The following is a 72,089-nucleotide window of genomic DNA, read 5'->3' as shown; positions in this document are numbered from 1 at the left end:
GAATAATGATCTGTGGGCCCCATTCCACTGTGGGTTTCCACACGACGATTTTGTTAAATGCCATTAAATTGTTTGCATCTGGTTTGGGTTCTGTTAAACAAGCGTAGGTTAAGAACTGTGGGTATTGGGATGAGCTGTCCTTTAGAAGCTGCAATTTCCAAGCTGAAGTGACTTCAGTTAATCCCACACAAACCACATTCCTGGGGGCCATTTTAAACTGTTTCAATCCGATTCAGATTCCCTCCCAGAGATTCAGCTCAGAATTTTTGATGCAATATCTTCTTCATCTTACAGGAGTTATCCTGTTTTTCATGTTCTGTTAGTAGAATTTCAAAATACTTAATGTAGCCCAGACAGCAAAGCTGTTACATCTGCAGATGTGAAGGAAATCAGAGATGCCCACATGAAAAAGATGCTGCCATGCACAGATAGTAATGCCAGGAATTCTTTCAATAACCAAATAATTTTAGTGGAATTTGTAAAGCAGCCCTTTTTGTACTTCAAAGAACATTGTTGCATGCTCTGCTTCCTTTACTGTTGTATATGTATATGTATATATGTGTGTGTATGTGTGTGTGTATGTGTTTGTGTACTATCTGCAAATTAATAAAGTAAATTATTATAAGTTGAACTGAGCCTATAAATGTGATAAACTGATATTTTAATATAATTAATAAACATGCAATTTTAAAACCAATTATAGAAAACAAAAATGTCCATTTCAGCAGAACTTAAGCAAAACTTGGTATTTGTTTATTTACAATTTAAATATAACATAAACTTGCTCCCTTTGTGTGTGTGTATGTATATGTGAGTGCATGTTTGCATGTATGTGACTGTGCCCATGTGTGCTCATGTGGAGGCCATTAAATATCCTTTGCTATCATGTTCCATATATGCTCTTGAGATGGGATCTCTCACTGAATCTGGAGCTCACTGTTTTTATTCATGGCCTCTGTGGCCAGTAAAGTTCAGTGACTCTCTTGCAACTCATCCCCAAGTCCTGATTTGACAAATGCATATATGGCTAGTCCTTCTCCTCTCCATAGGTTTTGGGGATACGATTTCAGGTCTTCATGCAAACACATTTACCCATGGAGCCGCTATCTCCTCAGCCTCTCAGTCACAATTTTTTACTCTTATATGTGAAAGGTAAACTCTATAAGATGATAAAAATGTGTCTATATTATTTTAAGATTACTGTACAGTAAAATATCTGGTATATTTAGAGTATAGCAATTGGTAAATGATTAAATATAACAAGGAATATTTACTGATGCCATACAATATAGAAATGTGTTATTGTAAATCCAAGCTTTTAAGATATTTCCTTATAATCCACAAATGGATATAATGTGATTTCTATTTACCCTCCCTCCATGTCTATTTTGTAATTAGTTCCCCACCCCACCATTTCCATCCCAACTTCATGTTCTATGTGTCTCTCTGAGACACATACCCACAGAGTCCATTTACTATTGCCTGTGGATACGTGGGTGTGGATACGTCTATTAAAGGATGAGTAGTTTCTGTCAAAGTAGAAAATCTGGAAAAAAAATAACTTTTCCTCTCACAATAATCACACATTGGCAATAGCACTTCATAATCTGGTGGGACTTCCGGAGGCATTCTCTCATCCATGGTGGGATGTTGGCTAGTTGGATTTTGTGACGTCCTATGCATGTGTTTCCAGCCATTGCAATTTCCTGTGCTTACTGTCAAGTTCAGCATATATTGTTTTGGTACAGTCAACCATGCCCTCTGATTCTCAGATTTTTTTCTTTTTCCTCTCTCTCTCTCTCTCTCTCTCTCTCTCTTGAATCCCTATTCTGTAATGGTCCATGAGCCTTGGAGATGGACGAGGAACAGAGTGTCCATTTCAGGTAGAGCATGTCACAGTCTCAGATTCTCTGGATACCAACTAGCTGTTGGTCTCTGCTAATCATTATGAACTGCAAGAAAAAAAAATTATTTTTTCTGATGAGGGCTAAGAGAAACTAATATTAGACAACTCCCATAGGTGATGCTGCAAAAACAGACACCAGTTTTGACTCAATTAAAAATACCAGGCATAGTTTTGATTTTATAGGGCTTCAAATCCATCAGAAAGTGAGTGATTTTTATACTATTTATGGGACTATCACCCCAGTGTTCATATCTTACCAGAGTAGAAACTACTGTCATTCATAGTTCCCAACTTGGTAAGACTGATGAGTTTCATTTCCCCCACTGTGAGTGCTAGCCAGGAGGAATGATGTGTCCAGGTTGGTTCCAGCTTGATTTCTCCATGTGCTGTGATCCAGGTATGTGGATTCCTCAGCAATGAGGTTTTTATGTTTTTGTCTTGAGGATAACCAAGACCAAGCTCAATACTCTGTGATGGTGAGTGTGTCAATAGAACCTCACTGACGAATATTTTGAGAAGTTTATGGTTTAAATATATAGATAGATGATATAGATATATATGAATGCACATATTTTAAGAAGTTTCTGCAGCAAAAGATTTCCAGGGGCATATTTTAATGTCTTTTCTGTAAATTATATTTTCTAGTACTTCCTCCTTGTCTTAATTAAGATTATATTGTGATGAGAACGAGTACAACCAATTTGTAGAAACAAGTATTATTTAACATATATGGTGGGTGTGTGTGTGTGTGTGTGTGAGTGTGTGTGTGTGTGTATCAGGTCACAGTTCATTGAGAGAAGCCAAGGCAGAAAGTCAAGGCAGGAACCTGGGGGAACACTAAAGGGGTAAAGAGAAGGATGCTGCTAACTAGATTGTTCCATATGGTTTGCCCAGTCTGACTTCTTATATCACCCAGGAACATTTACCCAATTCAGGCTGGGAACTTCTACCATAATCATTAACAATACGACAAAGCTCTACAGACATCCAGACAATCAGGATGGTTGAAGCATTTTGAAACATTTTCTCTATTGAGATGCCTTCTTCCAAAATAACCATATCTTGGGCCAATTTGACCTACACAACAACAACAACAACAAATTTTTTTAAAACATCAAAACAAACAACAATAACCACAAAACAAAAAACTGACAAGTGCACTCCTTCCCTGATCAATTTATCCCCTCCCATTCCATTATTCAACCTTTTGCTCTTCATGCAAGATCTGTTCTACTCTCTCTCTCTTGTTGCATTTGTTTATTTATCTTTTTATTTACACACAAGTTCATAGGTTCACTATGACACTTACATTGGCATGCCTAGCACCTGCCCCAATCTTTGTACCCTTCCACTTCCATTAGTTGTATTTTATAGTTTCATTTTTGGGATATTATATAGCTTGCCCTGTTCCTTCTTTTTATAAATACCCTCTCATTTGCTTCTTTTTACTATTATGACTCAGACCTACATTCTCTCCTCCCCCCACAGACACACACACAGGAAGGAGGATAACTAATGTGCACTATTTATCTTTCTCAGATTAAGTTAATCTAATAGCTTCTAGATTCATACCTATGCTTGTAAAACATGTTTTTTGTTTTCTTCATGGCTGGATATAGTTTTACAATGCACATCATTGTTTCTTTATGCATTCATGCAATGGCTTGTTCATGCAATGGCTTAGTCAGTTCCCCTGCTATTATGAATACAGCAATAATGAACATCAATGTAAAAACGTATCTATCAGAGATTGTGTGATCTTTGGGTGTATGTCAAGAAATGGAATCACTAGGTGATATTGTACTTATAGTTTTCATGTTTTAAGAGACCGGAGATGCTCACTTCTTCAGTGCTTGTAGCACTTTACACTCTACCAACAATGGAGGAAATCTCTACCAGCGATTCTTTTTCTCTTTTTTTCTGTTTTTTTTTTCTTTACTGATATTTTCTTTATTTTCATTTCATATGTTATCACCTTTCCTGGTTTCCCGCCCTCTGAGAAAAACTCTATCACATCATCCCTCCTCCTGCTTCTATGAGGGTGTTCCTCCTCCCACTCCCACCTCTCTGCCCTTCATTCTCCTACACTGGGGCATCTATCGAGCCTTCAAGGACCAAACAACTCTCCTCCCATTGATGCATGACAAGGCCATCATCTGCTATATATGCAGCTGGAGCCATGTGTACTACTTTGTTGATGGCTTAGACCCTTGTAGCTCGAGGTGGGAGAAGTTGGTTGGCTGATATTGTTGTTCTTCCTAAGGGGTTGAAAATCCCTTCAACTCCTTCAGTACTTTCTATAACTCCTCTATTGGGGACCCTGTGTTCAGTCCAACAGTTGTCTGTGAGCTTCTGCCTCTGAATTTGTAACACTCTGGCCAGGCCTCTGGGGAGACAGTCATATAAGGCTCCTTTCAGTAGGCACTTCTGAGCATCCGCAATAGTGTCTGCATTTGGACACTGTATATGGTATAAATCCCCACATGGGATAGTCTCTGGGTGGCCTTTTCTTTAGTCTCTGCTCTACATTTTAACACCATATGCTCTCCTGTATGTTGCTTTCCTCCTAAAAAGGACCAAATCACCCACAAATTGTTCTTCCTTCTTATTGAGCTTCATGTGGTCTGTGAATTGTATCCTGATTATTTGGAGCTTTTGGGCTAATATCCATTTATCAGTGAGTGCACACCATGTGTGTCCTTTGGTAATTGAGTTCTCCACTCAAGATGATATTTTCTAGTTCTATTCATTTGCCTGAGAATTTCATGAATTCATCATTTTAAATAACTGAGTAGTAATCCATTATGTAAATGTGCAACATTTTCTGTATCCATTTCTCTGTTGAAAGACATCTGAGTTCTTTCAGGCTCCTGGCTATTATAAATAAGGGTGCTATGAACATAGTGGAGCATGTATTATTATTACATGTCTGAGCATCTTCTGGGTATATGCCCATGAGCGGTATAGCTGTGTCCTCAGGTAGTACTATGCACAATTTTCTGAGGAGCCATCAAACTGATTTCCAGAGTGGTTGTAACAGCTTGCAATCTCACAGCCATGGAGGAGTGAGCCTCTTTCTCCACATCCTTGCTAGCGTCTGCTGTCACTTGAGTTTTTATCTTAGCCATTCTGACTGGTGTGGTGTCAGGGTTGTTTTGTTTTGCATTTCCCTGAGGACTAAGGATGTTGAACATTTCTTTAGGTTCTTCTTGGCATTTTGATATTCCTCAGTTGAAAATTATTTGTTTAGCTCTATACCCCATTTTTTTTTGCTTAATTGTTTTTTATTAGATATTTTCTTTATTTACATTTCAAATGCTATCCCAAAAGTTCCCTATACCCTCCCCCATCCCTGCTTCCCTACCCACCCACTCCCACTTCTTGGCCATGGTGTTCCCCTGTACTGGGGCATATAAAGTTTGCAAGACCAAGGGGTCGATCTGCCCAATGATGGCCAAATAGGCCATCTTCTGCTACATATGCAACTAGAGACACAAGCTCTGCGGGCACATTTTTAATGGGGTTATTTGATTCTCCTGAGACTAACTTCTTTAGTTCTCTGTATATAGGATATTAGCCCTCTATTGGATGTAGGATTGATAAAGATCTTTTCCCAAATTGTTGATTGCCATTTTTGTCCTATTGACAGTGCCCTTTGCCTTACAGAAGGTTTGCAATTTTATGAGGTCCCATTTTTTGATTCTTGATCTTACAGCATAAGCCATTGGTGTTTTGTTCAGGAATTTTTTTCTCTGTGCCAATGGGTCTGAGGCACTTCCCCACTTTTTCCTCTATAAGTTTCAGTGTATCTGGTTTGACTGTATCTGGTTGTATCTGGTTTGATCGACTTGGACTTGAGCTTTGTACAAAGAGATAAGAATGGTTCGATAGCTATTTTTCTACATGTTCACTGCCAGTTGAACCAGCTCCATTTGTTAAAAAAAAAAACAAAAAAAAAAACTGCCATTTTTCCACTGGATGGTTTTAGCTCCTTTGTCAAAGATCAAATAACCATAGATGTGTGGGTTCATTTTTGGGTCTTCAATTCTATTCCATGGATCTTTCTAAGTGTCTGCCTATGAATTCTATGCAGTTTTTAATCACTATTGCTCTGTAGTACAGCTTGACGTTTAGGAACCAGATTCCCCCAGAAGTTGTTTTATTATTGAGAATAGTTTTCACTATCCTATATTTTTTGTTATTCCCAATGAATTTGAGAATTGCTCTTTCTAAGTCTATGAAGAATTGAGTTGGAATTTTGGTGGGGATTGCATTAAATCTGTAGATTGCTTTCGGAAATATGGCCATTTTTACTCTATTAACCCTGCCAATCCATGAGCATGGAAGATCTTTCCATCTTCTGAGATCTTCTTCGATTTCTTTCTTCAGAGACTTGAAGTTCTTGTCATACAGATATTTCACTTCCTTGGTTAAAGTAACACCAAGGTATGTAATATCATTTGTGATATTTCCCTAATTTCTTTCTCAGCCTGTTTATCCATTGGGTAGAGGACGGCTATTGATTTGTTTGGGTTAATTTATACCCAGCCACATTGCTGCAGTTGTTTATCAGCTTTAGGAGTTTTCTGGTCGAATTTTTGGAGTCACCTAAGTATACAATCATATCATCTGCAAATAATGGTATTTTGACTTCTTCCTTTCCATGTTATATCCTTTTGACCTCCTTTTGCTGTATAATTGCCCTAGCTAGAACTTTCAGTACAGTGTTGAGTAGATAGGGAAGAGTGGGCAGCCTTGTCTAGTCCCTGGTTTTAGTGAGATTGCTTCAAGTTTCTCTCCATTTAGTTTGATGTTGGCTACTGGTTTGCTGTATATTGCTTTTTACTATGTTTAGGTATGGGCCTTGAATTACTGATCTTTCTAAAACTTTTATCATGAATGGGTGTTGGATTTTGTCAAATGCTTTCTCAGCATCTAATGAGAGGATCATGTTTTTGTTTTTTTGTTTTTCCTTTGAGTTTGTTTATATAGTGGATTACATGGAATGATTTCCATATATTGAACCATCCCTGCACCTCTCGGATGAAGCCTACTTTATCATGATGGATGATCATTTTGATATGTTCTTGGATTCTGTTTGTAAGAATTTTTTGAGTATTTTGGCATCAATATACATAAGGGAAATTGGTCTGAAGTTCTCTTTCTTTGTTTGGTCTTTGCATGGTTTAGTTATAAGCCTAATTGTGGCTTCATAGAATAAATTGGGTAGAGTACCTTCTGTTTCTATTTTGTGCAATAGTTTAAAGAGTACTGGCATTAGATTTTCTTTAAAGATCTGATAGAATTCTGCACTAAACCCTACTGGTCCTGGGTTTTTTTGGTTGGGAGATTATCAATGATTCCTTTTATTTCTTTAGGGGTTATAGGACTGTTTAAGTGGTTTATTTGATCCTGTTTTAGCTTTGATACCTTGTATGTGTGTAGAAAATTGTCCATTTCATCCAGATTTTGCAATTTACTTGAGTACAAACTTTTGTAGTAGGATCTGATGATTTTTGTTTTCTTTTTTGTTTTGTTTTGCCTTTGCTTTTGCTTTTTTTTTTGTTTTTTCAAGACAGGGTTCTCTATATAGCCCTGGCTGTCCTGGAACTCACTTTGTAGACCAAGCTGGTCCCGAATTCAGAAATCTGCCTGCCTCTGCCTCCCAAGTGCTGGGATTAAAGGCATGTGCCATCATGCCGGGCTATGATTTTTTTTTTTTTTAATTTCCACAGATTCTGTTGTTATGTCTCCCTTTTCATTTCTGATTTTCTGATTTTGTTAATTTGTATACTGTCTCTGTGCCCTGTGGTTAGTCTGGCTAAAAATTTATCGATCTTTAGATTTTCTCAAAGAACAAGCTCCTGTTTTTGTTGATTCTTTGAATAGTTTTTTGTTTCTACTTGGTTGATTTCAGTCCTGAGTTTGATTCATTTCCCGCCATCTACTTCTCTTAGGTGTATTTGCTTCTTTTTGTTCTAGAGCTCTCAGGTGTGTTGTCAGGCTGCTAGTGTATGTTCTCTCCAGGTTCTTTTTTGAGGCACTCAGAGCTATGAGATTACCCTTACCACTGCTTTCATTGTGTCCCATAAGTTTTGGTATGATGTGTCTTCACTTTCATTAAATTCTAAAAGTCTTAAATTTCTTTATTTCTTCCTTGATCAAATTATCATTGAGTAGAGCATTGTTCAGCTTCCATGTATATATGTGTTTTCCATAGTTTTTGTTGGAATTTAAGACCAACCTTAGTCCTTGGTGACCTGATAGGGTGTATGGAATTTTTGCAATCTTCTTGTATCAGTTGAGGTCTGTTTTGTGACCAATTATATGGTCCATTTGGGAGAAGATACCATGAGGTGATGAGAAGAAGATATATTCTTTTGCTTAAGGATGAAATGTTCTATAAATATGTTAAATCCATTTGGTTCATAACTTCTGTTAGCTTCACCTTGTCTCTATTTAGTTTCTGTTTCCATGATCTGTCCATTGCTGAGAGTGGGGTGTTGAAGTCTCCCAGTATTACTGTGTGGGGTTTGATGTGTGCTTTGAGCTTTAGTAAAGTTTTTTTTTTTTGTTTTTGTTTTTGATTTGTTTTTTTTTTTTTATGAATGTAGATACTCTTGCATTTGGAGCATAGATGTTCAGAATTGAGAGTTCATCTTGGTAGATTTTTCCTAAAACCAGCATAAAGTTTCCTTCCTTTTCCTTTTTGATAACTTTTTGTTGAAAGTCAATTTCATTTGATATTAGAATGGCTACTCTAGCTTGTTTCTTGTGACCATTTGCTTGGAAAATTGTTTTCTAGCCCTTTACTCTGAGGTCATATCTGTCTTTGTCACTGGGGTTTGTTTTCTGTATGCAGCAAAATGCTGAGTCCTGCTTATTTATCCAGTCTGTTGGTCTATATCTTTTTTATTGGGAAATTGAGTCTATTTAGGTTAAGAGATATTAAGGAAAAGTGATTGTTACTTCCTGTTCTATTTGTTATTATAGGTGGAATTGTGGCTATGTGGCTATCTTCTTTTGGGTTTGCTGACAGATTATTTTCTTTCTTTTTCTAGGGTGTAGTTTCACTCCTTGTGTTGGTGTTTTCCCTCTATTATCCTTTGAAGGGCAGATTTGAGGAAAGATATTGTGTAAATTTGGTTTCCTCATGAAATATCTTGCTTTCTCCATCTATGGTAATTGAGAGTTTTGTTGGGTATAGTAGTCTGGGCTGGCATTTATGTTCTCTTAGGGTCTGTATGACATTTGCCCAGGATTTTCTGGCTTTCATAGTTTCTGGCGAGAAGGCTGGTCTAATTCTGATAGGTCTGCCTTTATATGTTACTTGACATTTTTCCCTTACTGCTTTTAAAATTCTTTCTTTGTTTAGTGCATTTGGTGTTTTGATTATTATGTAATAGGAGGAATTTCTTTTCTTGTCCAGTTTTATTTGGAGTTCTGTAGGCTTCTGTATGTTCATAGGCATCTCTTTCCTTAGGTTAGGGATGTTTTCTATAATTTTGTTGAAGATATTTACTGGCTCTTTAAGTTGGTAATCTTTGCTCTCTTTTATTCCTATTACCCTTAGGTTTGGTTGTGTCCTGGTTTTCCTGGATGTTTTCAGTTAGGACCTTTTTGCATTTTTCATTTTCTTTGATTGTTGTGTCAATGGTTTCTTTGGTATCTTCTGTACCTGAGATTCTCTCTTCTATTTCTTGCATCTATGTCTCCTGATCCCTTTCCTAGGTTTTCTAACTCCAGAGTTATCTCCCTTTGTGATTTCTTCATTGTTTCTTTTTCTCTCTTTAGATCTTGATGGTTTTATTCATTCCCTTTGCCTGTTTGATTGTTTACCAGTAATTCTTTAAGGTATTTTTGTGTTTCCTCTTTAAGGGCTTCTACTGTGTTCTGCTGTATTTCTTTAAGGGAGTTATTTATGTCCTTCTTAATTTCCTCTATCATCATCATGAGAAGTGATTTTTGTTATGAATTGTCTTTTCTGACATGATCGTACATATCCAAGACTTGCTATGATGAGAGAATTGGGCTCTGATTATGTCAAGAGACCTTGGTTTCTGTTGCTTCTATTCTTATCCTTCCCTCCAGCCATCTGATTATCTCTAGTGCTACCTGCCCTTGCTATATATGACTGGAGCCTGTCCTTCCTGTAATCCTTGCAAAACATCCCAGAGCATATACATGGAGGTCAGAAAACATCTGTTTGCATTCAGTTCTCTCCATTCATCTTTCCATGGCCTCTGAGGCTTTAACTCAGATATCCTACTTACTATTTGTGCTACTAAAGTATCTGAGGAAATACATATTGGCATGGATATGTTCTTGTTTCATTATTTCTGTTGCTTCCCTAAACAAAGAAAAATGCTTTGTTTTTCCTGTAGGTACACAGCCCAGACCAATAATGCATGGGATCAAAGTTGCAGTAGCTAGAAACATCTGCTCACACCACATCTATGCTCATTTGCCTGTTTGTCTGTGCTACACTTGTTTTTCTATTCACTTTAGAATCCCAGCCATGACAAGACTGCCACCCTGAGTATACTATGTCTTCATACATCAATCAACTTACATAAGACATACCCACAGGCCAAGCAAATATAGCCAGTCCTTCATTGACACTCTTTGCTCAGGTGTGTAATTGTGTCACTTTGAAAATTAAAGCTATCATCACACCACTCTATTACACAAACCAATAAATAATCATATTCTAAAATTAACCTGATTTTACCTTTGTTATATTTTAGTTTTGAAGTTTATGACTTGATTCATTATAGCAATGTAAAGAACATGCATACTGTCAGAGAATATCTGTTGTCCTATCAATGTGGCTTTTGTTATGATTACTGAGTATTGCTCTATTTAATATGATGTTGGCTACTGTTTTACTCTATATTGTCTTTGTTGTATTTAGTTATGTGCCTCAAATTCTTGATCTCTCCAAGATTTTTAACAGTACAACCACTCTGGAAATCAGTCTGGCGGTTCCTCAGAAAATTGGACATAGTACTACCGGAGGATCCCGCAATACCTCTCCTGGGCATATATCCAGAAGATGTCCCAACCGGTAAGAAGGACACATGCTCCACTATGTTCATAGCAGCCTTATTTATAATAGCCAGAAGCTGGAAAGAACCCAGATGCCCCTCAACAGAGGAATGGATACAGAAAATGTGGTACATTTACACAATGGAGTACTACTCAGCTATTAAAAAGAATGAATTTATGAAATTCCTAGCCAAATGGATGGACCTGGAGGGCATCATCCTGAGTGAGGTAACCCAATCACAAAGGAATTCGCACAATATGTACTCACTGATAAATGGATATTAGCCCAGAAACTTAGGATACCCAAGATATAAGATACAATTTGCTAAACCCATGAAATTCAAGAAGAACGAAGACCAAAGTGCGGACACTTTGCCCCTTCTTAGAAATGGGAACAAAACACCCATGGAAGGAGTTACAGAGACAAAATTTGGAGCTGTGACTAAAGGATGGACCATCTAGTGATTGCCATATGCAGAGATCCATCCCATAATCAGCTTCCAAACGCTGACACCATTGCATATACTAGCAAGATTTTGCTGAAAGGACCCAGATATAGCTGTCTCTTGTGAGACTATGCAGGGGTCTACCAAACACAGAAGTGGATGATCACAGTCAGCTATTGGATGGATCACACGGCCCCCCAATGGAGGAGCTAGAGAAATTACCCAAGGAGCTAAAGGGAACTGCAACCCTATAGGTGGAACAACAATATGAACTAACCAGTACCCTAGAGCTCTTGTCTCTAGCTGCATATGTATCAAAAGATGGCCTAGTCGGCCATCACTGGAAAGAGAGGCCCATTGGACTTGCAAACTTTATATGCCCCAGTACAGGGGAACCCCAGGGCCAAAAAGGGGAAGTGGGTGGGTAGGGGATTGGGGGGGTGGGTATGGGGGACTTTTGGGATAGCATTGAAAATGTAAACGAGGAAAATACCTAATAAAAAAATAAATTAAAAAGAAAAAAGATTAAATTAGTCGGTAAGTCAGCCTTTCTTTGTCTAAGACGGAAAGCCAAGGCAGGCGTTAAACAACTTGTTTATTGTGCCCTAAAATGTATTGGCTGACATAGATTGCTTTACAACACACCATGCTTGTGTAGAAGTAACTTGTAAATTCACAGTAAATTTTAGGTTTCATTTTTAAAGCATGTAATAAATGTCAACATTAGTTCCAAAAAAAAAAAAAAAGTGTTGGATGTTGGCAAAGGCTTTTTCAGCACCTAAGATGATCATGTGAGTTTTTTCTTTGACTTTGTTTATATATGTTTGTTTACATTGATACATTTTCATATATTAGACCATCCCTGAATCCCTGGGATAAGGTCTATTTGATCGTGGTGTATAATGTTTTTGATGTGTTCTTGGATTGGGTTTTCAAGAATTTTATTATGTATATTTGTGTTGATGTTTACAGGCAAAATTGGTCTGAAGTTCTCTTTCTTTGTTGGGTCTTTGGAGGTTTAGGTTTCAGAGTATCTGTGGCCTCATAGAATGAATTAGATAGTGTTCCCTCTGTTTCTATTTCTGTAGAATAGTTTGGGGATTATTAGTATTAGCCCCTCTTTCAAAGCCTGGTAGAATTCTGTACTAAAACATTTGGACATGGGCTTTTTTTTTATTTTTATTTTTTATTGTTTGGGTTGGGAGGTTTTTAATGACTGCTTCTATTTGTTATATTGGGGATTATGGGACTGTTTAGATAGTTTATCTGATCTTGATTTAACTTTGATATGTGGTATCTGTCTAGAAAATCATTCATTTTGTCTAGATTTTCCAATTTTGTTAACTAATTTTGTACTAGGATCTGGTGTTTTTTCTTAAATTCTTTAGTTTTTGTTTTTATATCTCCAATTCCACGTAGAAGGGGGGACAAAATAATCATGAGAGGCAGAGATAAGGAAGGACTTGAATGAAAGAGGGGATGGACAGGGCAAAGTCAGGCAACATCAAGTATGGGGGGGTGGAGACACAAAAGAATCCCAGAGGATGAGGAGAATGGATATATACAGCTGCCATTGGGGGTGGGTCAAAACCTCTAGAAAGTTCCAGAGACCTGGAATGGGGAGGCTCACAGGACTCAATATGACTGGCCTTATCTGAAATTTCCACAGTGAGGAGGGAGAACCTACAAAGACCATCTCCAGTAGATAGGACCTGCAGCAGACATATGTGGACACAAATCCACCTTCAAAATTTTCGACCCAGAATTTTTCCTGTCTAAAAGAAATTCAGGGACAAAATTGAAGTAGAGACTGAACAAATGGCTGACCACTAACTAGTCCAAATTGGGATCTATCCCATGGATAGGCACCAAACCCTGATACTGACTGATATTATTTTGTGCTTGCAGAGAGCATCCTAGCATGGCTGCAATCTGAAAAGCTTTACTAGCTGCTGACTGAGGCAGGTGCAGATACTGACCATCAAGCATTGGATTGGAAGTGCTGAGGGAGGATTGAAGGAACTCAAGGAGATAGCAACCCCATAGGAAGATCCACAGCCTCAACTAATGTAGACACTTGGGAGCTCCCACAAAGTAATCCACGAAGAAAGAGCATACATGGGTTGATCTGAGGCCCCTGAAACAGAGGGCTGCCTTGTCTAACCTCAGTGGGAGAGATTATACCTAATCCTGAAAAGGCTTGATGCCTCTTGAAACAGGATTGCCTGGAGGCACTGACTGAGAGGTGAAGGGGAAGGACTCTGTGAGAGGAGAACAGGAATGGGGACAAAATTTGGGATGTAAATACATAACTGTTTAAATAGTACGAAATAAAAGATTAAGTACATACCAAAAGTTACAAGGCTATAAACTTCAACTTTTCCATTAGTGAAACTTTAATTAATTAAATTTAAAATAAGTAAGTTTAAAATTTTTCGAATAGGAAATTGCAACCATAACTATTATATTTTCATTTGCGAAGATATTGATACTGCAAGATTCAAGATCTAAGTCATCCAGATGGAATTGCCTGATACACCACTCACTAGCTGTTATTCCTAAGCAATTTGTGTGTTAGAAAGTAGTTGCTATGTAACAAAGTCACTGAGATTGATTTAATTAAATTCACATCTCTGTCCTGCTATGAAATTGCTGAACACCCTTAAGACAGTGTATTAATGAGTCTTTCCAAATTCCTGTCTTTGTTCACCATAGTTACTGTGCATTTTTGGACAAATAAAATTTTAAGTAGCATACTACAAAAGTCAGCAACTGAATCACATTTGGTATTGAGTAATTCAGACTGATTATTATTGTCTTTCAGAAATCTATGCCTTAACTAAGCCTACCATGTGTAATACATAAAAAAAATAATAATAACTCAACAACTCAAAGCCAAGAATAATAAGCCGAGAGTATTTTAGCATCACTAACATCAATTGCCAATGTTCCCACACTCCTTCTTTATTCTAGCTTTGATCAAAACCTGGCTCACAGATTAGATCTTATTTTGTGGTCCTATTGCCCATTGCTCTCATAGCCCAATTATTCTGTTATTGGCAGTGATTCATAACACTTATTAAAATTTATGGCTTAGTAATTCCTTTTAAATTGGAGGATTAAGAATGTCATGTTCTCAATACCCGGTATTAAATCGTTTCTTACCTAAAGCCTTCTAGCATAAAATCATTTGTAAAAACCTACCACACTTATTAGCATTGAGTAAGCAGCAATTTGGTTCTGTGATGGCATAGTTTCTTAAGTGGATAGTCACTTTAAAAATGGAAAATTGTTTTCTTGTTATGTTCATTATGGTTGTTTCTTGCAGGATCAAAACAGTCTTCTATATAAATTTCAGAAATCTGTTCTTTTCAACATTTGAGATATAATATCCCTTAAGTGTTTACTTTCTTCTAAGGAAATCATTTGAAAAATTTTCAGAAGCTATAGGATGTATATTATCAAACTCATTCATCATTCATATTCTTTTTACTCCTGTTCATCCTAAATATCCCACCATAATCTTTCTCAGGTTCATGCTTTTCTAAGCCTATAGACTCTAGTTGGCAACCCTAACATATGCGTAGGTGTAGGATCATCTATTGTAGCACAGTTAGCCTCTTGAGACCACATGTCAGACAAACATTAACTTTTTCTCTCCCAGCAGTCACTAATTGGCAATAGATGTAATCAGGTCTACCAAAAGAAGAGTGTTTTAAGAGAAAGCATAGACAACCCCGTTACTTGCTTTCCCTTAGGTAAATTTAATTATAATTCTCCTTCCCTGTGCCAAAGCTACTGGGAAAATCAATCCACGACCTCATAGAATTAAAACGTGGATTTTATAAACAGAAAAAGGCTCTTGCTGTGCTGTGAAACCCAATTCTTTAGTGATCTATAATGTATTATTCTTCTATTTATCTCCTCCTTTGGTATTCCCTCAGTATTCTCAACTAGTTTCTCCATTCACCACCACGTTCCCTACTCCCAAGCAATTGCAGTTTTGTGGCATTGAAGTTGCTGCTTTCTCTTACCTGGACTTCCCAAGTCTAGATTATGTATATCTGGATTTTTCTGACACTTTGACTTTTACTATATGTTCAACTCTGAGAATACTATCTTTTGAAATGTATTGTTCTATATACCAACTCTCAGATACATCATTTATATTATGTTTAATTTTTGTCAGAAAACTTTCTAAAGGACTTCTAAAATTCAATCCCCAAGGTTATGCTGCCTTCAAAGATTAAAAGCACAGTTTATATTGTAAGACTGTCATCACAAACATTGGCTTTATGTTTAGGGGCTGCTAGGATTCCTCTCTATTCAGATGAGCTGGTTTCTATTTTGGAGACTACAATTATTTCTTAATGTAGGACAATAAAAATGTAGTAGAAAATGATGAAACTAAGTGAAATGTTTTACACTTCATTAGTTTATTGCAGAAAAGGGGGGGTACAAATAAGAATGAAATAAGAATCAGTCACAGAAAGACACTGGACAGGATATGTGGGGATTTGAATTGCAAACCAACTATCTCCAGATTCCATCAGAGTCAGCAGGATTCACCGATCCCAAGCATCAATGTGCATTACCAAACATGTAGCTTCTACCAAACTTTGGTGTCTAGATTTTGTTAGAAATAAATAATCACGCTGTGTGAGAATGGATCAGACATCTGGACCAGTTGAACATTCCAAAGGTTTAGAGAGCATGCTACAGGACTATCAAGACCAGCAAAATTATATTATAATGCAATACCAACTGTGAAATGATACCATATATTTATTTTTAGTTTCCTTTTAAAAAAATATTTCTGGAGGCCCAAGAAGATTGCCTGCTTTATTATTGCAGAAGAAAGCCTTTACTAACAGGTGCTCAAAATAAACATTTATGAAATGAATGAACTGTGACATTTTGGGACTTGATATTTCCATGGGTGCAGAGCATTATTTCCCAATTGATGCTTGACAATATTTAGAGATGTTTGTGATAACTGCAGCATCTCTTGAAGATTATCAGGTCTCTACATATTATTTTCTGGTCTTGAATGTATGGCTGCTGATTTTTTACTAGGTGAATATTTTTATTTTTAAATTTATAAGATTTTTTTTTATCACAACAGCCATACTTTCCACCTCAGAAGTATTTTGTGAAAATCAAATGAAAGGTTTATCTGAAAAAAAATTTGAAAAAGATTTATTCTTTACAACATTTAAAAGTTGTCTTTCATTATTGGAAATACTAGGTTTGTATTGCATAAATATTCTAAGATATGGAAATGGTACAGTCAATCAAAAGAATCTACATAGGAGATGCAAAATAAATTCTCAGTGTAGACTAAAGGAGGATAATTATACCTGTCTTGCTTAAATTACTGAATTTTACCTAACACATTCCAACTGGATGTTTTCCTTCTGTTGTTCAGTACTATGTTATAACATCTAGAAAAAGACCTGCATCAGAGTAGGTACTCAATGGATAACTTGGCCATAGGTTGACAAATATACAGGACGTCTTTATAGTGCCTCTTTGATTTGAAATTAAATGCTATAAAATAAAAATCAACATAGAAGCATTTAATACATAAAGGAAAAATTCCATTCATCTAAAAATAATAAAATATACATGTTGCGACATAAATGAAAGCATTGTCTTAATCTTGCTTTTCAATCATAAAAGTAGTAAACTTGTATTTAAAATTAATCTTTGAAATTACCACTCTGGAAATCAATCTGGACGTTCCTCAGAAAATTGTAAGTACTTAATTCAGCGTCACCATGACTAATTATGTGTGTGTCATTTTTTTTTCTTTGACAGTTTAAACTATGTATGAGCTTTCCAAAATAATTTTTCAATAAACTACTTGTCTACCTAGGATTGATTTTGTATCTATACTTTCTGGCACATCAAGTTATAAAACTTCAACATTTGCATTACAATAACCACTGTTTTTTTTTCTTCTTTCTCAATTTACTTTCTTTTCTTTTAAAAGATAAAGCATTAAGTTTCTGACAAAGACCAGAAATAATCCATTTTCCGTTTTCACTTTCCCTTCAGCTGAAGTAATATAGGTATAGGATAATAAGTAACTTTACAAAGAATAACATATCTAAAACTACTTTCCTAACACCAAATTCCATGTTAACTAGTTTTCTCTAAATAACATGGTCACTTTTTATTTATAAACAGAAGCATGTTGTATAAAATACTGAAATTGATCATTTGAAAACAAATTAAAGATTCATGATTTAAAGCAAAAATGTATTTTCTGATACATTTTATTAAACTATATGGGTTTAAAGATAAAACAGATCTATATATCATATATATATGTATATATATACATATATATATGCACAGACATGCACAATTTTGTTAAAAAGGCATTACTCTATAACACAGTAACAATGTTTCTGCCAGATACCAGAAAAAAAATAGGTTACTTAGTTTGAAGGTTTTAGACAATAATATCTCACAGAACTTGAGTTCTGTGGAAATTTCAGTATGGTTGGATATCATCCCAGAACTTGGCAGTAAGACCCTGTTACTGAAGACAGCACATACTCTGGTCATATAACATGGCAAAATTAAACTGGTATACATATGAAAGCTCTATTCCTACTGACACATTTTTGCAGTTAAGGGAAAAGAGGATTCTGCAGGGTTTCATGATGACTTGCCTGCCAGTACATGTCCACTGGTACATAGTAGTATAGACATCTTGGGAGTAACCAATCACTTTTGGATTATATGTAACTCCTCCTTCAAACAATGAACCCAATACCTAACACCATGATCAGACTAAGAACCTATGGTCAAATAAGTTATAGGTCATAATATTACTATTATAATGGCAAAATGACACACTATTAAACCAACTCCTAATAACTTATTTTACTCCCATTGATCAGAGCATTTCTCAAACTTTACCAGAGAGCTTTCTGCTTGTAACAGATACTGATTAACACTGTTAGTCAGTAGAAACAATAATAGGCAATACAAGAATAAGAAATGACAGAATTCCTAGCTTCAAAGGTAACATCAGTATTATACCACTTTACTGTAAGGGTCAGGAATCATTTCAGGAGAATTACTGTAAGATTCAAAGGCAGTGAATGGCCAGAAGAAAATAGTATCTTGTGGACACACCAGAGAAGTTAAACAAATGAATTCACAGAGCTTGGGACGGTATTAAATACATGGTAAAGCCAAGTTAGGTAAAATCCTGGCATGGAGAGGAGTTGGGCACAGAGTGCTTCACCTAGGAGCTATTTGCCATTTGGCTTCTGGAAGACGTAGAGACAGTTTTTTTCTGAGAGTGTAACATCTTTTTCATCAACCACTCTCCAGTCGAAGACCACACATCAAATATTTGTTTGGTTCCAATTGGTCTTCAAGGATTAAAAAAAAAATGACATTGTTTGGCAGAGAAGGGTTTGTGTATTTGGGAGATGTTCAAGATATGGGTGAATAATATCAAAAACTATGTGAAATTCTCAAGAAACACACAGACAATGCTCACTCACTCACACACACATATATACATATACATGTATAAATACATATGTATATGTGTGTATATATAAATATATATTACTAACATTAACATTTATTTTTATAAGAATGCACTTTTAGGTAATGATTGTTTATATCTAGTATTATCAAATGCAATATCTGTTACTGATGAATGGTTGCTTCTGTAAAGAATCAAAGTTAGCAAGCTTCAACCTGTTTCTAAAGTAAAATTTTAATTTGGTATTTTAATGTTACAACACTGAAAGTGATGTTGCTCTTATGTTCAAGAAGCATTCATGGGGGCCAGAGGGAAGGATAGACCTGGGTGATAGAGAGGGAACAGGGAGGGGAATCGGGTAAAAATTTTAGGTACTGGGGGCAAGAACAGGACTGAAGCCCTGAGGACCAGCAAAAAGAATGGAAACAGGCAACCTTAGTAGGTAGGAGGTGGGGCACCCCCCCCCCCGAATATATTGGAGACCTGGAAGGTCAGAGACTCTCAGGACTCAAAAAATAGACTTTGAGTGAAGTTCTCTACAGTGGAGAGAGGGGGCTTCCAGTGGGAGGACAGGACATCAAGTGGAGGGATGGTATTGCCATCTCATATTCAAAAGCTCTGGTCCAGAATTGTTCCTGTCTGAAGATACTGCAGGGACAAAATGGAAAAGAGAATGAGAGAAAGAAGGGCCAGTGTCAGGCCTAAATTGGGATCCCACTCAAAGGAAGGCCCCAAGGGCTGACACTATTACTGATACTATGGTGTGCTTACAGAGAGGAGCCTAGCATCACTGTCCTCTGAGAAGCCCAACAAGCAGCTAAAAGAGTCAGAGGCAGATACTTACACCCAACCAATGGATAGAAGCTCAGGACCCCTGTGATTGAATTGGGGGAAAGGTGGAAGAAGCTGAAGAGGAGGGCAGCCTCATGGGAAGACCAGCAGTCTCAACTGACCTGGACCCCTGAGATGTCTGACACTGAGCCACCAAACAGGCAGCATACACCAGCTGATATGAGGGCCCCAACATTTATACAGCAGAGGACTGCCTGGTCTGGCCATAATGAGAAAGGATGTACTTAACCCTCAAGAGACTTGAGACTCCAGAGTGTGAGGAAGCCCAGGGGTAGGAGTGGAGGGGTAGAGTCATCCTCTTGGAGACTATAGGGAGAGAAATGGGATGGAGAGCAGTCATCGGGAGGGTGCAGTCATTGGGAGGGTGAACGGGGGTGGGGGATGTATACTGGACTATAAAAATGGATTAAAGAATTAAAAATAAAACAAAGTTTGTGATTAAAACTATATTAATGAAATCTAAAGACAATAAGCCTTAAGGTCTCTCAAATTATCAGTTATAACCATTAGACATTGAGAGTGGTTGCTTTTCATGAAATTATAAGCTAAGTACAGCAAGATAATCACCCATAACAGAAAATAATAGAAACAAAAAATGTGAAAGGCAGCAAGATTCATTGAGCAAGTACTGAAAGAATCAGTATCTTTCAGAAGGGTGGTTCTGAAGAAAGGTTCTGCAGAGAGGATAGAGTATAAACCCACATTTACCTCCTGAGAAAATTGCACTAAAGCAGTATTGTTAGAAAAATTGTACACCTCAAAGAAGGGACTGGAAATCTTGACATACTCTGAAGACTTACATAGATCATCCTAAATAAGTAGTCAAAAAGCAACTGTAAGTTGCTTTCAAGAGGACTCTAATAGTAGTACTTCACAATTCATTCTGAACAACTCAACACTTCTTGTTGCCATGAGAAAAGAAAAGTCCTGTAAAGTAAGTAAATAAACATGTCAACGATGTAATTATGCACAATCTTTAGTTGAGAAACAGTGGACACATAACTTGACTTAGACAGGAATCACTGTGGAAGTATTTAGCTGAAGGGAAAGCCAATGTGTATAAGAATAAAAAGTGGAGATCAGACAGCATAAAATTTATTGAAATGGTGCTCCACTTGATTTGAGGGTGGCCAGATTAGCTATACTTCCTAACCAAGAATAATGCATATAGCAGAAAATCTGGAAGCTTTGGCATGTAGACATAAAATGAATGGACATTTTAATTTAATTTCACCAAACATTCCTTGACTCTGCTACATACCAAACATTATTCAGAACCACAGGAACCACAAATAGAATGACTTATGGATTTGGTTCACAAAAAATTTTTGGTGACACACACACACAGAGTTCAGAACATGCAACTCTACTAAAACCTTATAAAATCTATTTAGAGAACTTTTGGCTACTAATGCCACTTTACAAAACCAGTGCAATCTCTAGTGGCATTCTTAATGTTTATTCTTATACCCACAGATAAGTAGATCTCACCACTAATACAAGAAACTCGTACTTGCAGCAGATGGAGAGCATTACAGAAAGCCACAACTGGACAAAGTACAGAGAACAGCTGACAGTGGGGTGCCTCATTTCAATTGATATATCTGCAACACAATCCTTTCACCTAACGCTTAGGGACAAAGGCGGAACAAAGAGGAGAAAAAATTTTAAGACCCAGATATGAAAAACATATTTTATCTACAAGATTGTATCATTTATTTATGACATGGAAGCTGCACCAAAAAATCTAAAAAGAAAATAACACCACCAGTTGGCATGGCCTGTTTTATGGGGGATCTAACCAGGCCCCACCCATAGATGAAGAACTATGGGTAATGGATGATACTGAGAGGGGGAGAATTTCTTTTCCTTTGGTTTTCCACTACCAAGGGGTTATCCATAAAACATATACATATAAGCAATATTAAACTGATTTACCAGATTTTGTATATGTACATACATATACACAATAGGAGGGAGAGGAACAACCATGTAAATTTGCATATGTAAAATTTTTACAAATTAAAAAAAAATTCACAAGCTGGGCGTGGTGGCACAGGCCTTTAATTCCAGCTCTTGGGAGGCAGAGGCAGGTAGATTTCTGAGTTTGAGGCCAGCCTGGCCTACAAAGTGAGTTCCATGACAGCCAGGACTACACAGAGAAACCCTGTCTCGAAAAACTAAATGAATCAGTAGTTAAGAGCACTTGCTTCTCTCCAGAGGATCCAGGTTGGATTCTCAGCACTCACCTGGCAGCTCACAACTGTCTGTAACTCCAGTTCCAGGGCGTTTGATGTCCTCTTCTGGCCTCTAAATTCCAAGATATCTGATGTCCTCTCCTGTCGTCTGGGTTCCAGATATGTAGGTGATGTGCAGACATACATGCAGGGAAAGACCCATATACATTAAAAAGGATTTGGGGCTTTATGTTTGTTTAAGTAAATAAAATTCAGGCTGGAGAGATGGCTCAGTGGTTAAGAGCATTGACTGCTCTTCAGGAGGTCCTGAGTTCAGTTCCCAGCAACCACATGGTAGCTCACACTATCTATAATAGAATCACATGCCTTCCTCTAGTGTACTCATACATAAAAAAAGTTGATTTTGTTTTGTTTTGTTTTTTTATTTAAAAAGAAAATAAAATTCTGAATTGTATCTGGTTTGAAAAAAAAAGAAAAAAAAAAGAAAAACCAAAAATAAATAAATAAATAAATAAATAATGAAAAGAAAGAAGAAAGAAGAAAGAAAGAAAGAACGAAAGAAAGAAAGAAAGAAAGAAAGAAAGAAAGAAAGAAAGAAAGAAAGAAGGAAAGAAAGAAAAATTACTAAGACACATTTTTTCTCTCCTCAGAGTCTAGTAGGCTGAGTGAAAATTTCAATAAATAATCGTTTAATGTATATATAATCGAGTAGAGAAATCCCATAAAAGAGAGCAATTAGTTCTGCATATGGAATTCTGCAAGGGTTCCATAGAGCTTCACATGTGAATTTGTCTTTGTGAGATAAAACAGAGGGATGGATACAAAAAAAATGTGGTACGTTTATACAATGAAATACTATACAGCTATTAAAAAATATGAATTTATGAAATTCTGAGAAAAATGGACGGATCTGGAGGATATCTTCCTGAGCGAGGTAACCCAATCACAAAAGAAAACACATGATATAGAGTCAGTGATCAGTGAATAATAGCCCAGAAGATTGGAATACCCAAGATACAATTTGCAAAACACTTGAAACTCAAGAAGAAGGAAGACCAAAGTGTGGATAATTCAATCTTTCTTAGAAGGGGAAACAAAATACCCATGGAAGGAATTACAGAGACAAAGCATGAAGCAGAGACTGAAGGAATGACCATGCAGAGACTGCCCCACCTGGAGATCTATCCCATACACCACCGCCAAAACTATCCACAATAGTGGATGCCAGCAAGAACTTGCTGAAAGGAGCCTGATACAGCTGTCTGCAGAGAGGCTCTGCCAGTGCCTGAATAATACAGAAGTGGATGCTCACAGCCATCCATTGGACAGAGAATATGTTCCCCAATGAAGGAGCTAAAGAAAGTACCCAAGGAGCTGAAGGGGTTTGCAGCCCCATAGGAGGAACAACAATATGAACTAACCAGTACCCCCAGAGCTCCCTGGGACTAAACCACCAAGCAAAGAAAACACATGGTAGGACTCATGGCTCTAGTTGCACATGCAGCAGAGGATGGCCTAGTTGGTCATCAATGGGAGGAGAGGCCCTTGGTCCTGTGAAGGTTCTTTGTCCCAGGACAGGGGAATGCCAGGCCCAGGAAGCAGGAGTGGGTAAGTTGGTGAGCAGGGTGGGGTGGGGGTGGGGGTGAGGGGATAGGGGGATTTTAGACTGGAAAATGGGAAAGGAGATAACATTTGAAATGTAAATAAAGAAAATATGTAATAAAAACAAGATGTTATCTCATTCATATAAATATTTGGAAGCAACTGTGGCTCATAAACAAAAGGTAAGTAGCAGATGCAGTTTACCCTCAGTTTGTAAGGATCTGGAATAGACATCTATTCAGAGCCAGTGTCATGCAGCCTAAAGAAAATGTGTCTCATAATGACAAATACACTGACTCTATTTTCTGAAAGTTCAATTATTTCTTTTTTATTCTGAAATTTAAAGTCTAATCTCACAAAAAAAAATTCAGAAAAGTCAGGTCATCTGAGTCAGAAGTGGTAATCTACAAAATAGGTGCAAATTTTTCTGTTATGATTAGAAAATCATACTTTATGTGGTTTGCTGAAATATAAATTGCATACAGATACAGAAAGTTTTTTGGTTGATCATGATGTGAACATGTAAATTGAAGCCAGATTCTAAATAATGACCTGTATTCTCACATTGTCTAGTTTACCTTACATAAGTGGAGATTTGAACAATTTATTAGTTCCTTAGTATAAATGCTTGATATTTTTGAATGGTCGATATTTTGGATATGTTAATCACAACTAACAGTGGGGCAAGTACTGGTAAGTACTAGGACAGGACTCAAGCAAGAAGTAAAGCCCAATTTTATGTGGAAAATATTGTCTACTTGTAGTGGTAAGTGGTTAATGATACAAAAACAAGAAAATGTACACAAAACTATAATATTAACTTAGTTAGCAAATACTTGTTAAACATCTCTCAATGTACATTGTAATTTAAACTAGACAAAAAAGACCAGGTTAGGTAATACCAGCACTGAGGAGAAAGAAACAAGGGTCTCTTTCCCTTTTGGAAAGGTCTTCTTTTTCCTTCTTTCTGGAGTTGAGAGGCTATTCTACTCTGTAAGTTCCAGGCCAATGACTTAACAACAACAAAATAGATATTGGAAAATGTTTATAAACCAACTTCTTAGGTTGTCCTCTGACCTCTATAGATATGCCCTCAGATGTGCATGTAAATTTTGACATTTACATGCACCCACAAACACATGTGCATAAAACTATAATATCAATTAGCAAATAATTGTTAAACATTTCTGGATGTACATCATAATTTAAACTAGACAAGAAAAGACCACGTTTGGTAATACCAGCACTGGGGAGAAAGAAACAAGGGTACATGTATACATATGTACATACATATACATACATACATACACACATATATACATATGCACCTATATGTATATATGTATGTATAGATAGATATACATGTATATATTTATATGTATGCAAAATATGACACTAGAGATTCAATAAAGTACTATAGAAACATGGCTTTTTTAATAGAATCATCAGAAATAGCTCTAAAAAAAATCAAAGAGAAAATCTCAGCAGAGCTTTTAGAAAAGTGAAGGGTCCAATAAGCACTTATAAAACTAGTCAACAAAACTAGTCAACAAAATCAAGGGTGAGATTGAGTGCTTATTCTAAAATATCAGCTCCATTATTAGTTTACCTAATTAAAAGGCTGCATTCCTAGCCTTCTAACCACAGAAATGATCTGATGTATTTTCATTATTTTTCATAATGCATTAGGTATTTTGAAAATAATGGTAGGGGAGGCCCTTGGTCCCAGGAAGGTTTGATGCTCTAGGATAGGGGGATGCTGGAGCAATGGGGCAGGAACATGTGGGTGGAGGAGCACCCTCAAACAGGCAAAGGGGAAGGGGGAGGGCAGATGTGGGATGGGGAGTTGGTGGAGAGGGAACCTGTAAGTGGGATATCATGGGATGGAGTGTTGGTAGACAAGTAACTGGGATGCGGGACATCATTTGAGGTGTAAATGAATGGAATGATTAATAATAAAAAGAAAGAAAGAAAATAAAAGAGAGAAAGGCATGTAAAAAGCAAAATAGATGGAAGTCCAATGGTGATGGTTAGTGCAATAATGTCTTGGTCATGTTAGAGATGAGATATTCTTCAGAAATCAACAGGATTTCTTGAAACAGTATAACTTCCTGGTAAACTACACAGTACTAATGGTTCACCACAGTACTGAGGGGAAGGGACAACATTTTCTTTAATTGCTATACTAGCTGATGTTTCCAACACAATCCTGTGGATAGTTGCAAACCCATGTTTAAATTCTATAGGTCACAAAATAAAACAAAAAGACATAAATGGAGAAAGAGACTGGTAGGATGAGAGTGTGCCAAAGATATTTAGAGGGTTCAGAAAGAGCAGGAAGTTGCCAGCAGTCAGAATGCATTTTATAATTCATGCAACTGTCAGAGGACAAATTTTATAATAGAAGAATGAAAAACTAAATCTATTGAAAGCAATCTCAGTAAATGATCATATCCAATTGTTGTTAACACAGAGGGGTGGATTTGTTGATAGGATTTTAAAATAACTTTCTTCTGACTAAATATTTTACTACATCAGAACCAAAATAATAATAAAGAGAAAAAGGATGCGTGAAAGAGTTATGCAAAAATTTAAGAATGTGCCATCATTAAATAAATGTAGTAAGATAGTCTGGCGGTGCTAGGAGAGAATTGAGATTCTAGGCTACGAATTTAATTTCAGACCAGAAAACACATTTCTTTGGATTTCTTTTAAAATATTTTCCTGTATATCTATTTAACTGGTATCATAATGGAGCAGGTGACAAATTACTTTTAAATGTATTATTGTTGCTAAAATCACTAAAATGATATATACGTACACACACACACACACACACACACACATATATATATGACTCCACATTCTTCTTCTATGAATGACATCACCATTTCATTTATTAATGTCAATCTTCAAATAGATTAACATCTTGAAGCCTATATCTCACAAAGTACAAAATAAATTTGATATTACTCCCCATGAAGAGCTACAAAATTGCTTAGGAATAATAGATCTACCAACAAAGGCAATGGCATTTTACTTATTCAAGAAGCCTTGCAAAACATCCTGAAGCTAGTATTGTGGTGAGAAATAGACAAGTCTGGCTTAAAGGAGAAAATATCCATGTTTTCTCTCTTAGATGTCATGTTAATAATTTTCTTTCCATGAAAAACGGGTGGTTTTGCCAGTTATTTCCCTAAAGTATCCTTTAGGAAATAAGTGTTCCACTCCAAAAAATTCTTTTCATATGGCAAGATTAGATCACTTTCATTCATTCCCATCACCCATGGCAATCCCTCTAGAGCTTTTGGGGGGATAATTGAGTAATGCAACAATGGCTTTAGCTTTCTCATAACGGGCTCATGGTTCTCTATAATCTTCATTTTCCATTCAAAGCTCTCAGAATGGAATTGCAATCTCAAAGCCAGGAAATAACATGCATTTGATGAAATGGATTTTCATTATTTGACTTAAAAATAAGATATTTGGTCATAAGGTAAAAATGTCTTCATTTCTTTGCCATTGGTTTTCTTTTTAACATCCCACACTGTCACAAAATTTCATACAAACTTTACATTTAAACATACACTCTTATGTGGCATCATTAATGTTCTATATACTCTAAAATGTGACCTTAGTTTTTCAAATATTTGTCTTTTTGATAGGTATTTGATTCAGAAAAGTCAAGAACTAGAAAACTCTGAATGCTACATTGAATATGCATCATTAGTTATAAAGATTATCTAAAGCTTGATAAAGTATATAATCCCAAGACCAATCACCAATAAGCAGGCAAGGGTGAGAGGGAAGAAAAGGCAATAAAATAGGAGGAAACGTGCATACAATAGGAGCAGAACAATTAAATATACTATACTCTGAAACTTAGTTTTGTGAATATGTTATAGTGAAGAATTGAGCAATTAGTTTTGCCTAGCCAACATTTCCATGTTTATATTTTTAATGCCATATTTAATAAACAGAATTTAAAGGAGAGTACCTATGATTTAACTCTATATATATGACACACTGCACAAAATCTTATAGAATGCTGTTTTGTTTGAAGCCAAAGGTGTCAAAGACAGTCTTCTTTCAAAAATTTTCACTTATGTACAGCATAAGACCTGCATCATTAATTTAAATTAATGGTGCATCTAAAACTTTTATTATTCTCATTGTTTCAATATGTAACTTGTAGATTAATACTCTACTACTGAGATACATACCTAGCTGTACTGTTTTGCTTTTAAGGATTTTATTAAATTTATGATATTTTATCATAATCATTACCATAATCTATGTCATGTTTAATATTTAAATAGTATATAAAATGAAAGAACCAACAGGTTGTCCACAACATCTTCATTGATTGGTTTGCATTTACTTCAGTTCTGATTATTCTAAATCATTTACCAACTAAAAACAAGTAGCTTATATATACTATATGTTAATATATAGAAATATGTGTCTACACATGTTTATCTGAACATATAAATACAATGACATATGTATGTGTAGATATGTGTATTTATCCAGGTGGTCTCAACTTTTTCTCAGCTTTATTAGATTCTCATTGGGTTTATTCACAGTAATAGGAACTAGTTTCTCATTTTTTAGCTCCTTTATTTAAGAAAGCTCGTGTGTTGGGGAGCAGGGAGTGGGGGAGGGTATAGAGGGCTTTTGGGGATAGCATTTGAAATGTAAATGAAGAAAATATCTAAAAAAAAAAAAGAAAAAAGAAAGCTTGTCATTGTAAGATATCGGTTTTTTTTGTAATATTGTACATTTTTTCTTAGTTCTATAAGTATGCATGTTATATGTATGCATCTATCTGTGTATATGTGTATGGACATATATGTATGCATATATGTGGAAGCCAGAGATTGAAATAAGACATCTTTTATCACCCTTACTTCATATAATGAGGTCAGGCCTCAATCTGTTACCCAAAGCTCACTGGTTCAACTAGCCAGTTTGATATGGGGATCCCTTGTGTATGTCTCCGAAACACTAATGTGTTTGGGCAATGTGACATTTATGTGACAGGCTGGCATCCCAACTTTTGTCCTCATGCATTCAAGGATAATGTTTTATCCAGTAATTCAATCTCTTGGTGCTGTTTTTGTTTTGTTTACTTTTTTGTCAATTCTCTAACATAGAAACCAACTGAAAAGCCCCATTAAAGCAATTAGCTGGTTTTCAATCGTACACGAGATGCAAAAGGAGTCCCCTATTTGATGTGACTTACAAGTAAAAGATCAAAGAGCAAAATATAAATTTATCTTTATCATAGAATTTGATGCTCAACTTACAGCAGGGACTCATTTGGAAAGTATTGGGAGTCACATGAATTCCAAATTTAGATTTACTCCATATCCAACCTTCCAATGCTGAACCTCCAGATTATCCTTCCCACTCTAGTTTATTTTCTATCTGTAAAACAAAATATGAAAAATCTCAGTTGAAAATAATTTACCTTCTATTAATTAATTATTTAATTTATATTACTTTTATCTATTTTAGACAGTTTACCGTCTAGCTTGTCTCAAAAGCAAGAAGTCTTAATATATGCAGTTTCTTTTCTTCATCCTAGAATTTGTGGGACAGCATTACTTCAAGATAAGTGGTTTTGGAGGACACTTGACATACTGTGTTTGGTCTGAAGTGGTGGTAGATTAACACTTGCTTCTAGAAACAACATTTCAATGAGATCAAACAACATATAAAATTTACATATACATTATACATTGCAGCAAATGTGTCCCAGATTGTTCGTGTGTTAATAATGGTGAGCTCATAATTATACTGTTAGCTGGAACTGGGCATAGAACGATTATAATAAATCATTAAACACTTTTAAACATATAACACAACTCTCTCTCTCTCTCTCTCTCTCTGTGTGTGTGTGTGTGTGTGTCTGTGTGTCTGTGTCTGTGTCTGTCTGTGTGTGTCTGTGTGTGCACTCAAGTGTGCTCATATGTGAACTTGTGCATAGAGTATGAATTCAGAACTTTTCTCAACTATGTCTTTTATTTTCTACTTTATTGTAATTTTTAAAGTATAGTGTCTCCTGCTAAACAAAGGAACTTATAGGTTTTGTTAGGCTAATTAGCCAATTATCTTTAGAGATTTTTTCTCTCTTATCATCTTAGTGTCAGGTTTATAGACTTCAGCTGCTGGTCTGGTCTTTCTTCTTTGGTATTACAGATCTGAACATCTAAACATTGCTCTTTATTGCATCCACTGCAAGAAAAAGCCCCTTCTGTACACTGCTCATGAAGGAAGGAAATCCTTCAAAGATCTGAACTTTGCTCTTTAATGATTTCACTGCAAAGAAATTCAATCTGAACACTGAGCGATTTGTTAAGCCCCTTCTAAACACTGTTCATGGGGGAAGTAAGTCCTTCAGTGAGCTTGAAAATCCATAGAACACTCACTGAGTGTGGGTACTTGATGTAAGTGAAGAGCAGATTCTTCCCAAATGGTTTCTTCAACTTCAGGTACATGATAGACAAGAGCCAGGGTAAATAGTAGCTGCTTGAGGAGTTCCTCACAGTTCTATGGAGACAACAAGAGTCATGTTTATTTTCAAACACAACCATTGAAATACATATAGTAGGATGAAGTCCATGGAAAAATCTTTTTAAAAGCATCTTTTAGGAAAAAAAAAAAAAGCTTCCCCACTGGTTCACCCAAGACACAACCTGCAGAGGAGAGAGAGGAGAGCTGTACACAGTTCCTCTGAAATTCATTGTCTAGCTAGGCTCATGCTTTGATCCTGAGGAAACTTGTGGAACCTCAAGAGAGTCCTGCTATGCCATGGAAGAATTATGGGGTCTCAAAAACTAAGCATCTTGGAATCCTCACCTATCAATCCCTTCCCAGATGAATCTGCCCAAAGACACACTCTGCAGAAGTGAGTTACTCATAGTCCCCTGAAATCCATTGCCTACCCCCTAGAAAACTTCTTCTGCCATGAGGGGTCTTGTGGTCCCCCCAAAGCATCCTGATTCATTGTGTGGGCCTGTGGAGATCCCAAGAACATTGCTGGTAAGCTTAGAACATTGTCCCAACAAGCTTTTGGCAGTTGGTCTTAGTTCCATTTTCTGGTCCACAGCTCTCCCACCTTCCCACGAAGTTCTACTGCAATCAAGATCATCCAGGTAACACCAGGGAAAACCAGATGTCTAAAGGACAGCACAAGAGCACAACCATCAAGACTCTATAGCAATATGTTACCACCAAAGTTAAGCTATTCTGTTATGGCAAATTCTGCATGTCCTAATGAAAAGGAAGTACAAGAAAATTATCTTAAATCCAATTTTATAAGGATGATAGAGACTTTTAGAGAGGAAATGAATACAGGACAATATATCCAAACAAGTAGAGTGATTGAAAGAGGAATTAAATACAATTACAACAAACAAACAAACAAAAACAGGAAAATACAACCAAACAGGTAAAGGAAATGAATAAAACTGACCAAGTCCTAAAAATGAAAATAAAAGCAATAAAGAATGCTGAGCAGTGTTGGCGCACACCTTTAATCCCAGCACTTGGGGGGCAAAGGCAAACAGGCAGAGGCAGGCAGATTTCTAAGTTCAAAGCCAGCCTGGTCTACAGAGTGAGTTCCAGGACAGCCAGGGCTATAAAGAGAAACCCTGTCTCCAAAAAAAAAAAAAAAAAAAAAAAAAAAAAAAAAAAAAAAAACAACAACAAAAAAAAAAACCCAAAAATAAAAACAAATAAAGAATACATAAACTGAGAAATCCTGGAGATAGAAAACTAGGGAAGAGTACAGGAACTACAGACATAAACATCGCTAACAAAATATAGGAGATGGAAAAGAGAATCTCAGGCATAGATGATACAAAGAAGAAACCAATATATCAATCAAAGAAAATGAAAAATCTTAAAAGTTTATGAAATAAGACATTCAAGAAATTTGGGATATCATGAAAAGCCCAAGCCTAAGAATAAAAGGAAAAGAAGGAGAAGATTTCTACCTCAAAGGCCTTGAAAACAACTTCAACAAAATTTTGGAAGAAAATTTCCCTAACCTGAAGAAAGAGAGATGCCTATAAATGTGCAAGAAGTTTACAGGAGACCAAACAGATTGAACCAGAAAAGAAAGTCCTCCTCCCACATAACAATCCAAATACTAAATATAAAGAAAAAAAGAAAAAGAATGAATTTTAAAAGCTGAGATGGGAAAAGGTCCAGTAACAGATAAAGGCAGACCTATCAGAATTACACTTGATTTCTCAACTGAAACCCTAAAAGCTAGAAGGGACTGAACAGATGTCTTGCAGAGCCTAGATACCACAGATGTCAGCCTAGACTACTATACCCAGCAAAACTTTCAATCACCATAGAGTAACCAACTAAGATATTCCATGACAAAACCAAATTTACACAATGCCTTTACACTAATCCAGTCCTACATTGCCTACTAGAAATAAAACTCAATGAGGTCAACTAAACTCAAGAAAATCAAAGAATATATCAAAGGTGTCATCCATCATAATCAAGTAGGCCTCATCCAAGTGATGCAGTGGTAGTTCAATATATGAAAATACATCAACATTGTCCACCATATAAGCAAACTGAAAGAAAAATGCACATGATGAGTGATCCAACACTCCTTCATCTTAGAAGTCTTGGAGAGGTTAGTGACACATGCCACATACCTAAACACAAGAAAGGCAATATAGAGCAAGCCAATTGAGCCAACAGCCAACATCAAATCAAACTGAGAGAAACCTAAAGCAGTTCTACTAAAATTGAGTACAGGACAAAGCTGTCAACTCTCTCCCTACCTCTTCATTATAGTACTTGATGTTCTACCTGGAGGAATAAGACATTTAAAGCAGATCAATCGGATACATATTGAAAAGGAAGAAGTCAAACTATTGTTACTTTAAAACGATATGATAGTATTTGTGTCCTGTCTACAAGAAAGAAGTGAAAGAACAAAGATAGAATATAGAAGGAAGGTATGGCTTACCAATGACTGCCCCAAATTGAGACCTATGCAATGGGCAAGAACCAATCCTTGACATCATTAATGATACTCTGCTATGCTTTCAAGAACCTAGCATAACTGTCCTCTAAGAGGCTCCACCCAGCAGCCAATGGGAAGAGATTAAGAGATCCACAGCAAAACATTAGATGGGACTTAGGGAATTTTATGGAAGCAGTGGGAGAAGGACAGAGGGACCCAAAGAGAACAGGGACTCTATAGGAAGACCAACAGAGGCAACTAAACTGGACCATTGGGTGTTTCCTGAATCTGAATCACCAACCAGAGGGAACATAGACTAGACCAAAGCCCCCGGCCCGTCTGTAGTATGAGTAGCTTGGTCTTCATGTGGGTTGCCCAATTACTGGAACAGGATGTTCCTCAGTTTGTTGCCTGCCTGCATGTTTTTCTGGTTCCCTGAACGTCTACCTGTTCTGGCCTCGGTGGTAGAGGATGTGCCTTGTGCTGCAGTGGCTTGATGGGTGGAAGTGTGGGATAGTGTGTGAAGCTAACACCTAGTGGGGAGCTTCCCTTTCTCAAAGGAGAAGGGGAGGGTGGAATGTGGGGAGTATCTTTGTGAGAGGGGTACTAGGAAGAGATGGGAGACTGGTATTGAGATGTAAATTAAAGAAATAGGTATAATAAGAAACATTTTTGAGAGATGAATTTTCCCCATTTTAGATGATTAAAAAAAATGTGTATTCACCAGCCACTCACAGTGACTTTAGAATCAAACCATGGGGTTCATAATACTTAAGGTCCAAAGAGATTCTTCAAGGGGTAGAAAATGTTTTGGTACAGTACCCGAGTCTCCAAGAGAGTACATCCCATTTCTTTGTATTTAGGGTACAAGTCTATTTGAATGTGTGATGAATAGAAACCTCTCAATGCATTCTCAGAGAAAAATGGCTGAGGACCTACACCAATGAGTAATTGAGTGAAAGATGACATTAACATTTGCTATGATGTCAGGGTCTGCACATCATTCTTTCTGTTCATATTATTTCCACCAAGCACAGTGAGTTTACAGTGAATTTTCAATAGAATACAGTGTTTAAAATGACTAACCGGAAATTAGAATACTGAGTGACAGAGGAATTTTAATCCAGCAACATGGCTGCTCTAGGAAGGGATCACATCCAAAGATCTTGTAGGTCTGTATAATCTGGTGGAAATGATACACCTTGAATCCCTTTGGCTGGAGAAGTGTTTGAGGCAGAACACCTGAGTTGAACAGCCATCCAGAGTTTAAAAAAAATTAGAACAGGTGGCTTTATTCAACAGTAAGCCTTCAAGATTAACATTTTTATGCACACCTGTAATCCCAAATAATCCCAATCAATGTTGGTAATGTTTGTTAATTTGTAAGAGGAAGCAGTCATTTTTGAAAGTAATTCCTAAATGAGGAGCAAAGTGATGGACTAGGGAAAGATTCGACAGAGTGAGTCAGAAATAGAATACACCAAACTGTGAAGAGAACAGCACAGTAAATAGGGGTAACTTAAGAAAGCAATACAGAGACAGACAGACAGACAGACAGACAGACAGACAGAGACAGAGAGAGAGACAGAGAGAGAGACAGAGAGAGAGAGACAGAGAGAGAGAGACAGAGAGAGAGACAGAGAGAGAGAGACAGAGAGAGAGAGAGACAGAGAATATTTTACTGGGATAGATTTATAGACAGGTTGCAGAGAGAACAAGCTAGACACAGGTGAAGACAGAACAAACCAGAGAATTGCCAAGCAGGGCAATCCAATGAGATGCTGGTGGAGTACAGAATGAAATTTTCCACAAGGAAATGAGTTTGAGCCAGAACAGCTGAGCTCAACAGCCACCTAGACTTCATAAAGAACTACAACAGGAGATTTTATTCAACATTAAGCTGTCAATGTTACTTTGAGTGAGTCGGGCAGGGGGAGATCAGGTTATGAAAGAGAATATGGGCTGACATAACCAACATTAAAGGTATTTTGAAAAGTTACATAGAAATCTACTATCATAGAAGCATCTTAAAATATACACATAAAGGAGTTTAAATGATTTATCATACAACGGAGGGGGGGGGGAACAACACATTGACTAAGACATTATACACTATCAAATAAAATTCCCAGTACCAAGAATTGGTTACATCTATTTGAGTTCTTCACCAAAAAGTTCCTATGGACACTCCAAATATTTGAGATTATTTCCAATGCTATTTATTAGCCTGCAAATGTTTTCAGTAACAACTGATTGCTGAAAACACACATCTTATATCATTGCACATGGATAAATAAAACCATGCTGTTTCTCAACTGGACATTTTACTTCTAGCATTATTGCTGGAAGGTATTTTACACACCACTGGAAGAGATGGTAACCACCAATCTTACCTATCTATGAATCCTGTGACCTACAACAATAAATTACATGTAAGATATGCCCACTGGTGAAATAGTGGCCCAACTTGTAAGGGATAATCAACCACTTTTTGTCTGGATTCAAGGCCCACTCCGTGAGACAGAATCCATAACCAACAGTATTAATGAGGTCAAGAACCTGAGTCTAGGTCATGAGCCCTAGAAAATAATCCTAATATATTAATATTGTAAATGAGTCCAGCAATACAACAATAACTATTGATTTATTGCTATACATACAGGTCAGTGCATCTCTGAACCCTCATCAGAGAAGCTTCTACTTCTAGTAGACTGTGGATTATAAATGATGTTCTGTGTCTGTCCGCTTGGGGCTCTGGTCACTGACCAAGGCAGATGTGGTAAGTTTGACTGTGTGCATCCCCATGGCACCACTGGACTGGCTGGCTGTGTGAATCCACAGGATCCTGCTCCAGGGTGGAGAAGGCACAGTCTGGGTTCCCATAGACCTGTTGGAGTCAGGCTCAGACTCTCTGGCACCACCAACGCAGCTGGGTGCCACAGAAGATCCAGTTCTGGGGTCCCTGGGCTGCACAGAAGTCAGGGACATTAGGTTCTCAGTCTTGGACACCTCAGACACCTCTGGATGTTGAGAAAGAGCTGAGAACAGAGTAAGGACTCACAGGCAGACTCTGATCCAGGGCTGAGGGCAAAAGGGTAGGAGAGAGCTCTGGCAGGTTACCACAGGGACAAGAATCCTTGTCTTGCCTTTGTGGTAGTGGAAGTGGCTGGGATCTCAGGGAGGTTATACTTGTGGCTCTTGAGAGGAAGACCTGCTCCATTGCTCTAGCATAGTTGATCCCATTGAGAAGAGGCAATACATGGTATTAAGAAGTTTATTGTAGAAAGGCAGAGATGGGGAGAAAGTAGGGAAGTAAAGGCTGGCCATGGTAACGTGGAGGAAGGGGAAGGGAAGGCGGTGAGAGAGGAGGAGCAAGAGGAAGAGGAAGAGAATGAGAGAAAGAGAGAAGAGGGGCAAGCATCCCCTTTTATATTGAGCTGGGCCTATCTAGTTGTTGCCAGATAACTGTGGGGGTGAAGTCCAGACAGACTACCAGGAGCTTAGGGCATTGCCTATGTGACTAATGGCAACATACCTCTCTGCAGAGGGAGAGTGGTAAGTGGTGAGGAGAGACTGTGGGAGGCTGTAGCTGTGACAGGTGCCAGGGGCCCAGGGGGCATGACCAAACACCTACCATCCCATGTAAGTGGAAGTCAACACCTACCAGGTCACTGGGGTTCAAGGCCTGTGCTCAACCGGGGACCAGGCTCTCTGTGCACAGTTCACCTGTCCCACAGTAGACAGTAACCGATATAGCATGGAAATGTAAAGTCAAAGACCTTGCCACACTCATCACAAAGTAGGGTTTCTTTATCACACCCCTTCCCCTAAAATGCAGAGATCTGTACATAGAAGAGGCAGAAAGAATGTAAAAGACAGAAGTGGCAGATGACCCCAAGAAAATGGTATTTTCCACAAACATCACTACTGATACACATATGATACACATACTCATAGAGATGGTGACAGCAGGTATTAGATCTGTACAAGCTCTCATCAAGGTACCAGCCTATAAAAGGGGAAGTGGGGAGAAATCTCTCCACCTAGACATAAACATATTTGAAACCCATAGTTTCCAGGAGGGGAAATAACAGTTTATTCAGTGAGTGTCACTAGCTATTTTGACACACAAATTGGTCTTCATGGTGGTGGTAGTGGTGGGGGTAGAGGAAGAGGAGGAGGAAGTAGTGCTGGAGGGAGGTAGTGGTGGTGGTGGAGTGTGTGTATATGTGAGTATGTGTGTGTATGAGTGTGTGTGTGTGTGTGTGTGTGTGAGAGAGAGAGAGAGAGAGAGAGAGAGAGAGAGAGAGAGAGAGAGAGAAAGAAAGAAAGCTTTCCTTTTTTGTCTCATTTTCTAAGGGGTAGAAAAACCATAAATTTCGATGGATATGGAGCAGGGAATGATCCAGGAGAAAATGGAAGAAACAAAAGCATGTGTTCAAAATATATTACATAAAATTCTCAAGAAATATGTAAAAGTATAAAAAGCAATTATCTTCCAAATAAATAAGATGAAAGGGATAAACATGTGAGAGTATATCTGTGTGTATATGTGTACATAATCAACTTTTTTCATTATTTATTTTAAATATTAACTTTATTTTAAAGTGTCAGAAGTGGTCTTTTAAAAGCATTGACTGATTTTTTACTGATTTTCTGCTTTCAGTTTCTTATAAACACATCTTTACTCCTTATGTTAATATAGACTTGAGAAAAATTATTAAACACTCATTTAGAATATAGTTTTAGAAAGTTGTTTTCAGTATTACAAAAGAATAGACAATGAGCCATTGCTAACTTACTGGAATATCCATCAAATTTTTAATTATTAATATTATCTGAAGACTATTCACATCACATCTACTGGCATTTAAAGGGACAAGACAATAAAATAAGTTTCTTCAATGAATTTTGATAAGGTCTACATAACCTTGGGGCAGACTATACTAGCATTCTATTAATAAAACTCCACTTCTGCCATAATACAAAGCCTTTTGGCCTCTGTAGTTGGCAAGAAAGAGTAATTGGAACAGAAGAGCTCGCGGGGATTTTATCCCTGAAATCAGGGCCTCTGTTATCAGCCAAGGGCATTGCAGTATTCATCCTTTTATCTCCACCTTTTCTTCTTCTTCTCCTTCCTCCTTCCTCCTTCCTCCTTCCTCCTTCCTCCTTCCTCCTTCCTCCTTCCTCCTTCCTCCTTCCTCCTTCCTCCTTCCTCCTTCCTCCTTCCTCCTTCCTCCTTCCTCCTTCCTCCTTCCTCTTCTTCTTCTTCTACAAAAGAAGGTAAATCAATATCCCAATGCAATGAGAAGGCTGAATATAAATCTCTAAGTCTTCAACTTCCTTACACATGTTTTTTCAACTTGAAAAGGTTATAAGATTGAAAGAAGATTAAAATTTACACAAAGCTGGAAAGATCTCCGTGTACTACTGGAATGTGCAAAGAATGTATACCTGAAGTTTCCTGATTCCACCATTTAAGTAAGATGAAATGTTTATAAACATTCCAGTAGTACACGGAGATCTTTAATCTTCTTTCAATCTTATAACCTTTTCAAGTTGAAAAAACATGTGTAGAAGTAATCACTACTTTTTCAAAGTAATCACTACTTTTTCATACTATTGGTCCAAGCATATAGTGTTATGTTTTCAAACAACCTTTTCTATAGCTCTCTAAAATCCAGTGAACAATATATTTCTACCAAAATGCTTCGCTATGTGAATCATGTTCTGACTCGAAGTACTAATTCCAAGGCAATTCAGAGTTCTTTTTTTTTTAAATATTTTTTACTAGGTATTTTCCTCATTTACATTTCCAATGCTATCCCAAAAGTCCCCCATACCCTCCCCCCCACTCCCCTACCCACCCACTCCCACTTTTTGGCCCTGGCGTTCCCCTGTACTGGGGCATATAAAATTTGCAAGTCCAATGGGCCTCTCTTTCCAGTGATGGCCGACTAGGCCATCTTCTTAGAAATGCAATTCTAAGAACTTAATCTCTGATTCACCTATTGTTTCCACTCATGCTAAGTTTAGAATCATGCATTAGTAGTTGATTGAGAAATAAACCATGATAGAATTTTTCTCTATATCACATTAATTAAATTGGACCTCTGTCTACCAATAAATAGCCTCATCTTATTATTGAATAAAACATATCTATGTAGTTATATTAGGTATATAATATTTAATCAATTTTCACTTTATAAACTTTTTCATCTTATGTGTGTTAGTGTTTACATGCCTGTATATTTGTACACCATATGAGTGTCTATGCCCATACAGACTAGGGGTGGATGTGGATTTCATAGAAATAAAGTTATGTAGTACTGCAAGTTGCTTTATGTATGCTTAGTATCAAACACAGCTCCTTTGCAAGAGCAGCAAATGCTATTAATGGATGAGCCATTTTTTTAGCCCCTCAATTTCTTTTTTCATGTATAAAATTCAGTATGTATTCAGTAATATTTTGTTATGTATCTCCTGGTATTTACATATTGAAAATAGCAAGAATACCAAGAAAATTTTGACAAAATATACATCAGTCTTTTTTTCTTACAATATGATTGCTACACTGACAGTAAATGAATGTAATATATGCAGGTTCTAGAATGACTGGGCAAGGTCATCTTTCACTTAATTACTATATACAAAATGATTTGACATGGGGGTGTTCTTTAACTGTTAACAAAAATAGGAAAAGAGGTGTTATCGTTTTAAAGTCACTAAACCCTATTTTTTGTCACATTTAGTTAACACTCTGTCACTTTGTGGTAGAATTAGACTTTGGGGGAATGAGAGGATGACAGAAATTAGAATAGCAGTTGGTGCTTGTTCAAGGAAGAATCTTTGAAGTCACAAAAATGACATTCCATAAATAGTTTTTTCAAACCCAAGGAGCAAGCAAGTCTGAGATAAATCTTAAGTAAATGTAGTCAATTTTAGACCAGATTATATCTAAAAGATTCTCTATTTCTTTGTGATTTTATTTTATATTACAAGTCTTATCAATATGTATGACACAACTGTATCAATCATATCAACAATGTCTTTTCTTTTTTTTTGATTTTTTAAAAATTTATTCTTTTTTTTAAACTCCATATTTATCACCCCCTTCAACCCTCTAACTGTTCCACATCCCATACCTACTCCCACTCCCCTGTCTCCACATGGATGTCCCTACCACCTACCCTACCTGACCTCTAAACTCCCTGGGGCCTCCAGTCTCTTAAGGGTTAGGTGCATCATCTTTGAATGAACACAGACCTGGTGGTCCTCTGCTGTATGTGTGTTGGGGGCCTCATATCAGCTGGTGTATGCTGCCTGGTTGGTGTTCCAGTCTCTGAGAGATCTCGGGTATCCAAATTAACTGAGACTGCTGGTCCTCCTACAGGGTCACCCTTCTCCTCAGCTTCTTTCAGCCATCCCTATTTCAACAACAGGGGTTAGCGGCTTCTGTTCATTGGTTAGATGCAAATATCTGCATTCGACACTTTTCAGCTGGTTGCTGGGTCTTCTGGAGTGCGGTCATGTTTGGTCCCTTATTTTGAATGAATCATATCCTCAGTAATAGTGCCAGGCCTCTGAACATGCATGGTATGTACTCACTAATAAGTGGATATTAGCCAAAAAGAAGTGCAGAATACCCAAGATACATTCCACAGAACTCAAAAAGTTCAACAAGCTGAAGTGCCCAAGTGACGATGCCTCAATCCTACTTTCTCTTCTCAACAGGAGAAGAAAGTAATCATAAATGGGGAGAGAAGGTTGGACCTGGGAGGGAAAGTGGACGGGAAAGGTTAGTGGGAGGGAGGAGAGAACCTGATCTGGTATTTTGTGAGGGAAAAGTTCTGAATGCATGAGGGCCAACAGAAAGAATGGAAACAGGCAACCTAGTAGGTAGGAAGTTGGGGGAACCCTGCAGAATGCACCAGAGTCCTGGGAGGTGAGAGATTCTCAGGAATCAGAGGTTCCTTAGATGAAATTTCTGACAGTAGAGAGAGGGAACTTATAGGACTACCTCAACAGTGTCTTTTCAATACCCTTTATGTTTCTATATATTCTAAATACCCTAGGCCCATGCTTATTTCCCCAATCATAGTGCAAACTAATGCCGTAATTGCACAAAGAATGTCATTTCACATGTACTTAGGTGTGAGTAAAGCAAGCATGGACAATATTAATGATATGCTTCTTCCTGTCTGGTCACCTGTAGCAGTGATATAGCCCCAGTAGAGGCATCAGGAAGAATCATTGTTTTCCATAGCAGAATATTAAATACCTAGCAACAGTGGATATTAATTTCAGGCCATAAATATTCTCTTATGGTATGAGGTTTCCTTGTCCATTAGACAAAGGTAACATATGTTTTTATTATTACATTCAATGTAGATGGCAATGTCATCCTCTAACAAATTATGCATGTGAATACCCATATGTAAGTGACAACTTTAGAACTGTACCATCAAAAAGTCCAAGAGAATGGTTAAGAAATAGAACATTACCGTTATAATTTCAAATATTGATATAAGAACAAATCTGAGAATGCTACAGATCTCCCAAAGATAAGAGAAACTCTATTGGTTTTCCAAATATACTTAATAAAACACTTGACAAAGAAAGTATCTAAATGCCATGAAGAAATCACTCCCCCAAAACTGAATTAAACAGTACTCTGGGAATATGATCTTCCCTTCAGGAGATGGAGACAGCTTCATGACTATTCAGAATAGAATTTCAAACTTGGAAATGGGCAACTCACCTACTGAGTGCTGCTCACTCCAATTGCTATCTTTATGGAAGTCCTTGTTGCATTCATTGTGACCAACTTCCTCTGGAAAAATCAGACCTGGGAAAGATACTAATTATATGGAGTTGGTTCAGTTACCTGAAATCTGATGTAAGATTCCCACATCTAATGTGATGCAGAGATTGTCATAAAATCTTGGGATTCAAATAGAACCAATTGAAAAGGGTTTCAAAATTGTTTCCTTAAAAAAAAAAAAAACAAAAACGAGTAAACTTTGCATGGGGAAAGAGTGCAAATAATTTTATAGAAGAAGGAATGTTACTATAATTTCTATTACTGATTCTATTTATTCTTTCTTTTTGAATGAATAGTAGAAAGCTTTGCCAGTTACTCAGTTTCCAGCATGCTTCTTGTGGGTTTTAACCATCTGATTACATTTGGCTATAGTATACAACATGGTATTTTGTGTGCTAAGCCCAAGCTAATGGTACTCTATCATAACAAACATCTCATTTGAGATAAATTCAAACTGCCCATTAAAATTAAATTAAGACTCCTCTTTATTTATTTAAAATCTTAAAGCCTCAATTTATGGGACATTTTGGGGAAAAGAAATTGTTAATCCTGGATGGTAATTTCCTGAGGTCATTCAGAGTCTCTTTGATCATTGACCTAATGGATCATAAAAGTAAATACAGTATCTTTTTTTCTGAAATGCTTAGTTCTTAGACTACTCACAATATCCAGAATAGGCAAACCTTGCCAGTTAGTTCTACAGCAAAGTGAAATTAGAGGAACTGAATGTGTTGTAGAATCATGATTGTGATCTTTTGAAAAAGAATAGCACTCCTATATTTGGCAACATTAAAAAAAAAAAAGCTTATGATGTCACAACTGTTTTACATATAAAGATTGAGTTGAACGTGACTTTGGGTAGTCATTTCTGAAGCATATATATTCTTTTTTTTAACCCCAGCAATTTTAATTCACCTATGCTTTACTGACTGCTCAAATTCACAGCTACTTCTGAAATAGTAGTACTTGGAACATGATAGTCCCAATTGCAGGCACAGCGACAGTCACTGTAGCTATGTCTACTGTTCTAAGCCAGTGGCTTTCCTAAAGTCAGTCAATAAGTCTCCCATCCAGAAGCGTCTGGAGGTGAAGCTGAAGACCGTGAAGAAGCTGAGCAGATCTTGCTCTTTACTCCAAGTATCTTATCATTAAACTTGAATTGTACTACTTTTATACAATTGTCCTTTCTTTAATGAACTAAACATCACAATACAGTGCCAGTATGGATGAGGGAAAGAAGCATTCCACTCAGTGAAGCAGCCATTGCCAATGTGCCTGTGTAACTACAAACATTTTCCAATGCTCCCATAAACAACCATAAAGAAACTCTGTGTGTCAAAAAAAAAATTTTTAAAGGCATGGCAATAGAAAGAGGGTAGTTAGGAAGAGGAATTTTAGGAGGCAAAGTAGAAAAAACAGTGTAATAAAAAAAATCTAAAAAAAATCGCTACTTTATTATGATATCAGAGGTTGTTCTTTGGTTAGTAAGAGTAAGGGATTATTCTTTCCTCTACATAAGCATGCTAGTAATTTTAATTAAAATACTGAAACTCACAGTTTTAATTTTAAACTGTATTTTATTTTTTATTTATATATGTATGTGTGCATGTTTGCACATGCATGCAGGTATACTCAGAAGCTAGAAGGTATCAGATCTTGTTCCAAGTCGCTGTTCAATTGCCTGGGATAGGTACTCTGAAGTCAAGCCTATTCCTCCCAACGAACAACGAACATTTCAATGCCATCATTTTGTACTTGCACTCTTTTCCCTAATGTTTATTTTTGACATTTTCATACATTTCTATAATAAACCATAGTCATTTCTTTCCCTGTTTTTCCTCTATTGTATCCTTCCCTCTCTTTTGGAACCCTCTTCTCATTAAGTCTCCCTTCCTATCCCATGTCAATTTTATTATGTATACTCAATGCTAGTTAGTCACTTTCTTGTCCAGATGTGGGTTGAAGGATTTTTAATGAAGTAAAAGCAATTTACTAATAGCTAAAACATGGGGAGAAATTGAATTCACTCCCCCAATAACATTTAATTTCCAATAATCCCTGAAAGACAGGTAGAACATTATACATGCCTTCCCAATTCCTTATAAAATATTGATAAACTAAATGGGATTTAAATGGTACAGGTTTGTGACTAGTGTTATTTTCTGTCCTTTAACTCATTTGTTTAGTAAATATTGTTAGCTATCTACCATTTGTGTGAAGGTAAATGATAAGTAGATATGGAAATTTGCATCATGGCTTTGATTTTTGTACAGAAATTGCTCAGCAATATATACATTTCACCATAAAACAGCAGTAAATCTTTCTGTGCAATGTAGTTACTCAGCTAATTAATTGAATGTCTTGTGAATAATAGTTACCCATAATATCAACTAATACAAACTTGGATATATATTTGATTTGTTTTATTAAAGTCTATATTTATATATTTTATAGAAAATAAACCATTTGAAATTAGCTAAATTTGTTTTCAACATAAAGCAAAAGTATGCCTTTGAATGACAGTCAGAGCTTGAAAGGTGTTATTATACAGAAACGTGAGTTTTACTTGTTTATTAATTACATAACTTAATATAATCATGACATTTATTCTTATTTATACATCCATTAACTGAGTTTTCTTTAAGTACGATTCCACTTTTATTGTGTAATTCCTTGATAATATTTGTTCGTTTTGTAAAACCTCCAAATTCATGGAATCAAACAAAACCACCACTAATTCCCAATTGTCTTTGGAGCCTTACACCATGTCACACAGTCCATTGTCTTACACTTGCTACATGAAAAACAAAGTATGTAGAAGCATATTCTATAAGATGACAGTGATATCAAATTTCCATTCTGAATGAAATAATAATAACAATCTTCATTCTGAGTTTTATTAGGCCAACAAAGATTCACTGCTACAAGTTTCAATGGACCCTTTGGGTTTATATTTGTCAGAAAAAAAGAAAAAAGAAAGTCACGTGTATAAGATATCTGTAGATACAAAAGGATACACCAGAGCCAGTGTATAAGACAGGGACCAGAATTTCCAACTGAGACCTACTTCATATAACATTATAAACATTAAATAACATTATAAGGTTGATAATATTAACTGTATTCAGGATATGAAACAACAGTCAAATTATCTGTGATCTAGCCTCACTAAGAAAGTTAAATATTAAGCAACTATTTATGCTGTGAATGAAGATTTAAACCGACTTTAATATACACATATTAATAAACTGTTCACACAGTTTTAAGTGAACTGTAACACTATATATATATATATATATATATATAGGAAATATATATATATTAGGAAATATATATATATTAGGAAATACTAATAAATAAATAAATAACTGGCACATTCCCTCACTTGTGCTCTACTCTCTGCCCTGGTAGCCTGGCTGGCCATGTGCTGGTGGGCAATGGCTGACCTGTTTTTATCTAACGGAGATTCTGACTCAGAGTTCCATAATCTCTCCACCCTGCTCACTAAGTTCCCACTGGCAGGTCATTATCATGCCAGCCCCATGCTTCAAAACAACCATGAACTTTGTGGTGCACCTCAGGTACACCACGCTTTGCTGTTATACCTTTCTCTCTTGAACCCAGACGAGCCTCTATATGTAGGAAAATGCAACACAAACTTAGTTCAGAAACAAAGGTAACTCAATCACTGGGTGCAACAACTAAAACCCTAACATGCAAGCCTTATTAAATCTAAATCCTATGGTGGAGAATCCTGATGGATCGGACATTGAAACTGGGAGACACTTATAATTACATTTTGTCCTCAAGCCATCCCTGTCCAAAAGGACCCAACTCTCTCCTGCTTCCTCTCTTCATCCATCCAACCTTGAAGTCCCTCCTACTCACCCAGTAATTGGCTCCATTATTCAATGGGGGATTGGTTCACAAGAATAGCACCAGGCCCATCCACAACATCTATATACTTTTGTATATATCTATTTTTTTGTGAAATGTATTTGTTTTAAGATATAAATATACAAATATATTACAAAGAGGAAAATATATATACAAAGCTCTATAAATAAAATGTTAATTATTATTCATGATTTAATATATAGCATTTACTATATAAAATAATATATGGAATACATATATAATTTTATATATGGTAGATATAAATATATATACCATATATAAATTTTTCTCACATTAAACGGGTACCTATCTAAATATATAAATTAATAAATAATTAACACTGGTCATTTGGGGTTACCTTATAGAATTGTATTGTGAAATCCTGAAAGAAATCTAGAAAGTGATATTTTAGAAATGTATTCTAATGCTGAAATATTAAAGAGTCATACACTGCTGATATCATCAGTATAATTTAGATATTAAACAATGTTCTTGGTCTAGATTTTGGTTTCTGCTTCTATGCATATGGACCTATGGAACATGATCTGGACTCAGGGAATGAGTAAATAAGGGCTGGCCTTAGGCCTACAGTGAACCAAATGGAAGAGCATTGTCCAGAGATTATCAAAAAGCCATATTTTTTGTACCAACCCCCATGAAGCCCAGAGATTGAGATAAACACATGGTTGTGTCATGTGATGCAGACTCAAGTGCTGTGGTGCTCAGGCAGACTCATGTGGTGTTTTGCTGAGGTAAGCATGGTGTTTGGAAATAATATAAATAAGACTCAACAGACAGTGATGGAGCACTTGTGCATCTCTTCATTGCTCTACCATCTTCTCTGATCTTCACTTCATTGACCAAGACATGGATGAGAACACATGGCACTCTGGCTGGTCCCTGTTAATCCCTCTAACTTGTGCCAAGGCCTGGCAGTCACTGCCTCTTTATGCTACCATTGCTGACTCCTGTTTGGTGACAACTTTGAACTGGACTGCTAGCATCCTGACAAAGGGAGCTCATGGAGTCAGGGATGTGGGGAGGAGTTATGGGATGTAGAACAGTCAGAGGGTAGACTTGGAGGGGAATAAAATCTGGAGTTTTAAATAAATAAATAAATAAGAAAAAAAACAAAACAAAACTACTTCTCAACAGGGCCACATCCCTTTGTCCTATTTACTATGTTTTCTCTTCTACCTGTGCACAGTGGGCTAGAAGGGGGATTGACGTGTTTGAGAACCCTTATTAAAGTGGGTTTTTGTTCTTGTTTTTGTTTTAATCTAAGCCTACAACCAGCAGAAGTAAAAGTAAGGTGTTTAATGTCCCAAAACTAAGGCTTTGTGACTTCTAAGAAAGGTATATGAAAAGAGATCACTTGTCCTGGTACAATGAATGCCAAGAGATACTGGCATTCAATCACTGTAGTAAACCATACTTGATTACCTTATAAGCATCTGATTGGTTGGTGCTGGGTTTCATGTAGCTTGGACAGGAGCTACATGATTCTCTGGGAGGCTGGTGTGCTAAGGATTAGCATTCCCTCTTCAAAAACCCTATTAGTTTTCAAAATTATTCTTAATATTTATGAAGCACTTACTTACTTTACCACTATTACGTGACATGAACTTTGAATTTATCCGTTTTGAACTGAAAAAGGTCACCAAAACTTTTTATATTAAAATCTCATTTAGAAATTCAAAGGAAAGTTTGACCTATATTAAGTACCCTTTATTTCTTCAAATGCAACTAATTGTATTGGGTAAGCTTGGTAATAAAAAAACATCTTCTATCTGACTATCTGTTTAGTCTAAATGCTATCATGCTGCTAGCAAAGAGAAAACGAAGTAGAGCTGAGTGGAAATAGATAATATTCTTCCACTGAAAAGCTTGATATTGTTATTAAATTAAATTCAAATTAGGGTCTACAAAGCAAAAAGTCTTATTCCTGTCACCAAACCTTCACGAAAAGGCAAACTCCAAGTAATTTAAATAGTATTTGCAAGTCTCAAGGTCATACACTGCTCACAAAATCCAATTAAATAAAATAAATACAAAATGCTAAGGAAATATTAAGAATTGGGTCTTTTCTATTTACTTGAGTAATGCCAAAGTTATTAGAGCATGTGTTTTCAACCATTCTTACCCAAGTAGTTCTTGAAGAAATTTGTAAAACTATATACTCCTTTAAACAATTTTAGCTTATTTTATGAATTTAACTCTGACCAAGGAAATGAGGTCTACAGTTGGTAAACATTAACTTTTGAGATGAGCTAGTCAGACCTTAAGAAAATGAACAAACATGGAACTAAAATGGTTCTCACTGTCATTCACCTAAGTTTAGTGCTCACTGGCCAGCATTTGTAAATGCAGGAAATCTCATTTGTCTCCATTTTAATTCATTGCACTGTTTCCCATGAGCCCACATTTCCAGGTCAGTTTCTTGGATAGAAGGCACTCCTAAAACATGGTTTGATGACTAAATGTATATTTATTATAATTCTCTGAAACAATAAAACAAACAAAATTATTAATGTTCTCCTATGATCTGCAAATGCTCAGATTTTCTTAAGAATTCAGAGTTTGTGTCAAAAATCACAACCCTGAATTGATAGAATTAATCAAGAGGTATGGTTTAAAAATTAATATTAACCATATAGAAAAGAATCTCTTTCCACCAGAGTTTCCCATATCAATTTATTTACAAATAGGTAAACTGGGTCCAACATTGATTCTGTTCCATTAAAGAAAATATAAAAAGTTAGCAGGGGCTAGGCTAGAGAGAAAGTAAGAGCTAGCGAACACTTACCAGTGTGAGAACTGGAAATCACATCTCAGCACCCAAGTAAAGGCTGGGCATGATCACGTGCTCACCTGAAACTCCAGCAAGGACAAGGCTGAAACACAGGTGTCTCTGGGGGTTTCTCACTACCAGCATAGCCAAATACCTACCACAAGGATAAGGAAAGTGCATCACAATAAAGGAGTACTCTGTTGTGGCCCATGATTACCACATATATATTGATTCTTCTCCCTTGGAAGCTTGCACATCAATGTCCAGTACTACAAACTAATCCTCAAGGAGGAGGAGTTTTGGGGATTAAATCCAGCATGAATCATCCATTTTTTTTCCAATGTGCCTGGTGCTTTCAGAAATAGGGAATTATTTTTCTTTCTTTCTTTTCCTGTCAAGTGACAGTTTTCCCTACCTTTGGATAATGGGTATTGTCTGTCACTCTTGTCACCTTTAGTTCCACAAGACTGGTTCACACTTCACTTCTCACCAGATCTCTAACCTCTGTCCCACACAGCTTCACAAACTGACAAAAACTGTCTAGAAAAGAAGCGGACTCCATGTCACAGATGCAATTTCTGCACATTTCTCTTGGCCCACAGAATAATCCATTCATGTGGAAACACTAAATCAACTTCTTCCAGAATCTACTAAAAACAAATGGCATCAGAGGGAAAGCATCTGTTCTCAGCTTCTGTCTATGTGACTCTTCACTTTCTGGAGTACTAAACATGTCACTTTCATTGTTCTTGTGGGATTCTGATGTCTTTGCTCAGAAAACCTAATGAGTAAGTTCTCTCTAGTTTTGTTGTCTTAGACTGTTGGGCCACTACAAGAAAAAAAATGATTCAGTTTCATGCAAAATCAGAATTCTGTCTGCCTTATTTGCAGTTCTACTACTGTGACAAACCACCAATGACCAACGGGATACTTAAAAATAAGTATTTCATTTGGGTTATTGCTTTAAAGAGTTAGAGTCTATGTTAGCTGAGTAAAGTCATAGAGACAGGTATATCTGACAACTCACATCTCATACATGAGTAGGAGGGATGGAGAGACACTAAGGATGCCAGGAGTCTTTTGATACCTAGACACACCCACTAACAAAGCCACAGCTCTTAATCCCTCCCAAATAGTTCTACAGAGGTGAAACCAAATATTTAAACATATGAGTCTATGAGAAGCATTCTCATTCGAATCACCATATTGTCATGAATATAATAAAAATTATTTTATTTTTTGGACAGTAAACAACAAGAACAAAATCAAGCATACACTTAGAAACTGTGCATCAATTTTAATGAGCATATGTGAATTCTATCTCTTATGTAAACATTTTCAGTTGTATTAGTAAACTATTTTTATTTTAGTCATATCCATTTGAGGTTGTTTTAATTTCATATATACTTATATCATAAATATAATTTTAATTTAAATATGTTAACTGGAATACCCTGGTGCAGTTAAAATTAGTCATTGACACTCTAATTTCAAGATTGAAAATGAAGGAAAAAAATGTCTACTTCCCCAAATTTTATCAACATGGAAAGTAAAGAAAGACACAAGCTTAGATGGAGACATTACAAATTTAAGTCATTTAAATAATATTGTAAAATGAAAAAAAAACTGCCAAAACCACAAGGTCTTTTCAGAGAATCTAGTACAGATGCATATAAGCTCTATGATAGAGGCTTCAGTCCCTGTGAGTATGATAAATATAGAAGAAGAGGAATTTAAAATACTTACTTAGAAACCAAATACTAGATAAAGTGATATACACACTATAGAATCAGAGAGCATCATATAATGCTATATAATATGGAAGGTAATATTTTTTTCATTTTGTATTCATCGAATTTCTTTATTTCTGAATGTAAGGCTATGTCTATACTTACTAGCACTGGTGGATAGACATCATAGACAAATACTGGTAGCCAACATTACTATCTTATTCTCAATTATTAAATAAATACTTATAGCCAAATTCTTGGAAGGATAGATTTTATAATAAGTTCTTAATCAAATTCACCTTTAAGACAGATACAACATGAAATGGAAACTGAGCCTCATCATAGATTCTGCAATCAGTCGCTGCCTTACTCAGTGTTTCTATTCATGCACAATTATGACCAAGAAGCAAGTTGGGGAGGAAAGGGGTTATTCAACTTACATTTCCACATTGCTGTTCATCACCTAAGGAAGTCAGGACTAGATCTCAAGGAAGTCAGAAAGCAGGAGCTGATGCAGAGGTTATGTAGTTGTGCTGCTTACTGGCTTGCTCCCCTTGGCTTCTTTAGCTTGCTTTCTTATAGAACCCCAGACTACCAGCCCAAGGAAGGCACTGCCCACAATGGTCCTTCCCACCGTTGATCACTAATTGATAAAATGCCTTACAGCTGGATCTCATGGAGGCCTTTCTTCAAGGGAGGATACTTTCTCTGTGATAACTCCAGCTTGTGTCAAGTTGACACACAAAACCATCCAGTACAATTGATTCCTTTTCAACTTGAAACACAAACACATCACTATTAAACCCCAACCCCTATTCATCCCCAAGATCTAGATAATTTTAAACGTCCCAGTCTTTACGAATTCTTACATATTAAAATTTCAATCCCTTTAAAATAGCCAATATCTTTTAAAATTCAAAGTATTTTTACGATTCAAGTCTCTTATCTGTGGGTTCCACTAGTATGCTTTCTTCTCTCAAGAGGGAAAAATATCAGGGCACAGTCACGATCAAAAGCAAAATTAAACTCTAACCATCCAATGTCTGGGATCCACTCTGACTCCTCAAAAAAGGTTGCCATCACTTCTCCAGCTCTGCCCTCTGTAGCACTCTAAGCTCATGTTGATCCACTCCACTGATGCTGCTGTTCTTGGTGATCATCCCATGGTACTGGCATCTCCAGTAAACTGGGGTCTTCTGCTGCAACTAGGATTCACTAACAGCCATTTATAGGTTCTCTTCATGGTTCCAAGTCTCAAATCCTTTAAATGAACCTTCAGTCCTGGGCTGTCAACTGGATCTGAGGCTACACCTTCACCAATGACCTTCCATAACCTCTCACTGTGCCAAGCCTCAGCTGTTCTTCATGACCACTTCATGCCTTCAATTCCACTACCACCTGGATGAGTCTTACACCTTACCAAGTCCTGCTGCAGCACAAGGTACAACCTTGGCTATCTCTGGAGCACAGAGTCTTTGTGCTCTCAGAAAACACTTCCCAGATTTCACTGCTAAGATCTTAACTCCAGCTAACCAGCATCAATTGTCCCTGTAACACAAAGGTTTCATTTTAGTAGTTCTGGTATCTTGTTAATCACAACTGATTCTTCAGCCCCAGCTAACCAAAACCACTGAATACATATCCAAAAAACAAACAAACAAACAAAAACAATGGCCTGATAAGAGTCTTTAAGCATCCCTCTAAAATTTCCCAAGTCAGGCCTCCTTTTTTCTGCACCGTTCTCAACATTATCTTCTGTCCCGAGCTATCATTCTCACCTGCAAGAACACACTTGGACAACCGGAATCTTCTGCAGCAAAAAGCTTTATTGCTTCTTCAGGAGGGAAGACCCAGACCCCGGAATATGGCGTTGCTTATATAGCCCTCAGCCATGGCGTTTCAGCACCTGATGTGGCATGTCAGCTCCTGATTCATTGCTTGCCCACCACCCCATTACTACACCCCGAGATAGGCAGTGACTAGGCGTGAGTTCACTCTCGCACCTGCATACAAGGCTTGTTTACTAGTTAGGCACAGTGGAGGCCAGGTCCATCTTATAATGGCGATTGCTCGAAGCACGGCTCTCCACAATCTTCCAAGCTCCTACAGAACATTCCACAGAATTCTTAACATCTAAATGGCTTTTCTAACACAAAGTTCCTTCCACATTTCTCCCAAAAACATGATCATGCTATTACAAGAATACCCCACTGTGCTGGTACCAATTTGTCTTAGTCAGGGTTTCTACTCCTGAACAAAATATCAGGACTAATAAGCACATTGGGGAGGAAAGGGTTTACTCAGCTTACACTTCCACACTGCTGTTAATCACCAAAGGAAATCAGAACTGGTACTGAAGTCAGAAAGCAGGAACTGATCCAGAGGCCATGGAGGGATGTTACTTACCGGCTTTATTCCCCTGGCTTGCTCAGTTTGCTTTCTCATAAAACCCAAGACTACTAGTCCAGGGATGGCACCACACACAATGGGCCCTCTCACCTTTGATCACTAATTGAAAAAAAAAAATGCCTTCCAGCTGGATTTCATGGAGGCATTTCCTCAAGAGAGGCTCCTTTCTCAGTGATAACTCCAGCTTATGTTAAGTTCACACACACACACACACACACACACACACACACACACACACACAGACAAAAAAAAAACAAAAAAACAAAAACAACAACAACAACAAAAAAAAAAAAAAAACCCCAGCCAGTACAAGTGGTTTAGCTAGGTCTTCAGGTAGATCTATTTCCAATTTTCTGAGAAATCTCCAGATTGATTTCCAGAGTGGTTGTACCAGATTGCCATCACACAAGCAAGGAGTGTGGAGGAGTGTTCCTCTTTCTCCCCATTCTTGCCAACATGTGCTGCTGCCTGAGGTTTTGATCTTAGCCATTCTGATTGGTGAAAGGTGGAATCTCAGGGTCATTTTGATTTGCATTTTCCTGACCACTAAGGACTTTGAACATTTCTTTAAGTGCTTCACAGCCACTTAAGATTCCTATGGTGTGAATTCATTGTTTAATTCTATACCCCATTTTTTTATTAGGTTGTTTGGTTTTTTGGAGTTTAGCTTCTTGAGTTCTTTATATTTTTTTTGGATGTTAGTCCTCCATAAGCTGTGGAGTTAGTAAAGTTATTTTCCCAATCTGTAGGTTGTCAATTTGTCCTACAAATTGTGACTGTGTCTTTTGTTTTACATAAGCTTTTCAGTTTAGGTCCCACTTATCAATTGATTTTTTTTGCATTTTATAATTATATTTTATTTATTTATTTATTATTTTTACGTTTAAATTTTTATTTATTTATTCTTTTACACTCCAGATTTTATCCCAACCCCTGTCCACCCTCCAACTGTTCCAAGTCCCATACCTTCTCCCCAAACCCCTGTCTCCACAAGGATGTCCCAACCCAACCAATTCTCACCCCACCTGACCTCTAAACTCCTTAGGGCCTCCAGTCTCTTGAGGGTTATGTGCATCATCTCTGATTTAACACACAATCTGCAGTTCTCTGCTGTATATGTGTTGGGAGCCTTATATTAGCTGATGTGTGCTGCCTGTTTGGTGGTTCAGTGTTTGAGAGATCTCGGGGATCCAGATTAGTTGAGACTGCTGATCCTCCCACAGGGTCACCCTTCTCCTCAGCTGCTTTCAGCATTTCCCTAATTCAACCACAGGGGTCAGCTGCTTCTGTCAATTGGTTGGATGCAAATATGTGCACCTGGCTCTTTCAGCTGCTTGTTGGGTCTTCTGGAGTGAGGTCTTGCTAGGTCCTTTTGTGAGCACTCCATAGCCTCAGTAATAGTATCAGGCCTTGGGACTACTACTTGAGCTGGATTCTACTTTGGGCCTGTCTCTGAACCTTTTTTTTCCTCAGGCTCATCTCCATTTCTATCCCTGTAGTTCTTTCAGACAAGAACAATTATGGGTCAGAGTTTTGACCATGGGATGCCAACCCCCTCCTTTATTTGATGCCCTGTCTTCCTGCTAGAGGTGGACTCTATAAGTTCCTTCTCCCTACTGTTGGGCATTTCATCTAAGGTCCCTCCCTTTGATTTCTGGGAGTCTCTTATTTCCCAGGTCTCTGAGTTCTTTTTAGGAAATTTCCCCCCTTTCTCTTCTATTAGATTCAGTTTATCTGGTTGTATATTGAGGTCCTTTATCCACTTGGACTTGAGCTTTGTGCAAAGTGATAAATATGGATCTAATTTCATTTTTTTACATACCTACTCTCAGTTATACTAGCACCATTTATTGAAGATACTTTCTTCTTTTCCATTGTATATTTTGGCATCTTTGTCAAAAACCAAGTGTCCATAAGAGTGTGGTTTTATTTTTGAGTCTACACACTTATTCCTTTGAAACAAGTTCAGCAAAATGGCCGAATATAAAATTAACTCAAACAAATCTGCGCCCTTCCTTTATACATATTTGAAATGGGTTGAGAAAGAAAATAGGGAAATCACAATAGTCACAAATAGTATAAAATATCTTGGGGTAACTCTAACCAAACAAGTGAAATATCTTTATGACAAGAACTTCAATTCTCTCAAGAAAGAAATCGAGGAAGACCTCAGAAAGTGGAGAGATCTCCCATGCTCATAGATTGGTAAGATTAACATAGTAAAATATGGCCATCCTACAAAAAGCAATCTATAGCTTCAATGCAATTCACATCAAAATTCCAACCCAATTCTTCAAAGACATGCAAAGAGCAATTCTCAATTTCATGTGGAAAAACAGTAAACCCAGGATAGCAAAAACATATTTTTTTTTCTTTTCGTTTTTCAAGACAGGGTTTCTCTGTGTAGCCCTGGCTATCCTGGAACTCACTTTGTAGACCAGGCTGGCCTCAAACTCAGAAACCCACCTGCCTCTGCCTCCTGAGTGCTGGGATTAAAGGTGTGTGCCACCATGCCCAGCTCAAAAACAGTTCTTAACAATAAAAGAACTTCTGGGGGAATCATCATCCATGACCTGAAGCTATACTACATACCCCAATAGTGATAAAAAAAATGCATGGTATTGGTACAGAGAAACAAATTCTTGATGTAATTTGATATCTATACACTAGTTATCTTCCTATTGTAAATAAGAGTGTAAGCTATATTCCTTTTTCCATGGTACAAAGAATAATCCAAATCAGTTTGATAATTGCAGAAAAGCATGGTAGTTCCAGTAGCTTTCACTTTGTTGGATACATTCCCTTCTGAAACCTTTTAGATTAAGCTTTCCTACACTTGGCCATTACAGGTGCATTTAATTTTAATTTGAATATATTAGTGTCCTTTTTACAAGTTGTAAATGTTTTCAAATTTAAATTTAAATGACTAATCATTGCCACTACAGTTTGACTATACAAATTACTGCAAATTCCCACTTTTCTTATCATGCCAAATTTAAATAAACACATAGGCCAATATACTACCGAAATACATAAAAGCTAAGTTATTAGCAATGCCTAAATCCTGTGCTCATTTAAAGAAAATAATTTCAAATGTCACACTTTTGTGTTTTATAATTTTCATAAGGAAATTGGCAATTTTATTTAGGCTTAAGTACATATTGATAGTGAGTGTTGTGCTACATTCAACAGTATATTAATTTTAATAACAATCACAATATGTTTTATTTTAGATTTCAAAGAAAGAACTAGTGACCTCACTATTGTCATCTTACTGGATTCCTTGTACTTCATTTTGACCCAGCACCCTTTTGAAAGGAACTCATGCTTTATATGGGTAAAAACAACGTCATAACTGTTTTGTCCTCCAGCTTTGCTGCCTATGGTCTACTTGATGGATAAGTGGGCTTTCCTTATGCCAATTAATAGCACAAAAGAAAGCATGCGCTCACTCTTATTTGTCCTAACTGTTAGGCAGTCTGATTACTAGGCAGACAACACTGATCTTATGAAGATTTCTCTAATCAATGAACATGTTTCCCCCTTTCAATATAGCAATCTGACAATATTGAGTGACGTAAGCTTCTGTATAGTTTTATACATAAAAAAAAAAAAAAAAGAATCTTGTGGCCAATGTTGAAAGCCCAGAGACAAATGAACTCATATGGAGGCATTATATTCCTCCAGAATTTAAATACTACAGCAGATGGTAAGATCTTTCCAAATTATTTCACAAAATGTAATTACATTATAATCCTATTACAGAGAAAAGCAAGCCATGAGGGCCATGTTTAAATAAAAAATCATATTCATACTAAATCACTAGGTGTAGTGATACTTCTACAACAGATGGCAGAGGCACTCTGATACTTTTAAATCAGAGTAAGTTCTTGTTTTAATATGAATGAATCTTTGGCTTTTGAATTATGTGATGTTGGCATTAGAAATGATGCATTGTAGACCTTATCACTTTATTAGGATAATCTTTTGATCCAACCAGAAATTTCCAATTAAATAAAAGACTCATATTTTTTTTAAAAACCCTCCCTTACAGATGAAATAATAATTAAATTTCCCTACTTTAAGAACTATTTATTATTTTAATTATATATATATGGGGGGGTTGTAGTATGTGCATATAAGTGCAGGTGCTTGAGTTGGTCAGAGATGTTGGTTCCCCTGGAGCTGAAGTTAAAGGCAATTGTGACCTGTCTGATGTGTATGCTAGGAAATGAACTCCTGCTTTGTGAAAAAACAGCCCTTAACTAATGAGTTGTCTTCCAACTTGCTTTTATAAAAGTGGTATATTTCATAAATTACATTAAATTTTATTTTCATGTGACTAGATGTAAGAATATATCACAGAGAGCCACTGTCTCCTGTATCATTCTATTTCATAATGTTACTAATGATAAGACTCTAAAATTGTCACCTATTTTCCACTCCTAGAAGCTACTTTAATATTCTTCTGCAGAGGACAGAGAATTAGTTTGTCTGTGTGAGTGATTTTCAGTGTAAGAAGTTGAAAATATATGGAAAGGCTGTTGAAACACAGATTGTCAATTGTTACCCCAAAGATTTTTTAAGAGCATCTTATGCATGTACACTGTAAACAATTTGTGTCTGCTTTTGAAACCAGTTAGTACTTTTATCAGTGTTAAAATTTGCAGAACATCCTTATGAGGCTTATATTTTGGGAATTCTGTCTACTTGGGGTTATCCTTTATTTCTGTCATTCTGCAATAATACATTAGTGCAATAATTCATCTGATCACTTAGAACCACTTCAGTTTCTATAGTTTTATAACACAGAATGAAGACTTTTTAGTTCCCTTGCTTTTTCTATTTGGATATTGAAGATTCATTTCTAGTATACTTTGAAATATAGATTTGAGAACTATCTAAGGAGACAGACATATTAGATGAATGAAAGCAATTATCTTGGAGAAAATAACTAGCTTCCCACATGTCCTCAGGACTTCACAAGTGCAAACATGAGTGAATCTCACAAAAGAACAGTTCTTTTTAATAAAGCACTGACTCCATTCAGCACAGCAGTTCATTCTGACCCTGCCTGTGTTGGGGTTGTTTTGTCTGGTTTGGTATTGTCCCACTCCTCCTCTATCTGCAGTGGAAGCATAAGTGAAAACGAATAGAACAACTGTCTCCATACTTGAAGGAAAATATATCCATCTGGCTTTTCAGCTAAACGTGAGACTGAATCCTGTATAGTTGAGTGCTGCGATCACAAAATGCCTTCAACCTCAAAGTCTATACTGACAATTGTATCCTGGGGGTAGTGAATATACACAATCTTGATCACGCAGAAGAAAAATGAGGATAAAATTAGGTTTCCACATATTTTCATGAAGAAAGTGCATAAAAATTATTTATAGGAATGGAACTACCTCCCAAGGCCAATTTTCTAATCCCAGTTGTAATGTTTAGGTTCTTTATAAACCTGTATTACTTAATTACTTATGCCCTTAGAGAAAGCATGCCAATGTTCACTGCAATTTAATTGACATTTGAGAGTGGTGTTACTTGATAGCTTTAAAACATTATCAAGTTCCAGACTTTAATAGGCACAACATTTTAAATAAATACACACAATATAAATTAATCACTTCTCACCAGCATATATAGGTCAAAAAAGAACATTTGAAATAGGATCTTGTGAAAACCAAAACTATCTTTAAGTTAAATAAGTCTTTATTTTAATGGCAGAAAAAAAATTACCTTGGCTTTGCTTATGCTTCCGTAAAAGTCTTTAACTGTGAAAAAGAGCAAACTCTTGCCATACAAGGCCCCTGGCCAGCCATTTAGAACTTTAGTTTGTTGTTCTGAATCCAATCTTGTCACTTCATCAGAGGTAAAACATCTCTCTTGGATCTGGAGAACAGCTTTCTAGACTGAGTGGGAGTGGTGAGGCTCTAGCCTGTTCCCATGATTTCCTCCTGAGTAGTCGGAGGAGTCGCTCCACATGGTGGCTCTTGGTTTGGATGGCATTATCTAGTTAAAACTGGGCTCTGGATATACTTTCTGTTCCCCATCTCCAGTCAGTTCTCCATCAGTAGTGTAGTATAGGCTTTATTGCTTAATTTCTCTTCTTTGCTTAACATCTCTTCTTTGCTTAATGTCTCTTTTCTTTGGTATTAAAATTTGCATTCCCAACATCTGCATGCTTTCTGAAATTTTAGCATTTACTTGGTCCAAGACAAGAGATCACTCTATTTAGAAGACCATAGCAAATTGAAAAATAATCAAATCCTGTATTTATACTATCATTAATATTTTTTGCCAACTTAATGCCTAATTTAGTAATTGGTTAGTAAAAACTCAATCTTTTCTATTGAAGAAAAACAACTAATAAATATAATAAGACTGACACATCAGTTAATAAACTCACCTGGCTGTAATCAACATTAAGAAATATAGAAAATCCTTGAAGTTAGAAAGGCACAGATTTAATAACATAAACATTAAGATGAAGATCTAACAATTAAAAAATAAGACAGTTATTTATCTATAAATTTACTGTGGAAAGAAATATAATACATTAGCATATTGTGTTCTGCAGTCATCAAAGGCTTGTCTAATTTTGAATGTCAACTATTTTTTCCAAATGGACTCAATTTTTAAAACATATATAACATAACATTGATGGCTGAATATCTGGAAGTCTACAAGATAAGCAGGCCATTGAGGGTATGGGGTGAAAGCATGCTTCTGGTGAACTAAGATGTGCTACATAAGTTTTTTTTTATTGATTATTTTGAACATAGAGTAATTCTGTGATATCACCATTAAAATATACATTGACACAACATAGAAATGAACTTCTGGTACCTGGGACACCTCCTCTGCCTCCCCAGAGGCCCATGTGCTAGCCAAAGACCTGAGCTTGTGCTTTTGGGAAAAAGTATATAACCTGTGGAGCATGAGACCTCATATAAGAAAGTTGGTCATTCATGCAGGTTCTAGAGTGAGATATTGTGTGAGTTTTTGTTGTTGTTTTAGTTTTTGGGTTTTTTTGTTTTGTTTTGTTTTTATTTTCATTTTTCTTTCTGGGTCTACATGACTAGAGTGGCTTTTTCTGCCCCAAGATCCTTTCCTAATTACATGATAATTTAATACAGGTTGAAAGCCAGGGATCCACCCCATAATCAGCTTCCAAACGCTGACACCATTGCATACGCTAGCAAGATTTTGCTGAAAGGTCCCAGATATAGCTGTCTCTTGTGAGATTATGCCGGGGCCTAGCAAACACAGAAGTGGATGCTCACAGTCAGCTATTGGATGGATCACAGGGCTCCCAATGGAGGAGCTAGAGAAAGTACCCAAGGAGCTAAAGGGATCTGCAACCCTATAGGTGGAACAACATTATGAACTAACCAGTACCCCGGAGCTCTTGACTATAGCTGCATATGTATCAAAAGATGGCCTAGTCGGCCATCAGTGGAAAGAGAGTCCCATTGGACACACAAACTTTATATGCCCCAGTACAGGGGAACGCCAGGGCCAAAAAAATGGGACTGGGTGGGTAGGGAAGTGTTGGGGGGAGGGTATGGGGGACTTTTGGGATAGCATTGGAAATGTAATTGAGGAAAATACATAATAAAAAATATTAAAAGAAAAAGAAAACTCTAAAGGACAACTCAAAACATATTAGTAAAGATTTGTCTGCTGGCATGCTTTAAAAAAAAAAAAAAGAAGAAGAAAGTCAATGAGACTATGAGAACATGGAATACAGTATATGAAACCATGAACTTATAATGATGTTCCACATTCAAATTTGATTATCTTAGGTATTTTAAGAAAAAACTCAATATACACTAACAGAATATGGATACAAAGAAATGAGATCATTGATCTGAATGGACCAGATACCATGATTCAGACTAATTTGGAATTGGCTTGTAGTATAAGTTTCAAAAGTTTATAGATGCAGGCTAGAGAGTACTTCATAATGTCATGAGTGTGGCTTCCTGGATTCTGCTGAGGGCATAGGTGACCATAAGGAAATGGGAGCGAAGCAGATTATGTTTACCAGGTTTCATGTAGAAAAATAAGTGAGTTTTTTGGGAGGAGATTAGACTAAAGCTACTTTTTAAAAAATATTTTAGGGAATAACTAGAGTATATTATGACCAAAAAAATAAGTGGTAGAAGCAGTTTGTCTGTAATATTCCACTTCAGGGAAGCAAAGAGTTGGAAGCACTCACTGCTTTCAACATTTTTTTTAAATAAAAATCTGGAGCAAAGCGGAATAGACTCTCTGTTTCACAGGAGCCTGTAAGAGTGTTGTTGCTAACAAGAATAGAGACATTAAAAAGGAACTAAGGGCATCTTTCACCAGGAAACAAGATATATGGCAAGAGTGCTTTTTAGAAATTTCTAAGATACCACATATCTCCACAGGGTAAAAAAAAAAAAAAAAAAGAACACTGTTTCAAATCCTTGTTTGAGAAGAGCTGTGTAAAGTAACCTACTTGCAAACAGATGTCCGGAGGTTTGTGTCCCAAGATTGATTTCTCTATATCCTGATAGCATGAGAGTAAGAGACCACGTTGAGGTCTTGGTTCAAGTGGTCCTGGGCCTATCTCCTATGGAAGCAAAGACACCCTCCAGTTCTTGATGCTTTAACAGAAATGCAGAATACAAGTTTGTGAGGTCATGATGGTACCTTTAAGATTTTTAAAGAAATCCTGAAAATCAAACAAGTGTATATCAGAATTTGAGTCTCTCACAGAAAAATGCAAGAGGCTGTCAAAACAAGAGACTGAACAGGAAGTATCATAACCTCCGAAAAATGAAGCTGCAGGCAGGTGACAGAGCCACCCAAAGAGAAGCAATATAGGCCCTAGGTTATCGTATCATTGGGACAGAAATAACTATTAAACTCCTCGGTGTTTAAACACTGTGTTCCCCAAATGCTGAGCCTGCAGATATTGTTTTTGTTGTTGGTGGTGATGGTGGTAGCGGTGTTTTTTTTGTTTATTTGATTTGCTTTTCTTTTTTCTTTTTGTTTTGTTTTGTTTTGTTTTTGGTGTTTTGGTGTTTGTTATTTTCTCTGGTGGGTTTCATTCTTTCTTTTCCATGATTTATTCGGTTTTCACTTGTTTCCTTTCTTTCTTTTTCTTTCTTCTTTTCTTCTTTTTTTTTTTTTTCATTTTTCTTACTTAAATGAGCTTTACTCAGATTCCTTGTATCATGGACACATAATTTGTTCTTGGATATAAGATTTGGCAGCAGGGAATAAGAATAAAATTCAGTGTTTTGCGTCCGGAATCACCATAAATGTACATGTTTCAAAAGGTTTGAGTCTCAGGTTGACATTATTGTGAAGCCTTTTAACAAATGATGAAATAGAGTTAATTCACTAGGTCATGACTTTAAAGGACATATCGGAAGCTTTGCTCAGTCCTATCTCTCTGGTTCCTTTCTCCTGTTATATAATAAGTTTTGTCCTGCATAGGTCCTCCCTATTCTACCCTTCTGGCTCATCAAATAAAAGCAATGATGCAACTAATCATGCACTGAGATACCCAAAATCATACAGCAACATAAACGCTTTTCTTATTGATTTTATCATCACACTCCCTAAATTGGAAGCCTCACTTCAAAATAGTATCAGGAACCAGCATGCTTCATTCATTTTGATATACTTTGCCTAATAAATGCAGCAAGTATTTATAGAGAAGTAGATGAAGGTAAAAATACTCATAGGAAAAACTAAGGTAATGATTTGATACCCTTTATCCCAAAAGAATTGGGAGATCTGAATTTAACCATGGGAGCTCATGTGTCTTTAGCAATAACAAAAATTAAAATTTTTATTGCAATCTGAGTACTTTCAAAAACATAACCTATTTAAATGTTTTACTATGTATTCAGTAGTATAAATTGCCACTATGGAGACTTTTCTCACACTGTTTAGTCATGATGCTAAAATGTATGTACTACATATTATCTGTAAAATGTCTTCAAGTTTGCACAACTAAAGGTCTTTCCTTACTCATAGACCATGGAAAAGCATAAAGGAGAAAATCTGAAAGATCATAACTCTCATTATTTTCAAGAATTTTGGATTATATTTTAAGGGGTTTAAAATGCTACACTCTCACGAAATTTTCATCCCAGATTATTTTTCCATTTGGTTATTTTTATGCACTATTTTGTATTGCCTCACACACAGGCACAAACTTAGAAATGTACTCGAAAAGATACTGGTACATGTCCAGTTTTCAATACCATTGTAAATGTTTCAAGAAAAGAAAGAAGCAAGTGTAGCAGGTTAGTGCACTAGGAATGTCAGGAACTTTGGATCAAAGGGGAATCAGCGCAGTATTAAGGGATCATTTATTCACATTGCAGACATGGTAGGACATTTGTAGGTCTTTGTTAGGTACATGGCAATGGTATAAAACACACTAAGAATCTGTACATTTTCTTCAGAATAAGACATTCACTTATGCACTTCAATCACTGAACAATCATTTATTTTTGAGGATATGCCTCACATTGTATTTACTCATTCTGTATGGTAAGAATACATTTTGAAGTTTTTCTGAAGCTGTTATATTTCAAAGCTATTTTAAAATATACATGATTGGATAAAATAAAAAGCCTCACTTTATTTCCCTGACTCTCATATTAATAATTATATTAAAACTGTAGTTTTCACTACATTTGCATATATTATGGTTGTGATATAAATGAATTTCTGTCTTCAGAGAGAATTTCATATATGATGAATGTCACTCAAAAACATCCTAATTGCTCCCAGAATAGAACTGGCTTGAGTAAGTGATAGAAAATGGTTCCAAAATAATATTATGATTGATGTTCAACAAAAGTAATAAATTGAGTTGAATATATAGTGTTATAAATAAGAATTTTGTTTAAGATGATAAAACAAACATGTATTTAACTTTAACCATTCAGCTTTTTGTCCACATATGCACACTTTCAAGGAGTGTGTAGAGTCTAAGTATACTGTGCAATAGAAAACTTCAGATATGGATGTCAAGTCTCTTCAGTAGATTCTTAAAAAGAGAAACATCACAGTTAAAACCAACAAAAAGCAAACCAAACCAATCCAAAAAAAAATAGTAATCAAGTTTCAGAGAAAAATACACGGTCTCTGGAAAAAAATGTGTAATACATGAGTAGATAAATTTTTTTTTTGGTTATTTTTTTTTCACCACTCCAATTCAAAAGTAGTCAGATAAAAAAAAAAAAAAAAAAAAAGAGGCCAGTATCACAGGATTAGAAGATTTCAGAAATGTCACCTCACTGTCAACCTATTGAGTGTCCTTCCCCATGGAAGATTTTGATGACCTTATTCTGCTGGGGAAAAGTATGACTTTCTTTGATAAGAAACAAGAATATAATGTAACTGATAGTGACATATGTTGCCTCGCATCATTGTTAAAATTCTGAAAGGCAAGAGGTCATTTGGCACATTTCCCTTGCATTGACTCTGCAGTTTTCCATCCTTCTGCTGTAATGGAACCTTCTTCAGTCTATGTCTCTCAATATCTAGAAGGAATGACACCTCCCTGGTTACCCATGATGAACAAACAGGATGTACAAAAACAACCCTTGCTGTTTTAGCTTAGAGAAAAAAAATCAGTTGTAATTTATTTTGTCCTAATTTATTCTATCTTATTGATGCAGTTAGCCATTTAGTTAATGAGATCATAATTAGGAGTAACACATAAAAGAATGTTAGTGACCTGGAACATTCATAACAGGGACAAATTGAAGAGGCTTCATCAGAGTCATCAAAAAACTATATTTGGAAATAGAATCATATAATACAAGTGTAGAAATATGTCATATAAACAAGTCACTGAGAAACATCTCCAGTTTCACACAATGCAAATATTAAGTAAGAGAAATGTTATATACAAGGAGTTTCTATAGTTCATTCAGATTTATGAGCTCTATTCAGATATTCATTAAATTCTAGGATACATTGGGAACACAAAAGCTTCACACACTGCTTTTCTATTTACTTTCAGTGTTATCATTAAGAAGAAATAATAAAAGAATGACACTGTGATAGCTAAAATAATTACTTGGGAATGTAGTATATTAGGACAAAGTAAATGGACTTTTGACTCTTCCAGTCATGATTTAGAGCTGACTTTACAAGGATCTGTGCCGAGAGAAAATTCAACAGCACACTCTTACTGTTCAGGGTGGAAGGAAGAATTCTGAAAAACAAGTTGTTTACATATAGGAATTTATAAAAGAATAATCATAACCTATCAGGAAATGTCAACCATGATATCAACATACTCAACATTTACTCTAAGAAGAACAAGTTATGGCATGAAGAAAAGGATGTATATTAAATACCTTTATAAAAACTAGAACGAGTGAAAAGTCAGTTATTTCTACAAACATTTCATTATTTTAACTACCTGAGGTTGACAGTTTTATCGATGGTCAACCAAAAGTATGAATCAATGATAGGAAGAGAATACACATTTTTTTCTCACAATTTTTATCTAATAGTTCAGAAACAATTTCCAAATATTAATCTTTTTAGGTAGAGCATGGTCATGCCCCAGTGGATTATAAAATAAACAGGAACTGTACAAGAAATAAATTGTTCACAAGGTCATTTTATACTCTCAATATAGCTCGTTATTTTTTCCCATGAGGTATATGCGATCATGAGGAGAAAAGTGTATTAGCATTAAAATAACCTTCACAAAGGTATCCCATCGAATACTAATGTCTTCCCTAATGTGTTTGCTGAATGAACAAACTGCGATACCTTCACCTATTTAAACTCTTTAAGGCACTGAACTACAACTTTTCTCAGACCTTTCTAAAATTATACAACATGGCCAAGTATAACTCTGTCTCCATATGGCTATTAAGGTGTACATATAAAAATTCTCTCATTCCCTAAGCCTCATGCTTTTCTTTCGGCTGAGGGCCATCTAGACACATGCACACTTACCCACATAAAAATGGCCACATACTAATCTATGAACATCTGTCCAACAAGACTCCATTTACAAAGGGACTCTTTTATTAGTCCAGAATGTGGGAATTCAAGTTCCAAATTCTAATTGCATTTCTGTTCTACCTGTGGATCTTCCTTTTTGTTTCCCCTGTTCTGTTGATCCAAACATTATGTACTTGGTCTCTCAGAAACTAATGAAAATTTTAAACCACTCTACTCAGCAGAGTTGAAGTGAGAGAGTCTTTTAAATACATGGCTATGTTCATTTTATTGCCCATAAAACCGCCTCCCTTTCTTCATTCCCAGTGGCCCTTCTCTTCCAACCAGGTAACACATTTGTTGATTGTATAATACCCTTGCCAAACTTAAGTTAAGCATTCTTCCACGCTTCTGCTTAGAGAATAGAGGGGTAAGGCAAGAGTCCCAGGGTAGTTAGGGAGCATTCTTAATGGAAACCAGGCTTGTGAAACAGAATCCAGAAAGTTTAATGCCCTTTGTATGGGTCCTGCTCTTAATACTTCAATGTTTACTGTATATTCTCCACATTTGAAGATAAAATTTAGAACTTAAAGAGAGTAAAGTTGGTTTGCAAATTCATTCAAATAGTCCCTACCTATGGAATCTAGGTCTATTATTCTTTATACTATGGAAATATCTGCATGTATCTGAGATATATAGAAAGCTTTGATATCTAACAAATAATTCCCTGAACCTTTTAACATTATGGTTTCACTTTCTCTAAAAAGAAGAAAGTAGGTTAATCCTTTAGCTCTTAGGTGCAATTTTCAAATAAGATTCTAATGGCTTTGGCTTTTAAGTGACTTGAAACAATGCATTACTCCAATCTATCAACTTAAATGAGTAAATGTGCGGATAATTCTTGGCTGATGGAGACATGCTTAAGAGACTAGGATAGCACTACTATATTCTTGATTTGAAAGTTTTTCTATAACTTCTTCCATGGGTGTTTTGTTCCCAATTCTAAGAAGGGGCTAAGTGTCCACACTTTGGTCTTCGTTCTTCTTGAGTTTCATATGTTTTGCAAACTGTATCTTGGGTATTCTAAGTTAATATCCACTTATAAGCTAATATCCACTTATGGGTGAGTGAGACAAAGTTTGGAGCTGAGACGAAAGGATGGACCATCCAGAGACTGCCACACATGGGGGTCCATCCCATAATTAGCCTCCAAACGCAGACACTATTGCATACACCAGCAAGATTTTACTGAAAGGACCCTGATATAGCTGTCTCTTGTGAGGCTATGCCAGTGCCTGGCAAACACAGAAGTGGATGCTCACAGTCAGCTATTGGATGGAACACAGGGCCCCCAATGGAGAAGCTAGAAAAAGCACCCAAGAAGCTGAAGGGTTCTGCAACCTTATAGGTGGAACAACAATATGACCTAACCAGTACCCCAGAGCTAGTGTCTCTAGGTGCATATGTAGCAGAAGATGGCCCAGTTGGCCATCATTGGGAAGAGCGTTCCCTTGGTATTGCAAACTTTATATGCCCCAGTACAGGTGAATATCAGGGCCAAGAAGTGGGAGTGGGTGGGTAGGGGAGCAGGGAGGGGGGGTATAGGGAACTTTTGGGATAGCATTGGAAATGTAAATGAAGAAAATACCTAATAAAAATGGAAAAACGAAAGTTTTTATAGAAGATTAAAGGACAAAATCCACTAGCATAGGAATGTTTCCTCTGCTTCTTGTCTACCAAAGATGAACTGCTTTGTTGTCCTCAAACTTCCCACCATGGTGGACTAAATCCACCAAAATTCAGATTCCATTAAAGAAAGTAAATAAATCTTTCCTCCCTGAACTGATAATCTGTGATATTTTTTCTAAAGTGACAGAAAATGAACAGAGCATGGAAAATTAGCATTAGAAAAATAGAATCATCACTGTGACTTTGCACGATAATGCAGTTAAGAAATGGTTGGAAAGACTGGGACACTTCACTCATAAATACACTTTCTGTGGAGCAAAACAAACAGATTTCAAGGTCTTACCATATAGGTAAAGAGTTGAGCATGACATGGACAGCAAGTACATGTAGAGGCCTTGATAGCACCGAGGCTTACAAAGAGACCCTGTCTTAAGGGAATAAGGTAAAGAAAGATAAATCTTGACATTCGGCAAAATCTATAGGGTGGTTGGCTTTATACATTATAAATGCAATAGTTTGGGCATATGGAGGCTTCCAAATATTTTTTTTTCAAAAGAAAAAAAAAGACTGAGAGACTAAGTTATATATAACAGAGTAAGAGTTTCTATGGGTAGCCCTTGAAAGGGTGATATTAACTTCTAGAGGTTCAGGAGAAACTCCAGAAATTTGAAATTGCTAGGAATGTGTGATATATGTTAACAAAAGAAGCAGGCTCTAGAGAGAGCTCATTAAAGGAGCCATGTTTTACAACCAGACAGAATATGAAATTGGGTCTTATCAAGACTTTAGCAGTACCATCATGCCACTTGTATTTCAATTTCACAATTTATCATTTTTTAGGAAATTACATTGCTGTTTTAGTGAGTCCCTGTTCCTTTCTTGTTTTTTATTTTCATTTTTTCATTTAATATTTTTTATAGTCAAGAGTTTATCCCCTTCCCCATCTGTTCACCCTCTGACTATTCCACATATCATAATTCCTTCCCCCAACTCCATTAGAATCATTTATCTTTTCTACATACACATTCTTCCTTTTTTAAATGTAAATGTTCACTGCACCCATGTGTCTTGAAATTATATGAGACTATGGTAACTCCTAGAGATGGATTAAATTTATTGTTTATTATGAAACATATATGAGCCTTTGGATGATCATAGCTAGAATGTTATGGCTTCAATATATGCACTTGGGTACCAAGTTAACAAAGTGTAGGATAATGATGGTTATTCTTGATCTTAATCCTACTTAGATTGAAATAAATCTGACAGGTTTTTAACCATACATTGAGCTGGTCTATGAGAGTTTTTCTAAGAAAGATTATATCACAGGGAAAAGATTAGCACTAAAAGTGAGCCACAACACCCTCAAGACTATGAACTTGAATGAGATGAAATGGGAAAGGAAAAAAGGCTACTCATACAGTGATTCTCTGTCCTTCCTGATCACAGGAAAGTAAGCTGCTCTACTCCATCATATTCTCCAACAATCTTCTAGTGTCAGACTTAAAAGTTCTAGAACCATAAACCAAATGACTCTTTACAGCAGTTCTATGGGGTATTTGTCATAGCAATATAAACCCTGTCACAAAAGGTTAAAGCAAACAGGATGGTGAAGGTCAAAGTGAACAGATTTGGCTGTATTGAGGGCATTGTTACCAGGGCCACCATCTCATCTGCATCTGGCAAAGTAGAGATTGTTGCCATCAATGACCTCTTTATTGACCACAGCTATATGGTCTACATGTTCCAGTATGACTAGTCATGGTAATGTCCATGGCACAGTCAAGGATGAGAATGGGAAGCTTGTCAGAAACAAGAAGTGCATCAGAATCTTCCAGAAGTAAGATCCTGCTAACACCAAATACGGTGATGCTGGTACTGAGTATCTTGTGGAATCTACTAGTGTCTTCCTCAACATAAAGAAGCACAGGCCCCATTTGAAGGGTGGGGCCAAAAGGTTTATCATCTCTGCCCCTTAGATGATGCCTTCATGTTTGTCATGGGTGTAGATCATAAGATGTGTGACAACTTACTCAAGATTTTCAGCAATGCTTCCTGCACCACCAACTGCTCAGACACCCCTAGCTAAGGTCATCCATGACAATTTGCCATTGTGGAAAGATGTTGCGTCCAACTCAACCAGCAAGGAAAACGCAACCACCAGCTCTTCTTAAAGCAGTTTGCTCAGGCAGCTTCTCTCTTCAAAATCCCCCAGCCTCTCTGGTTACAAGTGTTTTTTTCCCCTCCAGCCACAACCACGCCCCCACCAATCACCACAGGTCACATCACCTCACCAGGCAGGCTTGCTCAGCCAATCAGGGATTAAGGGTGTGCCATCCACCAAATATGGGCTTGTTTACTGCCTGGAATAGATTTCCATCTGGCTGGCCAGGAAATCCAGAATGGCTTCCCACAGAAAGACTTATGACCACAGTCCATGCCATCATTGCCACTCAGAAGTGGATGCTTTCTCTGGAAAGCTAATGTATGACGGCTGTGGAATGACCAGAGCATCATCCCTACATCCACTGGTGCTGCCAAGGATGTGGGCAAGGTCATCCCAGAGCTGAAAGGGAAGTTCACTGGTACAGTCTTCTGCATTCTTATCCTCAATGTCATGGATCTGACATGCTGAATGGAGAAACCTGCCAAGTATGATGACATCTAGAAGGTAGAGAAGTAGGTATCAGATGACCCACTAAAGGGCATCATAGGCTATATTGAGGACTAGGTTGTCTGCTTTGGCTTTAACAGTGACTTCACTCCTCCACCTTTGATGCTGGGACTGGCACTGCTCTCAATGACAACTTTGTATATCTCATTTCCTGGTATGCCAATGACTATAGATGCAGAAACAGGGTGGAGGATCTCATAATCTATATGGCCTCCAAGGAAGAAGAAACCCTGGACCACTTACTCTAGCAAGAATCCAAGAACAAGAGAGGTCTCTAGACCTATTCAGACCCTGGTACTGAATATTTACCTCACAGTTTCCATTGCAGACCCCTATAAAAACAGGAGGGGCCTAGGGAGCCCAACTCTCTTTAATACTATTAATACAGATCTCTACATCTATGAGAGAGGGGAGAGAGAGAGAGAGAGAGAGAGAGAGAGAGAGAGAGAGAGAGAGAGATTATATACCACAGAAAGATTCAATGTTGAGATGAAACCAAGAGAAGAGAGGTTGAACATGATCAAGAATGATGTGTTTCAACTGTAGTCATGTTTCCAGTTCTTAGAATTGACTTTGTTGTTGTTGTTGTTGTTGGTTCTGTTCTACGATTTATTTGCTGAAATCTTTTTAAAAATTTTTTATTAGATATTTTCTTTATTTACATTTCAAATGCGATCCCAAAAGTCCCCTATACCCTCCCCCTGCAGTGCTCCCCTACCCACTCACTCCCACTTCTTGGCCCTGGCATTCCCCTGGATTGGAGCATATAAAGTTTGGTAGACCAAGGGGCCTGTCTTCCCAATGATGGCCGATTAGGCCATCTTCTGCTACATATACAGCTAGAGACGTGAGCTCTGGGGTTACTGATTAGTTCATATGGATGTTCCATCTATAGGGTTGCAGACACCTTCAGCCCTTGGGTACTTTCTCTCGCTCCTACACTGGGGGTCCTGTGTTCCATCCTAGAGATGACTGTGAGCATCCACTTCTGTATTTACCAGGCACTGGCAAAGCCTCACAGAAGACAGCTATATCAGGGTCCTTTCAATAAAATCTTGCTGGCATATGCAATAGTGCCTGCATTTTATGGCTGATTATGGGATGGACCCCTGGGTGGGACAGTCTCAGGATGGTCCATCCTTTCATCTTAGCTCCAAACTTTGTCTCTGCGACTCCTTCCCTGGATATTTTATTCCCTATTCTAGAGAGGAATGAAGTATCCACGTGTTGGTGTTCCTTCTTGATTTTCTTGTGTTTTGGAAGTTGTATCTTGGGGATTCTAGGTTTCTGGGCTAATATTCACTTATCAGTGAGTGCATGTCAAGTAAATTCTTTTGTGATTGGGTTACCTCACTCAGGATGATATTCTCCAGATACATCCATTTGCCAAAGAATTTCATAAATTCATTGTTTTTAATAGCTGAGTAGTACTCCATTGTGTAAATGTACTACATTTTCTGTATCCATTCCTCCACTGAAGGACATCTGGATTCTTTCCAGCTTCTGGCTATTTTAAATAGGGCTGCTATGAACATAGTAGAATATGTGTTCTTGTTACCTGTTGGAACATCTTCTGGATATATGCCCAGGAGAGGTATTGCTATATTTACCAGTAGTACTATGTTCAGTTTTCTGAGGAACTGCCAGACTGATTTCCAGACTGGTTGTACCAGCTTGCAATCCCACCAGCAATGGAGGAGTGTTCCTCATTCTCCAAATCCTCGCCAGTATCTGCTGTCACCTGAATTTTTGATCCTAGTCATTCTGACTGGTGTGAGGTGGAATCTCAGGGTTGTTTTGATTAGCATTTCTCTGATGATTAAGGATGTTGAACATTTTTTCAGGTGCTTCTCAGCCATTCAGTATTCCTCAGTTGCGAATTATTTGTTTAGCTCTGTACCCTATTTTTTAATGTGGTTATTTGAATTTTTGGAGTTCAGGTTCTTGAGCTCTTTGTATATATTGGATATTAGTCCCCTTTCAGATTTAGGAATGGTAAAAATTCTTTCCCAATCTGCTGGTGGCCTTTTTGTCTTATTAACAGTATCTTTTGCCTTACAGAATCTTTGCAATTTTATGAGGTCCTACTTGTCGATTCTTGATCTAACAGTTCAGGCCATTGATGTTCTGTTTAGGAATTTTTCCCCTTTTCCCATATCTTCGAGGGTTTTCCCCACTTTCTCTTCTATAAATTTCAGTGTCTCTGGTTTTACATGGAGTTCCTTAATCCACTTAGACTTGATCTTTGTACAAGGAGATAAGAATGGATCAAATGGCATTCTTCTACATGATAACCTCCAGTTGTGCCAGCACCATTTGTTGAAAATGTTGTCTTTTTTCCACTGGATGGTTTTAGCTCCCTTGTCAAAGATCAAGTGAGCACAGGTATTTGGGTTCATTTCTGGGTCTTCAATTCTATTCCATTAATCTACCTGCCTGTTACTGTACCAGTACCATGCAGTTTTTATTACAATTGCTCTGTAGTACAGCTTGAGGCCAGGCATGGTGATTCCCTCAGAGGTTCTTTTATTGTTGAGAAT

Source organism: Mus caroli, unplaced genomic scaffold (genome assembly GCF_978045245.1).
Source record: "Mus caroli unplaced genomic scaffold, Mus_caroli_1 scaffold_9, whole genome shotgun sequence".
In the NCBI taxonomy this organism is placed as follows: domain Eukaryota; kingdom Metazoa; phylum Chordata; class Mammalia; order Rodentia; family Muridae; genus Mus; species Mus caroli.
The sequence above is the reverse complement of the archived record's forward strand: the minus strand, read 5'-3'. Positions refer to the sequence as shown.